Genomic DNA, 72089 nt, shown 5'->3' with positions numbered 1-72089 from the left:
TTTATGGACCATTCTACCCCTTGATAGGGTAGAATGACCCATTTGACCTCACTTAAGCATATAACCTTTAGAGCAAGGCAAAAGAGGGAATCGAGCTTTAGCTCTGCAACTCAACCCTGCAACTCATCTTCCTCTCTTACACAATTACGCTTCATCTTCATAGCCAATGAGGATACTGATCTCCTCTCGCTCATGCACTGCATCTTCGTGGCCAGGTGAGGGAACTGTTCTCCTCTTGCTCTTGTGCTTCATCTTCGCGGTTGTTCTTGGAGAAGAAAGCACTGACGATTGAAGCGAAAACCTACAAGTCTTCATCTCATTAGTACAACTTTCACTATCAGAGGACCTCATATACACTGTAAGTGAAAACCCCTAACAAACTAAGGTCTATCTTGTTGTGATTAGTGTGGATACTGAAACGATGTTAAACTAGGCTTTTTTTTTGTGACACTGAATAGTTAAGTTTAATTTTGGTGAAATAGGTTTAAGGTTTATGTTAAATAGGTTTAGGGTTTATGTAATTTGTTATTCTATTGGTTCAAATTATTATGATTTTGGTTTAACTTGGATATTTGGATCATATTTCTTTATGTGATTATTGCTTAATTTGGAGGTTTAGGGATCATATTTGGAGTTTGGGATCATATTCTGTTTCAATTATTTGCTAAGCTTGAATGCAACATCCCTTTAATTTCAATTGTATTTTTTGCTTATCATGTCACCAGGAATGCTAGCCCATTTGATTTCTGTGGTTCTTGTGCGCACCTGGCTTAGGGTTGGTTATGAATTTGTGTTTTTACTACTGGGTCCTTTCTTTGGTTTTCTTGTGACTGGTGCTGCATTGTTTCCTATTCATTGGTCTCATTATTTTTTTGGCCTTTGCTTGAACCTTGAGGGGGTTCTATAGTGATTTACCACTCCTTGCTTTTTGTGGTTCGAGCAATACATGTTATGCATCTATGGTGCATGCTAAATAAATATGTTACAGAAAAGTTCTCTGAACTTTAAGCACCTGATATGTTCTAAAATATTGTATCTGCATCTATTGCATGACTTGATACCTTGTCAAATTTTGCTATGTTTTATTGAATGAAGCTTCATCAGCACCTAAATGTTTAGGATCTAAACCAATCATGCAGTCCTAGCAAGCCCTGAATTCCTTAACTTAGTTGATTCCATCTGGGATTGACCAAGCTTGGAACTTGCTTGAGCTTATGGTTGGGATATGTTTGACATTGGGAAGGTTTGGCTGGCTTGGTAGGTTGCCCAAACCCAACCCAATGACTTGAATTTGTCTGTTCCAACCCCCACCCTTCATGTCTGGGTTCATGCTTGAAGCCACTAAATTTTTAAACTGTTTGTGTTCAAGCTAGAAGACATTGATTTGTTAAATTGTTAAGTCTATTAAACTGTATGCTTGAATCTAATATTTTGTTAAGCACTTGAGTTTTGTTTATGATTATAGGCATAAATTTGTTGAATGGCTAATATGGTTTGCATGTTGGTTTACCATTATATGAGGGCTGAATCTAAATTGGTAGATGTGGATAGGTTTGGTTATCTTGAGATGATTGAGGATACATACAACTCAGTTTTGAGTCATATACCCAAGGGAATGTCTGTCAACTTTACAGTGAAATATGTAGCATCCATGAAAGATGTAGATGTTCAGAGTGACACTAATATAGTAAAGATGTTTGATGAGTTCAATGAAATGGATGATATACATCTTTATGTTTATAATGTACAAGTGGCCAAGCAAATTGAATACCATCAACGGACACACATTGGGAGTGATTGGTGGTGATACTGTAATAGATCGGCCAGAAATAGAAGCAGAAGTGCTTACTCCTGTTGAGTTGATTAAGAGTCAAAATCAGAGACAAACAAGTTTTAGTAGGCCACCAAAAATTTCTATACGTAAAGGTGGTTCAATTGCAAGATCAACCACACCCACAGTAGGTAGGGGGTACACCCATAGTAAGGAGAGAGGGGCAGTCCACAGTAGGTATGGGGGGTACATCCACATTTGGGAGTATGAGTACACCCATTGTGGGGAATGCTACTGTGAGGACAGATTCTACCCACACTGCTGTTCTTGGAGGAAGACATAAAAGAAGTTTAGTTGGTGTCTCATTTTTCAATCAAAGTAATGCAACATTGAGTGACACTGGTGTAGTACCCCGACCCAAGAATTTTATTTTAATTTTGATTTACTGTCTTACTTTTTATATGATTGGACTGAATGGTAGAGAATCGATTTTCATGTGATATTGTTAATTATGGTAAGATTTCATGTAATTATGATTTTTGCATGTTTTATAATGAATTATAAGCATGAGTATGATTGTTGGTTATGTATAGCCATGTAAGGGTATTTATATAATTTTATAACCCTTGATCTATGTATATAGCCTATGTATTGATTTTATATACTATGATACATTTTTATATACTATGGTTTATAATTGAAAGTGTATGAAAGATATGTTTGGTTCACTATTTGATTCATAGTTTATTATTTGGTTCCTGTTGGTTCTTTGTGAGTTACTTTTTGGTTCCATGAAATAGGAAAACAAGGACATTATAGGAAACCCATTAGAAAGATTCCAAATACTAATTCACTATAGGTTGTGAACAAAAGGAAAAGAAGAGTTTAAGTGAGGGTTTAATAGGAAAGAAGAAGATAATGGAAGGGCATAAGAGAGATTCCAAGTAAGATATAAATTAATGAGGTATCATAATAGGAAAGAAGAAAATAATGGAGGGGCATAAGGGAGATTTCAAGTGAGATAAATCTAAGAAAGAGAGGGAGTCATTTTAAGAAAGAGGGAGAGTTATTCCAAGAAAGAGAGAAGAGAAAGAAAAACAAGAAAAGAGAAGAGAGGGAAGGAAAATCGTGGAAGGGGGGAGTGAGTCCTTTTGGGATTTGAGTGTCCAAATTCCAGGGTTTTGGGAGAAGATTTACAAGGCCAAGTTGAATATTGGAGCTTGGAATATGGTGGAGTGAAGGGCCAAAGCTAGGATCAAGACTTGGTTCTTCAACAAGGTAGGTTTCCCATCCTTGAATTCTGAATTTTGTCTCTTGAGAGAAGATTTCATAGATGGGATGGAAGAATAGGGCTTTGATGCTTGAGAATACATTATGAATTTTATATAGATTAAGGCATATAATATTCATGTTATATTGATGTTTTTCTAAAGTTAAATCATGGTAGTGAAGCATGGAAAATTCGGATACAAGAGGAGATGAGAGAAAAAGTAACTGATTTTTCTTGTTTCTGAAATTTCTGGGTTGGACAGAACAGTAGCCAAAGATTGTTCATGTTATCTACCATAGTTAGGGATTGATTCATGGTATTAAATAATTATTGGGAGTATATATATGTGTTAATATGATCTCCTCAAAATTTCATTAAAAAATAAGTTCATTTGATATGTTTATAAATTTGTGCTCACAGACAGGTCACTATTTGGGTAGTTTTCTGTACCTTAGAATTGAGAGATATATTTGAGGTACTTATTCTTTGAATTTTGATCTAACTTTTGGGCTGAATGAACTTTAATCAATCTTATAAATCCTTAAAAAATATTGAGGACATTTGAATTCGGGAGAATGGATTTATGATTTTTAACAGTTGGTGACCCCAATTCTGTCATAGTCAAAAGGGTGTTTTTGAAATATTTGAAACTCTATGTTAGGAGGGGTTTCAAGATGTATGGTCTCATTATGAAATAAATACATGGATGTTAGCTTTCAGTAGCCACTGACTTTGTTCAATATTACACACATTAAGTATTTATTTTGTATTTTTATATCACTATAGGTAAAACAGTGACATAACAGAAGTTTACAACTGATGATTTCCATTAGAACCTATCTTGGATTGAAGAGATTTTGAGCTTGTTGAGGATCTGAGATAAGAACCCTAAGTTTTGGTGTTTTTATTTGAAGAACAAGGACCCTTGAAAGGCTAACACTAATTGGACGATCGGAACGCAAAAGTGTTGGTAAGGAAGCATTGTTAATCGATGGTTAATATTGTAGAATGAATACATATATGTTTATGCAATGTTTATGGTGATATTTAGTAAAGATTCCTTGAAATGACTATGTTAGGTCTCCATATGCTTGAATGTTGAATGATCTTATGGTTATTAATGGGAATGTAAATTGTACAAGATTCGATGAATGATGACTGAAAATGATTGACAAAGAATGAAAATGAAAAGAAAGTTAAGTGCCGACGGGCACGGCCAACATACGACTCGGTGCTCATGAAGTGCCTATGAAGATGGGTGTTGAGGCCATCACTGAACCCATTCTAGTGGTTTGTAACTGGAGCCATTTCGATGGTACGACTGAACCCATTCTAATGGTTTGTAACTAGAGCTACTTCGGTAGTACGACGGAGATATACTAGATGAAGATCTAAGACTAAAATGAAATGAAAAATGATAAAATGAATGAAATGTTACTGATAGATAAATGATTGAAAGATTTATGGAAATTAACTGATTGAATGATTATTATTCAAATGATAAGAAATTATACCATGCTTATGGATAGAAAAATAAAATTTTAATTGCATGTATATTGTGAGCATGATTGGCAATGTCATTTCTTACTGAGTGATAGCTCATTCCTAGAATGATAATCATTTTACAGATAAGACAGGCATGAATAAGGGCAAGGGCATTGCTATCGTCGAGCAGAATGAAGACTGATGATCTGAGGATCATTTTTTTGAGTCTATTACTTTGAAATAGATAGAACTCTGTTGTCGTAAAGGATATTTATTTTGAAGGAGGATCATGAATCCGGATGACTGTAATTATTTTGAAGTTCTATTCCTCTCCTTGGAGAGTATGGATTGTAGACGTTAGAGCCATCAGTACCATGTTTTAAGTTTTAAATCGTTATCTTCCACTTACTATTATGTCTTTAATTTTATGCACTTTGATTATATTGAATGCTTGACCGAATGTTTTCCTGTGCTGTCCCGACTGGACTCTGGTGTCATGGGCCCCACCTGGTCCTTGGATCGGGGTCATTACAGTCTTGGTATCAGAGCAATAGGTTTAGATAGATTCTATAGACTAGTGGTCTGATGGCATAGGAATGCTAACTGAACAGAACTGAATTGAATGAGAACTAGATGGAATTGATTGTCAATGTAAATGAACTTTATAGAATGATGGATGATATTGAATGGATAGTCCTTTTATGGATGAGGAATTGATTGAATCAATGTTTTTGGTGACCTGGTAATGGCACCCAAGAGAAGAAGAGGTAGAGGCCAGACTGAAGTGCCCTAAGAGAGCCCTGCAACACCAATGAATGAAGGGAAAACTTAGATGGAACAAGTACTAGATGCTATTGGCAACCTTATGGGGGCATTACAGACCCAAACTAATCGGGTAGAGGTGACTGCTCAAGCTACACCAACTGTTGGTAGTGGCGGCAGAAGGGAAGTGACTGAGACTGAGGATAAGCATGTCCTTAAGGATTTTAAGAAGCTCCATTCGGTAGCTTCCAAGGGAACAAATGTTGATCCAGCTATTTCCACAGAGTGGATTAGTGACTTAGAGAAGGTTTATGAAGTGATCAGGTGCACTGATGCACAGAAGGTTATGTGTGCCACCTTTATGCTTCAAGGAGAAGCGGATCAGTTGTGAAAAATGACTAAGCCCATATTAGAAGCAGGTGATAGGAAAATCACCTGGGATGGATTCAAGGCGGCTTTTGATGATAAGTATTTCCCACTTTGTGTAAAGCAAAAGAAGATCTTTGAGTTCATGCATTTAACTCAAGGAAGCCAAACAGTGATGATGTATGAGTGGAAGTTTGAGGAACTATCTAGGTACACACCACATATGGTGAGTACGGAGGAGATGAAGGCTTGATAGCTCGAGCAAGGTTTAAGGGTGAAGATCTAGAAGAGTATCTCTCCCATGCAACTAAAGACATATGCTGAAGTAGTCCACAAATCTCAAATTTATGAGGCTGTGGAGAAGAATGCAACAAAGGATGAAGAAGTTGAACCAAAGAAAAAGTTCAAGAAGAGTTTTGCTACCCCTACACCAAACAAGGACAATTGGAAGAAATTCCACAAGAAAAAGCCCCAAGGAAATGTTGACTGCAAGAAGTATGGTAAGAACCACAAGGGTGATTGTTTGGTAGGAACATTCACTTGCTTCACGTGTAAGGAACCTGGACATCTTGCAAGGAATTGTCCAACTCTGAAGGAGCAGCCAAAGCAAAACCCCCAAGGAGGGTAAGCCAATCAAAATACCCAGAACAAAAAGGACACTCAAGGAAATCAGAAGCCAAGAGCCTCTGGTAGGGTTTTCACAATGACTAAGAAGGATGCAGAGGCGTCTCCCTCTGTTGTGGCAGGTATGCTAAAAATCTCTGGAATACCTACTTATGTCCCATTTGATTCGGGATCCACTCATAGTTTTGTATTGAGTACCTTTGCTACTAAATTGAATGTTGTGCCTAAAGTTTTGAATTACCGGTTGTGTGTGTTTACACCTTTTAGAGGAATGATAGAGACAGAATTAATTTGTGAAGCATGTGATGTAGATATTATGGATAGAAAACTGACTGCAGACTTAATTCTGTTAGAAATGAAGGATTTTAATGTTATACTTGGAATGGATTGGCTAACAGCATATCATGCTAGTGTTCATTGTTTTGTAAAGAGAGTGGTCGTAAGACCTGTGAATGAACCAAAGTTTGAATTTTTTGGGATGATGATAGGAACTCTACCATCGGTGATAATTTCGGTGATGCAAGCCCAGAAGTTGCTGAGGCAAGGATGCCAAGGGTTTTAAGCTTCAGTTGTTGACACTGAAGTAAAGGGATCATTTTTAACTAATGTACCTATTGTGAGGGATTTTTCGAACGTGTTTTTGGAGGATTTGGTAAAATTGCCACCCGAAAGAGATATGGAATTTGCTATTGAGTTGGTTCTTGGTACGACGCCAATATCCAAAGCATCGCACCGGATGGCTCCAGTAGAACTAAAAGAATTGAAGAATCAATTGGAAGAGTTGTTAGACAAGGGTTTCATACGGCCTAGTGTTTCGCCATGGGGAGCTCCAATCCTATTTGTCAAGAAGAAGGATGGTACCATGAGGATGTGCATAGATTATAGGGAATAAAGAATGCCCTCAGCCGGCAGAAAAGCTATGCAGATGTGAGAAGGAGGTCTTTAGAATTTGAGGAAGGGGATAAGGTGTTTCTGAAAGTTGCACTAATGAAGGGAGTTATGAGGTTCGGCAAGAAAGGAAAGTTGAGTCCGGGGTATGTAGGATCCTTTGAGATTCTTGAAAGAGTTGGACCAGTGGCTTACAAGTTTGCCTTACCACCGGAATTGTCCAATGTCCACAATGTTTTCCATGTGTCAATGCTAAAGAGGTACGTTGGTGATTCATCTCATGTTTAGGATTACCAACCGTTACAATTGAAGGAAGATCTATCATACGTGGAAGAACCTATGAAGATTCTAGATCGGAAGGATAAAATTTTACGAGATGAGTATCCCTAGTTATTTGGTTATCAAGGTATGTCAATTTCGAGGACAAAATTTTTATAAGGAGGGGAGGATGTAATACCCTGACCCAAGAATTTTATTTTAATTTTGATTTACTGTCTTATTTTTTATATAACTGGACTGGATGGTAGAAAATCGATTTTCATGTGATATTGTTAATTATGGTAAGATTTCATGTAATTATGATTTTTGCTTGTTTTATAATGAATTATAAGCATGAGTATGATTATTGGTCATGTATAGCCATGTAAGGGTATTTATATAATTTTATAACCCTTGATCTATGTATATAGCCTATGTATTGATTTTGTACACTATGGTAAATTTTTATATACTATGGTTTATAATTTAAAGTGTATAAAAGATATGTTTGGTTCACTATTTGATTTATAGTTTACTATTTGGTTCATGTTGGTTCTTTGTGATTTACTTTTTGGTTCAGTGAAATAGGAAAACAATGATATTATAGGAAACTCACTAGAAAGATTTCAAATACTAATTCACTATAGGTTGTGAACAAAAGGAAAAGAAGAGTTTAAGTGAGGGTTTAATAGGAAAGAAGAAGATAATGGAAGGGCATAAGAGAGATTCCAAGTAAGATATAAATTAATGAGGGGATATAATAGGAAAGAAGAAGATAATGGAGAGGCAAAAGGGAGATTTCAAGTGAGATAAATCTAAGAAAGAGAAGGAGTCATTTTAAGAAAGAGGGAGAGTTATTCTAAGAAAGAGAGAAGAGAAAGAAAAACAAGAAAAGAAAAGAGAGGGAAGGAAAATCATGGAAGGGGGGAGTGAGTCCTTTTGGGATTTAAGTGTCCAAATTCCCGAGTTTTGTGAGAAGATTTCCAAGGTGAAGTTGAATATTGGAGCTTAGAATATGGTGGAGTGAAGGGCCAAAGCTAGGATCAAGACTTGGTTCTTCAACAAGGTAGGTTTCCCATCCTTGAATTTTGAATTTTGTCTTGAGAGAAGATTTCATAAATGGGATGGAAGAATAGGGTTTTGATGCTTGAGGATACATTATGAATTTTATATGGATTAAAGCATACATTATTCATGTTATATTGATGTTTTTCTAAATTTAAATCATGGTATTAAAGCATGGAAAATTCGGATACAAGAGGTGATGAGAGAACAAGTAACTGATTTTTCTTGTTTCTGAAATTTCTGGGTTGGACAGAACAGTAGCCCAAGATTGTTCATGTTATCTACCATAGTTAGGGATCGATTTATGATCTTAAATAATTATTGGGAGTATATATATATGTTAATATGATCTCCTGAAAATTTCATTAAGAAATAAATTCATTTGATATGTTTATAAATTCGTTCTCACAGACAGGTCACTATTAGGGTAGTTTTCTGTACCCGAGATTGAGAGATATATTTGAGGTACTTATACCCTGAATTTTAATCTAATTTTTGGACTGAATGAACTTTAATCAGTATTATAAATCCTCCAGAAATATTGAGGACATTTGAATTCTGGATAATAGATTTATAATTTTTACAAGTTGGTGACCCCAATTATGTAATAGTCAAAAGGGTGTTTTTGAAATATTTGAAACTTTATGTTAGGAGGGGTTTCAAGATGTATGGTCTTATTATGAAATAAATACATGGATGTTAGCTTTCATTAGCCACTGACCTTGTTCAATATTAAGCACTTGAAGTGTTTATTTTGTATTTTTATATCACTATAGGTAAAATAGTGACATAATAGAAGTTTACAATTGATGATTTCCATTAGAACCTATCTTGGATTGAATGGATTTTGAGCTTGTTGAGGATCTGAGATACGAACCCTAAGTTTTAGTGTTTTTATTTGAAGAACAAGGACCCTCAAAAGGCCGACACTAATTGGACGATCAGAACGCAAAAGTGTTGGGAAGGAAGCATTGTTAATTGATGGTTAATATTGTAGAATGAACACATATATGTTTATGCAATGTTTATGGTGATATTTAGTAAAGATTCCTTGATATGACTATGTTAGGTCTCCATATGCTTGAATGTTGAATGATCTTATGGTTATTACTGGGAATGTAAATTGTACAAGATTCTATGAATGATGACTGAAAATGATTAACAAAGAATGAAAATGAAAAGAAAGTTAAGTTCCGACGGGCACGGCCAACATACTAGCCGGTGCTCATGAAGTGCCTATGAAGTTGGGTGTTGAGGCCATCACTGAACCCATTCCAGTGGTTTGTAACTAGAGCCATTTCGATGGTACGACTGAACCCATTCTAGTGGTTTATAACTAGAGCTACTTCAGTAGTACGACGAAGATATACTGGATGAAGATCTAAGAGTGAAATGAAATAAAAAATGATAAAATGAATGAAATGTTACCGGTAGATAAATGATTGAAAGATTTATGGAAATTAACTGATTGAATGATTATTATTTAAATGATAAGAAATGATACCATGCTTATGGATAGAAAAATGAAATTTTAATTGCATGTATATTGTAAGCATGATTGGCAATGTCATTTCTTACTGGGCGATAGCTCATTCCTAGAATGATAATCTTTTTACAGATAAGACAGGTATGAATAAGGGCAAGGGCATTGCTATCGTCGAGTAAGATGAAGACTGATGATCTAAGGATCATTTTTTTGAGTCTATTACTTTGAAATAGATAGAACTCTGTTGTCGTAAAGGATATTTATTTTGAAGGAGGATCTTGAATCCGGATGACTGTAATTATTTTGAAGTTCTGTTCCTCTCCTTGGAGAGTATGGATTGTAGACGTTAGAGCCATCAGTACCATGTTTTAAGTTTTAAATCGTTATCTTCCGCTTACTATTATGTCTCTAATTTTAGGCACTTTGATTATATTGAATGCTTAACCGAATGTTTTCCTGTGCGATCCTGACTGGACTCTGGTGTCATGGGCCCCACCTGGTCCTTGGATCGGGGTCATTACAATTGGTATGGCTTTTGAAGAGGTTGGTATATCAAGTAGATGTGTAGGCAGAGGTGGTGTCTTTATTAGGACTTCTAGCACACCTTCTACTACCATTGAGCAAGATGTTCCTACACCAAGTAATGTACATGACAGTGAAAAAGGAGGAGATGAAGTGGAAGATACTGACACATTGGATGATGATTACTTGGCAGGAGAATCAGATGAAATGTCTGATAGTACAAGTGAAGATGATTTAGGATTTGAAGAAGAAGGAAATAAGGACATAAGAGTGCAGAAAAGTAATGAAACAACAAGTACAGAATGTGAGTCTAAAAAGGGAAAGGAAATGTTTGACGTAGATGGTGTTGTAGACCAACACATTGTACTGAGTGTTGGTGAAGAGTTTATAAATGTTAATAAGTTTAGAGAGGTGTTGATGGACTATGAAATTCAATAAGGAATTTAGGTTTTGAAGAAGAAAAATGAAAAGAACAGAGTCACTAGAATTTGCAGTGGGAGAGGTTGTCCGTGGAGGATTCATGCTTCACCTAACAGTGATGGGATTACCTTTATAATCAAGACACTTAATCCCAATCACACATGTCAAAGGTTTAGTATTAAAAAGGAGGGTATAAATGCAGCATGGATAGTAAAGAAATTGACTTCCAATGTTAGGGCAGATCCACATATGAACATCAATGTAATGGAAGACTATTTAACAAAAAAGTATGGTGTGAAAGCTAACAAGACTAAATTGTATAGGGCTAAATGTATTGTCAATGAAGAAACCGATGGCAGTCATACAAGGGCATACAAGAAATTAGAAAATTATGGGCTTTTGGTTAAGGAAAAAAAAACCCTGGGACAGAATTTGTGATTCAATACCAAAATACGAATAGATATGGACAAGAGCAGCATGGAGTGATAATAATAAATCCACAATTCAAGCGACTGTTTATATGGTTTGATGCATGTAAGCAAGGCTTCTTGAAGGGATGTAGGCCATTCATTGGCCTTGATGGCAGTCATCTAAAGGGAGTATATGGTGGAGTATTGGTTTCAGAAATTACAATTGATGGGAACAATGAAATGTTTCCCCTTGCATATGGTGTGGTTGAAACAGAGTGTAAAGATAGTAGGTTATTCTTTCTTCATCACTTACTTAGATGCATTGGGATAGTCACACCTACTGGGGAACCATATACATTCATGACAGACAAACAAAAAGTAAGTTGTCAGTTTAGTTATTATCTATATAATAATAGGGGAAAAGTTTTCATACACGGTTGTGTAAACCATGTATGTGAGAGGGTGGGAGTTTCAAAGCATTAATTAATGGGTGGAGATTTATGACTTTTCCAACTCTTTGTGAGAAACTCTCTCACATACACGGCTTACACAGCCGAGTATGAAAACTTTCCCCTAATAATAGTTTGTAATCTATTGTATTTTGAGTTTCATTTTTATTCAAAAAATTAGTTTATAATTTGTTGTTTTTTATTTTGATTTGTAGGGTCTGATTGAAGCAATTGGAATCAAGTTCCCAGTAGCACATCATAGACACTGTAGCAAACATCTATATAATAATTTCAAGGAATAGTTTGGAGGTGGGCTTGCATTGAGGGGATATTTCTGGAGAGCAAGTAAATCATATAATGCTATGGATTTTCAAAGGGCTATGAATGCCCCGAGAGAGGAGAAGCTAGAAGCATATGAGTAGTTGATGAAGACTCCTATCTATATGTGGGTAAGACATGCTTTTGATCACAGAGCTAAGAGTGATCACATTACCAATAATATGACAGAATCATTCAATCAGTGGGTTGGACCCTTCAGAATCAAGTCAATACTTATCTTAGTTAATCAAATTAGATTAAAATTGATAGGTAGGTTTCAGAAAAGATATGCAAATGATTGCAGCTATGAAGATGTGTTAACTCCCATAATGAAAAAGAAGCTTGATGTGTTGCAGAAAGATGTCACGTGTTGTCATCTAGGTATGCTGGAGCAAAAGAATTTGAGGTGCAAGATGGTCTGAATAGTAATGTGGTTAACCTAAGAAACAAGAGCTGTGAATGCAGAGTCTGGATAGCAACTGGATTGCCATGTAAGCATGTTGGCTCTACTAGTAATTGGACCAGGGTAGGAGTGTTGGATTATTGTGATTCATATCTAACTACAGAGAGGTATCTCATGGCTAATGGTGAGAAGATTCATCCACTATCTATGTGAAGAATTTAGCTGACACTGCCTTGCTTCCTCCTGTTTTGAAGAGGTTAATTGGTAGACCTAATAAAAATAGAAAGAGAGAAGCTAATGAGCCACCTAAAGAAAATAACAAGATGAAGTCTTCTGATATCAGGTGTGACAAATGCAAAGAATATGGTCACAATAGGAGGACATGCAAAGGAGGTCCAATTAAGGGTAAAGGAAAATGGTCATCCTCTTCTCAAAGAAGTGGTGTCAAGGTACTTATTTAAAACCTCAAATGTTTGATTTTCATTATATTGTGTAAGTACTAGATTAGGTTTTGTTTATTTTCTAGTCTCTTATCTCTTGGTGATGCAATTTTTAGAGGAAGAGCATGAATGAAGAGCCAACTCTCTCTCAGAGGGTAACAAGGTCTTCTCAAAATTCAACTACAACATCTAATGTAGCTGAACAAGATAAGGCTTGGGCAGAAAGGTCAAGGAGGGCTGTTGTTTGAGTTTAAAATAATATCGCAAGCGTACGGGTCAATCGTAGCTATGGGTCGAACACGAGGTGGTCAACCTTGAATAAATTTTCACTTTTAATTAACGCGAAGTGTAGAACTTACCAAATATGGAAACAACCTATATATGGAAACTACCAATTATGAAAACTAGCAAATATAGAAGCAGCTAAATTACCAAAGATAACAAATTAAAAATAGAAACTAGGGCAACCGCTAAGGGAATGGATGAATTAAAAGCAAGAAAGTCACTTGGGAATGGGTTCCATCATGAGAATTAGGGCAGATCAATGACTAGCATATTAGGGCAAAGCATGCATACAGCCTAGGTCTATAAGATATGCAGCACGGCTCATATACGGCTAACATATCCTATGAAAATAGTGCTCATAAAACATACAACGTAAACAAAAAAATACATTAACATAATGGTGTCACAATGGATACGGCTAACGAACATGTATATAGTTCCCCTTGGAATGACATACAAGCTGTGGACGGTCATCCATTGTAAGTCCAATATTGATCATGTTCATTAATCACATAAATAATGCTAGCAATCAATTCTTCCTTCTCTCATGTTTTCACCCACTTCCAAGAGGAGAGGTTTAGCTAGCCATGAAAGCAATGAAGAGGGAAGGAAGGATTGATGGAGAAAAAGACATAGAAATTACAAAAACTAAAATTTATAAGAAGAAAAACTTTGCTGATTCAAATAACTCTAATGAAGATGATTCAGTCACTTGAATTCCATCACTTGAAGCTGCATCCAATATTGAAGAACAAATTACCAAAGTGTATAATGAAAATTATACACCTGATCAAAGGGATGGGGAAACAAAAATTATCTTAACAATGATTCTAAAAATTACATGTGATAACCTAATTACATAAGATCTAAAAACTGAAAAATAAAAAGAAGAGGATGAGAGATCGGGTATAAGAAAGAGGAACAACACTGCTGCTGCTATTTTCAATCTAAAATAGGAAATTAAAACAGAAAAGAAAACGAAGGACTGAAGGGTGAGAGAGAGGCTAGAGTGCGGTCATGATGGATGTTATATATGGGGGAGAGAGAGAGCTCGTAAAAAAAAGATGGGAAGGAGATAGGAGAAAGAGAATTATAGAAGAAGTGGGAGAGAGAAGAGATAAAATCTGAGAGAATTTAGGAGAGAGGTTGGAGAGAAAAGAGATTCTTCTTTTTTTTTTTATTATATTTTTTTTATCCTAAATTCTAACTTTACTAAGAATCGTTCTTGGGCTATATCTTTTTATCCTGGGTCCATATGGAACTAACCCGAGAATTAAAGTTGCATCATTTTAAATTTCAGACGATATGAGCCCAATATTCGATATCTTCTGAAAGATTTTTGATTCTCCAAAATTATCGTTATGCCCCTATGCTTGATTTTTCTCTCTTCTTCTTCTTCTAAACTCGAATCGACTCTAATCAAGTGACTTTCGGCATTGCGCATTGGAAAGCTAACCCGGCTGAATTCTTCAACCTTGTAACCTGGCGTTTTGGCGGTCCAATTAGACATGTATTCTCCACTTTGACCAAATGTCCCTAAACCTGAAAAATGACAAAAAGTACGTATGTAGCACTATTCAATGTGGTAAAATGAATGCTTTATACCCTAAGATTTCACACATAAATGTGCTCATCAGATTCCCCCACACTTGAACTTTGCTTGTCCTCAAGTAAACAAAACAAAAACTATCCTAAATACAAAAATCCTAACTCACTTTCGTAGGAATCACGATTGCACTTAGCACGTGCAACAAGCCTTTAAACTCCTAAGTTACCCCTAATGGACGAGTTGTGTCTCGTGAGTGTTTGCAGGGAATATACACACAAAATTCAATTTATAAATCCATACTATGGCCAAGATAAAGAATGCAGCCCCAAGATAATTTACTTTGAGATTTTCTAGATATTCCCCCACACTTGAACTTTATTATCCCACTCTGAGTTGGAAAATTGTCATACATCTAACTTAGGAAGGTTTGGGGTAAGGTGAGTCACACTGTTTTTCCTTGAGATTAGATCAAGTAGGTCATCTAGGCTATAAAAGATTTCAGCTCGGAACCTTGGTAGAACCTTTAAACACATGCACAATTTCAATTTCACTTTGATTTTACTTGCCATATTTTTTCAAGTATTGAACTCAAATGTCCCTCCACTATAATTGGCTTGAATGACATGCAGGGCTTGCACCAGACACCCAAGTTACTAAGTAGTGTTGGAATAGATTCTCAGTGCATATATCATTTGATTGCCACATTGTGGCTTTAGACATTGATGCAGTATGAGTTCAAACTTCTTTTTTTTTTTTTTTTTCAGCACACATTACTCCAATCCGTACAATGTCTTGACTTCTTAAGCTTTCTAGGTGGCTTTTGTAGCAAGCTTTAGGCCAATTACTCTCAAACCAGACGGCTTTAAGGAATTAGGTGTAAAACACTCCTCGGGCTTACTTACTCAAACCAAATAGACTACAAGCCAAGACTGGATCAAAGAGCAAATAATTTTTTTTTCTTGGCAATCAACTATATCATGCTAGTGTATTATGGTTCAATCTTAGCACCTAATCAAAACTCGTGCAAACAGGATGACTAACAAAATCGGCTCTCTCAGTAGATAGTGTACTTTCAAAGAATTTAAAATCTCTTTGATCGGTATATTCCAATTTCCTCCTCAGTGTGGAATTTTTTATTACTTCAAAGTATAGGGTATTTTGGATGCTCTCAAAGTCTTTTAAAAAAGTAAACTAAAGAGGCTACATACTCGCTCTCGAACCGCAGTACAGACTACAAATGGATAAAATCCCCCCATACTTAAATGATGCAGTGTCCTCAATGCATGAGAAAAAAAATAAAAACAAGGACAAAGAAGAGGGGGAGTACCAGATATGATCATGGTGGCTCAAAATAAGGAGGTGCATGGAAATCCATGACCTCGGAAGAATGTGGTGAAGAAAGTGGCATGAGAGAGGAATTAAGAGATGTGCTAGAGATTGTAGAGTTTGTACCCTTACCTGAATCAAATATTATAATGCCCCCATTGTATTGTTGGGACAGCACCTCTTGTTCCTTTTCAGTCGGTTCCACTGGTGGTGACTTAGGAAGAGAAGTAGACAGATTACCATCTGGCTCAACAGGTGGTGGCTTGGTCCATAATTTAGAAGGCTCTCCCCCATACTTGGATTGAGGCAAGTCCTCTAGACATTGATTGATACCTGTGTTAAGAGTAGTTGCAACCAAATCAGGTGGTTCAAAAATTAGATGCACGTCTTCATCTAAGTATGGTTGCTTTTCTAATCTAAAGACATTAAAATCACGATATGCATTCCCAAAAGACAGCCTCATCAGACCATTTCTACAATTGATCAGAGCATTGCTAGTAGCTAAGAAAGATCGACCAAGGATAATTGGGATTTGGCCTTTGATATTGGTCATAGGTTGGGTATCTAGGACTATGAAATCCACAAAAAAAAGAAATTCTCCAACCTTTAATAACACATCCTCAATTACTCCCTTGGGGGTCTTGACTGATCTATCTACCAATTGTAATGTGATAGATGTTGGCTTAAGGTCTCCTAACCCTAATTGTTGGTACACTGAATATGACAATAAATTGACACTAGCTCCTAGATCAAGAAGGGCATGGTCAATTCTAGTGTTACCAATCATACATGAGATAGTTGGGCAACCAGGGTCCTTATACTTAGCCACTATCTGTTGCGACAGAACTAATCTCACATTGGCAGTCAGGAAGGCTTTCGTACATTGATTTTCCTTTTCTGAGTACACAAGTCCTTGAGGACTTTTGCATAGGTAGGTACCTGAGAAATAGCATCTAAAAGAGGGATGTTAACTTGCACATTTTTTAAGACATTTAAAACTTTTTCAGTTATTGCATCCTTCTTGTTGCTTTTAAGACTATCGGGAAATGGAGCCTTAGGGACATAAGTCTTCTTAGGTGGCTCTTCATGTTTCGCTTCATTAACCACTATAGGTTCATCAGACGAACCTTGGACAGGAGGCTGGTCATTCACAACTATGGGAGGGTTATGTGGGGCACTTACAATGGGTGGTGGATAGGGAACATTCACAACATCAATCGGAGGTTTAGAAGTTAAAGGAGTTAGTTGAATTGGAACCTCTTGTTAGTACTCAAGTCCACTCCTTAGAGCATATATGGCATTACATTGACTAGAGGGTTCTGAGTGGTGTGGACTCTGATGGATAGAGTTCAGCTGAGTATGAGGTGGATGGGGCATAGAGGTCCTAGGGTTCAGATTTGGTTGACTCGACATCTTATCCTTTTCCCCTTCATGGAGAGTATTGGCCAGTTGAGAGATTTGCCACTCCATGTTATGTTGGCTAATCATGAATGTGCTCATGAGAGGCTCCATACTCTTCTGAAGGAAATTTATCCTGGTAGACTCATCACTATTTTTCAAAAATTCAGGTGGTTGCTGATTCATCATTGGGGTTGGTAGTGTGGGTCGGAGATTATTGGGAGGGGAGACAAATCTAGGGTTAGTCTGCTGGGGAGCGAACTAACCTTGGATTGGAGGTTGGAATGTAGATGAACCAACTTGATTGGGATCTTGGTTCCATGAGAAGTTAGGGTGATTTCTCCACCCAGGATTATAGGTTCCACTATAAGGATTGTTCATTACATGCACACTCTCATAGCTTCCATGCCCACTAGACCTATTAGGGCTCTCATCCATCACATGTGATGAGGATTGGTATCCACTACACAAAGGGGTGGTCTGACAAACCTGATTTATCGGGGAAGGTCCCTTGGTCACTATGGCTTCCAGTCTTCTAATGAGACTATCCATCTGAGCCTCTTTGGCTATAGTTTCCTCTACCAAAAATCCCTTACCAGAGTTTTCATTTTCTTAAGTGGATTCCCACTCTCTGGTCTTGTCCGCTAAGTCAACAAAAAACTCCCAAGCTTGATTTTCATCGGTGAATGATATGAATCCAGTTGGGCACATGGATTCCACCAACTGCTTGGTTTGATAATCTATACTCTCATAAATGATTTGGCACAGATGCCAAGTATCTAGGCCATGGTGAGGACACTCTTGAAGAAGGTTGTTGAATCTCTCCATGAATTTGGAGAAGGATTCGTTTGGTCTGTGTCTGAACTGCAGAATGTCATTCCTAATCCTATTGGTCTTATGCAAGGGAAAGAACTTCTTTAGAAAGACAACTGTAAATTGATCCCATGAAGTTATTGAGTCTTTAGGCAAACCATAGAGCCACTTTTTAGCTTGATCCTTAAGTGCAAAGGGGATGAATCTCAACTTAACCGCATCATCAGTCAATTATTGCATCTTAATGAGCACACATACCTACTCAAACTCCCTAAGAAATAGATATGCATCTTCATTAGCTACCCCATGAAAGTGGGGCAATATACTAATAAAATTAGATTTAAGCTCATAATTGTTTCCTTGGGCGGCGGGTAAGCGAATGCATGAGGGTTGTGTAGCTCATACGGGATAAAAGCGGTCCCTAAGGGTCATAGGTTGCCTCTCTCCTTCCTCAACCATGGTTGGAATCTTAACTCGTTCTATCCGGTTCTTTGAATTCCTCACCCAAACAAGCATACAAAAGCCACAATCCAAAATTAGGGCACCCCTCAAAGCTCTTTTGTTTTTTTTTTTTTTTTAATATTTTTTATTAAACCAGCATATTATGGCAAAGCATGCATACAGCCTAGGTCTATAAGATATGCAGCACGGCTCATATACGGCTAACATATCCTATGAAAATAGTGCTCATAAAACATACAACGTAAACAAAAAAATACATTAACATAATGGTGTCACAATAGATACGGCTAACGAACATGTATATAGTTCCCCTTGGAATGACATACAAGCTGTGGACGGTCATCCATTGTAAGTCCAATATTGATCATGTTCATTAATCACATAAATAATGCTAGTCATCAATTCTTCCTTCTCTCATGTTTTCACCCACTCCCAAGAGGAGAGGTTTAGCTAGCCATGAAAGCAATGAAGAGGGAAGAAAAGATTGATGGAGAAAATGACATAGAAATTACTAAAACTAAAATTTATAAGAAGAAAAACTTAGCTGATTCGAATAATTCCAATGAAGATGATTCCATCACTTGAATTCCATCACTTGAAGCCGTATCCAATATTGAAGAACAAATTACCAAAGTGTATAATGAAAATTATACATATGATCAAAGGGATGGAGAAACAAAAATTATTTAACAATGATTCTAAAAATTACATTTGATAACCTAATTACATAAGATCTAAAAACTAAAAAATAAAAAGAAGAGGATGAGAGATCGGGTATATGAAAGAAGAACGACACTGTTGCTGCTATTTTCAATCTAAAATAGGAAATTAAAACAGAAAAGAAAACGAAGGACTGAAGGGTGAGAGAGAGGCTGGAGTGCAGTCAAGATGAATGTTATATATGGGGGAGAGAGAGAGCTCGTAAAAAAATAGATGGGAAGGAGATAGGAGAAAGAGAATTTTAGAAGAAGTGGGAGAGAGAAGAGATACAATCCGAGAGATTTTAGGAGAGAGATTGGAGAGCAAAGAGATTCTTCTTTTTTTTTATTATATTTTTTTCATCCTAAATTCTAACTTTACTAAGAATCTTTCTTGGGCTATATCTTTTTATCCTGGGTCCATATGGAACTAACCCGAGAATTAAAGTTGCATTATTTTAAATTCCAGACGATATGAGCCCAATATCCGATATCTTCTAAAAGATTCTTGATTCTTCAAAATTACCGTTATGCCCCTATGCTTGATTTTTCTCTCTTCTTCTTCTTCTAAACTCGAATCGGCTCTAATCAAGTGACTTTCGACATTGCGCATTAGAAAGCTAACCTGGCTGAATTCTTCAACCTTGTAGCCTGGTGTTTGGTGGTCCAATTAGACATGTATTCTCCACTTTGACCAAAATGTCCCTAAACCTGAAAAATGACAAAAAGTACCTGAGTAGCACTGTTCAATGTGGTAAAATGAATGCTTTATACCCTAAGATTTCACACATAAATGTGCTCATCAGCTGCCAAAGAAAAGGCAAGGAGAGCTAAGGCAGCATCCCAATAGCAAGGTCCAAGTTGATTTGGTATGTATTAGTTTGCTTAATATGCTACTCATTAGATGCATTGGTCAAAGTTGATGTATAAGCAAGGACTTATGTGTTTGATTTGATGTGATTAATCCACGTCAAGGGTAAGAGTTGCTGCCAAAGGCTATTGGTTGCTGTCAAGGATGGAGAAGCTGTCAAGGAGGGTGTAGCTGTCAAGGATGGAGAAGCTACCAAGGATGAAGTTGTTGTAATATGAGTGGTTTTATGTGCTTAGGATGTTGTGTATGGTTTTTAAAAACAATGAATTACTGCAAGAACAATGAGTTGTTATGTATGGTATTCGAAAACACTAAGATTGTGATTGATATTCATGAAAAGAACAATGAGTTGTTGTGTATGTTGTTTGAAGTAACATTATAAGTCATATTACTTATTCTCCTTCATTTCTTCATCATTTTTGCCTCCATTATCCATTTAAATGGTTAATTTGCAACTTTGGTCTTTGCGGTGTAATTTGCAACCCTATTTTCAATGACCCTGCTACATTGGTTTTTGTGGTGTAAATTTCTCTGGCAGCTTAGTAATATACACTTTTTGTTCATGAGTTATTTGCAGTCTTATTTTCAATGACCCATTTAATTGCTTAGCTAGCTGATCAATGATAAGGATTTGGATTTAAGGCATAAACCATTTTGGAGATGGGATTTGCTTTATTGGGCCAGAAAAGGATTTGTTCTTTTCTTGAAGATGGTTAGATAGCTGATGTTTAGGAGGACTAAATGGAACTTCAGTTCTATTCATTCATTCAAACCCCAAAGTTTTCAATGACATACTAGGATCTACAAATTACATCTTCAGAATAATAACAACAAGGTTCACTAGAAATAACCCTAACATAAATCCACACATTAATTTCATTGTCTCATTTGACTTTACTAGAGCCTTCACTCTGTAATTCAGACTGTAGAGCTCTTCCCTACTCTGTGGCAACATCCTCTGTTGCTCTTCTGTAATGTTTTCACCCATAATGTTGGACCCCATAATGTTTGATACATCATTGGTGAGAGCAACTTGACTTGGTTCACCCATTTGACCTAGATCACACTATTGAAAGAAGTTGCAACCACCCCTGAATTTGTCATCACAACTGTAGTAGGGTCTGTTTGGATTCTGTTTGCAAGAAATAATAACCGCAAATATACGGATCAATCGTAGCTACGGGTCGAACTCAGAGAAATGTACGCCACTCTATTTTACTCACTTTAAAGCAATGCAAAGTGAATCAAATTAATTAAAGGGTAGAATTAAACTAATGATAATTAAATTAAAGTAGATTAACACATCCTAACTCACAAGCATCTAGTGAATTGAATTGGCATCCTAACACACAAGTATCTAACCTATCAATACTAACGCAGATTCGAAGAAATAAATTACAGCCACACATCACAACCGCATAAAAAAAAAAACAAAAGAAGATATTAGAGAGGGAGAATGAGACCAAGAGATTAGAGATGTAAAACCCGAAGGGGCTTGAACCGAATTGAAATTGCTTGCTTCTCACACTTGAAATGGTGCTACCGAATCTGAAATTAAAATAAAAATAATTAAATTAAAATCCTAACATAATGCATGATAATATTAGTGAATAAAAATAAAATCCTAAAAGCATGATTGAATTAGGGAGGTAGAGAATGAGAATGAAAATAAAAATAATGGAGAATGAAAATTCCTAATAGAATGGAAAGATTAATGGAGATGAGAATACTAATAAAATAAAACTAATAGAAGAAGAAAGAGGTAGAGAATAAGAATAAGAAATTAGAAACTAGAAGAATTAAGAGGTTGAGAAGAAGAACATAAAAATAAAAATAAGAAATTGATACTCCTTTCTACCAAAGTTGAAAGTGCAAGAACTAATTAGGTTTTGTATGAATATAGTTGAAAGTGCAAGAATTAATTAGGTTTTGTATGAATATAGTTGAAAAAGCTTGAACACTTGAATAATCCTACCATGGCTTCCTCTTCCAAGTCTTCTAAATCTTCTTACTAGAATTTAGAAGCCTACACTAGAAAGTTTGAAACTAAACTAGAATTATTACAACCATATTGAAGACATAAAATTAAAGCATGAATCAAAAGCATTACAACCATGGAATTGAAATCATAAAATCAAACTAGAACTTAGAAAGCCAAAAACTAGCAGAAGAAAAGAAAAAATTTCACTAATTAATTGAACTAGTTTACAAGAGAGAACCATGGAGTATTTATAGGGAAGGAGAGGAGCAGGGAGAAGAGGTAGGAGAAATATTGCCTTCTCCTTCCTTTACATAGCTTGATCCCCAAGAAAAAAGAGAAAAATAGAAAAAGGAAGAGAAAAATTTTAGCTAAATAAACCTTCTATTTTTCAAAAAGTGACTTTCTAATTCTATTCTTGTGCTTCTTTTTCTTTATAGGTGTCTTCTCCAAACAATGAGATCAAGGCATCTTTGACTTTTCAACCTTCTATGGATGAGAGAATATTTTCAAAAGAAATCTATCCATAGTACAATTCCAAAGGTGCCCTTAAAAAGTTGGAGGAGAGAGTGAATAAGGGTGATGACTAGGATTCCCTTCAAGAACTAATTAAATCCCCATTCTGTCCTTCAAAAAACGTGGAGCATGGGATACTTATATATGCCTCACTGTTGCATTCCTTATGAAAAATCACCCAAAATAGATCCAAATTTCGTCCAATTTGGAGTTCGTGAGCCCAAGATATCTCAAGTTGAAGTTGGACTGCTCCAGAGCCTTCCAAATGGAATCTTTCGACTAACAGAAAAGATAACTTTTGATAATTTCACTAAAGCCCCTCAAATCTGAACTTCCACTTTACTTTATCCCTAGCCGATTTTTGATAATTACAAACAAACCCTTGCATGCCATTTTCGCACGTCATTACAGAAACGGCCGTAACTTCTTCATTTCAACTCAGAATCAAGTGCCATTTGAACCATTGCGAAGCTAACTCGATGGGCTACGTGCATCCATGCTATTAACACCTCAAAATTATGCTAAAGGGCCTACTGTAATCATGTTCAAATTTGATTAATTGGCATGATTCTTTCAGTGCTCAATCCAAACTTGATTTTCTCGACTCCTAGGCACTTCCGTCTACTGCCAAACACTACTAAATAGCTTAAAAATGGCTCCTTAGTATCATTTGCTTCATTTTTAAAAGAATTCACCTAAAACATGAAAACACAAACAAAAACCTCGAGTAGCTCCGTTCCAAGTATAAAAATGCATGCTCTATGGCCCTAAGATTTCACACATAAATGTGCTCATCAGATTCCCCCACACTTGAACATTACTTGTCCTCAAATAAACAAAAACAAAAAACTAATCTAGAATGCAGAATCCTAACTCACTTTCGTAGGAATCACGATTGCACTTAGCATATGCAACAAGCCTTTGAACCCCTAGGTTACCCCTAGTGGACGAGTTGTATCTCGTGGGTGTTTGCAATGAATATACACCCAAAATTCAATAAGAAAGAATTCTGCAAGTTTCAATCATGGCATAAGTAGGAAAGTGCACAAAATCCCAAAAAGTGCTCAATTAAAGATCAAGGAGCCAAAGGTCCCCCCACACTTGAATTTTATCACCCCACATCAATTCAAGCAATAAGCATGCATCAAGATTAAGGGATCTCCTCTTATCTTCTGAACACTACTCACCTTTAGGTAAACCACTCATAGCATCGATGGAACCAAAGACTTAGGCTTTGAACATTTTTTACCATTCTTTCTTTCCAGGCATTAAGGCAATAGCTTCTCTTTCACAACAATAAACTCTATTTCTACTCCATTACTGTTCCCTGAATGACATGGTGGAGCATACACCAGACACCCAAATACTTGGTAGCTTCGCTTTTGCATATATCAAAAAAGACATTGATGCAAGAGTTTTTTTTTTTTTTTTTTGAGCTTCCTTCCAAGGAGTTTCGAACAAGTCACCCTGCTTCCTGAGGCAACAGTGCCCTGTCTAGTCCCAAGGAATTCTACTTTCCTTTCTATTTCTGTTTTTTTTTTCATTCACTTTCATGCCTTGCCTTGCCACAAACAAATTGGTCTCAACTACTAGCCAAAAGATCAAAGGGTCCATAAAACATATAGAGGAATCTAGCCATCAAACGAAATAATACTCATATTTTCCAACTCAATCCCTCTCACCGGATACATACCAATTACCGCCCTTGAAAAGGGATTTCTTTATTATTTCGCATGCTAGGGCACCTAATTCCCTCTTTCTCTCGCTTTGCAAACAAAGAAACATATGCACAAAATCAAAACTACAATCATAATCAAAATTCACTAAATAAGCTCATACCCTGCCCACTTAATTCATGTAGTGTCCTCAATGCATGCAGAAAAGAAAGAATAAGGACGAGGAGATGAGGGGCCTTACCAGATATAATCACAAAGAGGATCATGTAGAGTCATGAACTCTACAAAAAGTGCTAGGGGTAGCAACAGAAATCTCAATCCATGGCCGGTAAATGTAGAAAGAGCTTCAGAACTAGAAAACACTCAACTTTGAATTTTAGTAAAGCGAGAAATAATATGGAAGATAAGCACAAGTGAGAAATACCTAACAAGAAAATCTGTCCACATGGGACAGAGAAAAATTAAAGCATTAAAACTCAGGCCATGAATCCTTCCATTCTCTCCCATGGTCAATACAGAATGCATGTCATTATCGTAAAAACCAACCAGGAATGGATCACAGTAAGCATCAAAGGGATCATGAATATTAGTAACCTCATTAAAATAATCGTAAAAAATAGGAGGTTTACTCAAATCAATCCTAGCAATAAAACTATCCGCCCTTTGCATAACTTGGTTTGCCAAATAAGGATCATGATAATATGCTTGAATAGCATCATGACTAACATTGTCCTCCTCAATAAAATCATCAAACCTAGGAGGTTTGGACCAATCAACATACGGGATAAAACAATCCTCAGAATGACAATTATCTGGGTTTAGGAATTGATCAATATTGGAGGGTTTAGGAATGGAGGTGGATAGGGGTCCAAGGGGCTCCAATTGTGGTTGGATGTTCCAGACCTCAGATAAGGTGATATCATCAACATCTTCCAATTCCTTTGTACAGTCCTGAAATCCTGAATCAAAATCAATCTCAAAGAAAGTCTCAACCTCATCGGGGAATCCCTTAAGTACATGTACCTCTTCATCCATACCAGATTGCCTGCCCAACCTAAACACATTGAAGTCCATAGAGGTATTGCCAAAAGATAATTTCATGAGACCATTCTTGCAATTGATTAAAGCATTACTGGTAGCAAGAAATAGTCTGCCCAAGATAATTGGAATTTGGTCCTTAAAGTTGGCAGTAGGTTGGGTATCTAACATAATAAAATCCACAGGAAAGATGAATTTTCCAACCTTTAGTAGGACATCCTCAACCATCCCCTTAGAAACTTTAATTGACCTATCTGCAAGCTGAAGGGTAATTCTGGTGGGTTTCAGCTCTCTCAATTCCAACTGTTGGTAGACATGAAAACATAACAGGTTCACACTTGCACCAAGGTCCAATAAGGCATGATCAATAGTGGTGTTACCTACAGTGCAAGAGATGGTGGGGCTACCTGGGTCCTTATGCTTGGCTGCTATTGGCTGTGCAATGAGAGAACTAATATTAGTAGCCAAGAATGCTTTTTTGGGCACATTGGTGGTCCGCTTTTGGGTGCATAAGTCTTTGAGGACTTTAGCATTAGCGGGGACCTAGGCTATAGCATCCAATAAAGGAATATTCACCTAAACCTGTTTAAGAACATCAAGTGTTTTCTCCACAGAAGGAGACTTCTTGCTAACCAACCTATGTGGGAAAGGGGCAGGTGGGGTATAAACTTTTTCAGGGGTGGTCTCTTTCACTTTCTCAACAGAATCATCTTTGGTTTACTCAACCAAATCATCTGGAATTACTTCAGATTCATCAGACGAACCAAGAACAGTAGGCACTTCAATGGCCTCATCAGAAGGGGGAGAATCAACAGGAGTATAAGATGGTAGAGATTGAGGTGTACTAACCTATTGATACTCACGGCCACTCCACAAAGCATATATTGTATTTACCTGGTTGGAGGGCCCTTGATGCTGTTGGCCTTGTACAACATTGAGTGGAGGGGCTTGGGTACCTTACTGAATACGAACCTGATGCCTAGGATTTGACTCAGGTTGGCTAGGTAACTTTCCTATTTCCCTCTCATGCAGGATTGTGACAAGCTGGGTGAGTTGCTTCTCCATATTATTTTGACCTATCATGAGAAGGGCTATCTTGTTATCCATCTCACTCATTCTTGTTGTCTCTCCTGTATTGATAAACCCTGGGGGTGGCTGATAAGGAGCAAGGAGAGGTAGCCTAGCAGAATTAATCGAAGGTCCTAGATGAGGATGAGGGGGAAGGGGTGAGGAGACATACCTTGGCTTTGTGGTGCATAGTTGGGCCTTTGGAGACCAAGCTGGCCTTGGTTGTGAAAGTTGGATGGGCCTGCTTGGTTTCCTTGATTCCTGGAGAAATTTGGGTGATTTCTCCATCATGTGTTGTAAGTGTTGCTATATGGATTATTTTGGTAGAGGGCACTTACATTCTCAGTGTTGGAATTACCCATAAAGGTGTTGGGGCATTTCTCTAAAAGATGTCCAGGGTTGTGACACCAACTGCATATTGACACATGGCTGACCTGGTTAACTAGCATAGGCTCTTTAGGCATTAGGGACTCCAACCTTTTGATGAGGCTGTCAAGTTTGGCCTCTTTGGCTGGAACACCCTCTATGAGATACCCCTTAGTGGTCCTTTCAGCCTCTTGGGAAGATTTCCACTCCTTAGTCTTTTCAGCCAAGTTGGTCAAGAATATCTAGGCCTTATTCTCATCAGAAAAAAAGGTAAAGCCTGCAGGACACATAGATTCTAAAAACTGCTTGGTCTGAAAGTCTATACCCTCATAAATAATTTGGCAAAGCTACCATAAATTAATACCATGGTGAGGGCATTCTAAAAGGAGGTCCTTGAATCTCTCCATGAACTTAGAGAATGATTCATGTGGTTTCTGACTGAACTGGAGGATGTCACTCTTAAGCTTATTGGTCTTGTGAAGAGGAAAGAATTTTCTCAAGAAGATAATGGTGAACTCATCCCATGTATTAATGGAATTTGTTAGCAATCCATAGAGCCATTTCTTGGCCTGGCCCTTCAGGGCAAAATTTATAAACCTTAGCCTCACTGCATCATCAGTTAAATTTTGAACCTTAATTAGAACACAGACCTCCTCAATCTCCCTCTTGCATCTTTATTGGTCATCCCATGGAAGTGGGGTAGCATGCTAATGAAGTGGGCCTTGAATTCATAGTTGTTCCCTATAGCAACAGGCAGATTGATGCAAGAGGGTTGTGTAGCTCTAGCAGGTAAAACCTTTCTTTAAGGGTCTTGGGTTGTTGGTCTCCCATGGTCAAAGGTGGGGTCAAAGGTGGTGGAGGAGATGGTATTCTAATAAGATGGTTACTTGAATCATGAGTCCATACCGTAGCCACCTAAACAGATATGAGATCTCCTTTAGAAAAATAAAAGAATAAAAAAAATTCCAAAAATAGGAGGGAGTCCTAGGTAGATAGTGCATCTATCCCTCAAGAATCGAAATAGTGGTTCCAAAGCTATAAGGTTGCAATATAGGTTAACAGCAAGGGAACCCGTATAGTCTTCACGAGCCACCTACGGGCAACTCCAATTGGATTATGAGGTAGAGTGGAGGACTACTATACGTTTCTGTTTTCAAGAGCACTCACTATATCGCTTTCCTGTTATCAAAGTTGGTCACCTCCAAAGATAAGTCATATGTCATTCCACCCAACTAAGTCAAGATGTAGCGTCATAGGTAACTTAATCCTATGAGGGACACCAAAAGAGGTAGGGTTTGGGCATCTGAAGGACTTTAGATTGGGTGCACAATCTTTGAAACAGAAGAAAAACAAGATGAGGTTTTCAAAAATTTGTTTACTTTTTTTTTTTTTTTTTTGCAAAAGAAGAAGAGAAGGAAAAGAAACTAAAGCACTTCGAATTACTTAGAAATCAGAAAAATAAAGTGGACAATAATCTCCCCGGCAACGGCGCCAAAAACTTGTTTGCAAGAAATAATAACCGCAAGCGTACGGATCAATCGTAGCTACGGGTCAAACTCAGGGAGATGTATGCCACTCTATTTTACTCACTTAAAAGCAATGCAAAGTGAACCAAATTAATTAAAGGATAGAATTAAATTAATGATAATTAAATTAAAGCAGATTAACGCATCCTAACTCACAAGCATCTAGCGAATTGAATTGGTGTCCTAACACACAAGCATCTAACCTATCAATACTAACGCAGATTCGAAGAAATAAATTGCAGCCACACATCACAACTACATAAAAAAAAACAAAGGAAGAGATTAGAGAGGGAGAATGAGACCAAGAGATTAGAGATGTAAAATCCGAAGGGGCTTGAACCGGATTGAAATTACTTGTTTCTCACACTTGAAATGGTGCTACCGTATCTAAAATAAAAATAAAAATAATTAAATTAAAATCCTAACATAATGCATGATAATAGTAGTGAATAAAATAAAATTCTAAAAGCATGATTGAATTAGGGAGGTAGAGAATGAGAATGAAAATTGCTAATAGAATTAAAAGATTAATGGAGATGAGAATACTAATAAAATAAAACTAATAGAAGAAAAAAGAGATAGAGAATAAGAATAAGAAATTAGAAACTAGAAGAATTAAGAGGTTGAGAAGAAGAACATAAAAATAAAAATAAGAAATTGATACTCCTTTCTACCAAAGTTGAAAGTGCAAGAACTAATTAGGCTTTGTATGAATGTAGTTGAAAAAGTTTGAACACTTGAATAATCCTACCACGGCTTCCTCTTCCAAGTCTTCTAAATCTTCTCACTAGAATTTAGAAGCCTACACTAGAAAGCTTGAAACTAAACTAGAATTATTACAACCATATTGAAGACATAAAATTAAAGAATGAATCAAAAGCATTACAACCATGAAATTGAAATCATAAAATCAAACTAGAACTTAGAAAGCCAAAAACTAGTAGAAGAAAAGAAGAAATTTCACTAATTAATTGAACTAGTTTACAAGAGAGAACCATGGAGTATTTATAGGGAAGGAGAGGAGAAGGGAGAAGAGGAAGGAGAAATATTCCCTTCTCCTTCCTTTACATAAGCTTGATCCCCAAGAAAAATGAGAAAAATAGAAAGAGGAAGAGATAAAAATCTTAGCTAAATAAACCTTCTATTTTTCAAAAAGTGACTTTCTAATTCTATTCTTGTGCTTCCTTTTCTTTGTAGGTGTCTTCTCCAAGTAATGAGATCAAGGCATCTTTGACTTTTCAACCTTCCATGGATGAGAGAATATTTTTCAAAAGAATCTATCCATAGTACAATTCCAAATGTGCCCTTGGAAAGTTGGAGGAGAGAGTGAATAAGGGTGATGACTAGGATTCCCTTCAAGAACTAATTAAATCTCCATTCTGTCCTTCAAAAAACGTGGAGCATGGGATATTTATATAGGCCTCACTATTGCATTCCTTACAAAAAATCACCCAAAATAGACCCAAATTTCGTCCAATTTGGAGTTCGTGAGCCCAAGATATCTCAAGTTGAAGTTGGACTGCTCCAGAGCCTTCCAAATGGAATCTTTCGACTAACAGAAAAGATAACTTTTGATAATTTCACTAAAACCCCTCAAATCTGAACTTTTGCTTTACTTTATCCCTGACCGATTTTTGATAATTACAAACAAACCCTTGTATGCCATTTTCGGGCGTCATTACAGAAACGACCGTAACTTCATTTCAACTCAGAATCAAGTGCCGTTTGAACCATTACGAAGCTGACTCAATGGGCTATGCGCATCCATACTATTAACACCTCAAAATTATGCTAAAAGGGCCCACTGTAATCATGTTCAAATTTGACTAATTGACGTGATTCTTTCAGTGCTCAATCCAAACTTGATTTTCGCGACTCCTGGGCGCTTCCGGCTATTGCCAAACACTATTAAACAACTTAAAAATGGCTCCTTAGTATCATTTGTTTCATTTTCAAATGAATTCACCTAAAACATAAAAACACAAACAAAAACCTCGAGTAGCTCCGTTCCAAGTATAAAAATGCATTCTCTATGGCCTTAAGATTTCACACAGAAATGTGCTCATCAGGTTCGCTACTGAGTTCGAGACCCTCACAATAGCTCTTTTGCTACAATGACATTTCTTGAAGGGTAACTTCAAGTACCTTGATCTGCTTTCATTCACACTAATAGCAGACAGATTCCCTGCAAAATTAGCAACTACAATCATTTACCATTCAATCTTAACATTTTCTAGGGTAGTTAGATAGGACATTAGGGGGAAGGGAAGAAGCCTATGTGGACATTTGAAGAATGACAAACCTTAGGATATTCGGAAAGGTAAGGGATGGGATGAATTATAGAGTAAAGGCTTTGAACCATTACCTTTTTTGGTCTCAACAGCAGTAGAAGGAAGTCAGCAGCAGCAATAGAAGGTCTCACCAACAGCAGCCCCACACCACCACCAGCAGCCGTACAGCACCAGCTTGTCCTCTCAAGTAGTAGGTCCCAGTAGCAATGTGCACTCAGTCTCAGCTCCACTCAGTCGTAGCGGCAAGCATAGTGGTCACGGCAAGCATTGTGGTCGCCAATCGCCAAGAGAGAAGATAGTTAGGGTTTGGGGGTTAAATGAGTTGCAGGGTTGAGTTGCAGACCTAAAGCTCGATTCCCTCTTTTGCCTTGCTCTAAAGGTCATATGCTTAAGTGAGGTCAAATGGGTCATTCTACCCTATCAAGGGACAGAATGGTCTACATTCTCAATTTGGATCTACAAATGTAAAGAAAACGATTTTCTATCCAATTCTTCTTATTACCATTCTCAAGTCAGATGTTTGGTAGAAACAGATTTTTGGTCACCTTCTTTATAAGAACAAGAAACCTTTGATGAACATGCATGATGGAGTTTGAAAGGAGAAAGAACTTCAAAGATGAAAAAGTTCTTATCATACACTTACGAAGAAGAACAACCATTTTACATTGTTGGTAACTGCTACATTAACCATAGCTCACAAGAATTGCCATCTCCTATTATCTCAATGCAGCAGCGAGTTTCTTCTGGATGACCTCAACTCCAAGACGAGGAGATAATCTTGGAAGTGTCTCCAGAAATTTTGATGCTTTTGCTGTCAGGTTTTGCTCAAAATAATGGCCTAAAAATTAGAGCATACATACCTTAACTGCTACCCTTAGTTGATTGATATCTAGTTACATACCTATCCATTCAAAGTCAGCTCATGCTGGTATAAGAGGCCATCCAAGCAAACAACATCATCATTTTAAACAACCTAGCTATATTGGGAACTTGATCAGAAAAATGGCCCTTAAACTGGAAACCGATAATAGGAATACCTCGTAAACTAGAAACCTATTAGGTCAATGGGGAAAAATGGAACCTAATAAATCTTAGATCAAAATATTTTTGCTTATGGGTATTCCATTTTCTAAATCAATATCAAACTCCTATTCATACAATTTTAGTGAAGACAACTGCTGCTAGTGCAGTTGGTTCGTAAACTTGGGAGTATAAGTGTGGTGTCGTAGGAAGTCAAAAGTTCTGTTGTTTGGCTGACTTTCAAGTTTCCTAGTCATACAAGAAACTGTCCATATAAGCAAATCCAACCCTTGGATCTGGCTGAAAGTTTCAGCAACTATTATAGGCATATAGAGGACCACGACCAAGAAGATCTGCTGGTCTTACTTTCTGATTTGACTTTTTTCAATTTCTCTTGATTCTGGAATTTTATACTCTGTATTCGATCCAGTTCTATTGGTACTGGTTTCATACATCAGAACCACATTAAGAGGTCTCTTCAGAGATGTATGGGGAAGGATTCCACACAATGACATGAATACGTGCACAGCTCAAACACTCTTGTGACACTTGCACATCTCATTTTTTTAAGATATAAAGTAATTTTACTTTTCAAAAAGAAGATCGGGGAGGCTAAACTTGATAATCTGGATGAATCCATTATTGATATGGAATAAAAAGCAACAAAAGAATAATTTCAACAAGACTTTTAGAGCTTTATTGATACATCTAGTCTTGAATTTTTGGAGCTTATTGCGAATCATCTTTATGTTCTTAACTTAATATTCTACCTTCTAGAGGTTGTTTTACTTTGTGCTTTCATCTGTATGTCTTTCCTTATAGAAGCTTTGTAACTTGAGTGAAAAGCTTGAATTACTGTAGATTTTTTTGGTTTGTGCACTTAGGTTCTTAATTATCCTAAAGCCTGAATTACCGTAATAAGACTAAGGGTTACGAATTAATTACGTTATTAGATGAAGTAATAATGCATTAGGCGATTATTCAGTTATTAAGGGTCAGACGAAGTGTGGGCTTCAAGGACCAAACTGGTTTAAAACAACTTGATCTATCTTTCAGTGGACTTGTCGGTCTAATTCCTGATGGGTTCTTCTCCAAATACCAGAATCTGGTTTATGTGAATCTAGCCCACAACATTCTAACAGGTTTTATACCAACAATCTCTTACTGAATTCTGATAATTTGCAGGGTCTTGATATTTCTTTTAATAATCTAACTGGATCCATTTCTGGTCTAAATCTTGAGAATTCCTGTGATAGCTTGTTTCATCTTGATCTCTCTGGCAACCAAATTACTGATGTTATTCCTTTATCCCTTTCAAGCTGCATAAATCTTAAGACCTTAAATTTCTCATTCAATCAGTGTACTGGTTGGATGTAATCAACATTGGGTGGGCTTACTAGTTTGCAGAGGTTGGATTTCTCTCATAATCATCTCATGGGCTCCAAACCATCGGAGTTGGGAGATCCTTGTGGCTCACTTATTCAACTTAAGCTTTCCAACAACAACTTCTCAGGTTCAATTCCAACTTCCTTCCCCTCCTGTACTTGGCTACAAGTGCTTGACTTGTCCAATAACAATCTATCAGGTCCCTTTCCTGATTCTTTCCTCCAAAACCTTGTTGTTGCGTGTGGAAACCTCCGGTGCCCAGTTCGCCCACGGATGAGCCTGCAAAAATCGAGTGAGCGCAAGAGAGCCGGTGTGGCTCCGGCCTAGGAATCTCCAACGCTTAAGTCAGGTCTCCAATGCGACCGCATAATAGCTAGTAAAAAGTGAGATGAGCGTTTGAGCTCCATACATGAGTATTTATAGAGGGAGATGAGGCGGTTGGAGGATTCCTAGTATAGTAGGAGTTCTTCTCTTAGAAGGCTCTCTCGCGTAGAGCGGAGTGGAGAGTCATTTTTGGAGTCGGACTCTTATTAAGGTAAGAGTCCTAATGGGAGTGTGATCCGATATCGCGCTGAGATCGTGGCTCGAACCTGATCCCGTGATTCTCGAGTGGTGCTGACGTGGCTCTGTGATTCCCTGTGAGTCGTTACGATGGCCTTTTGTGGAGGGTTCGGCCTCGGTGGTCTGCCTCTGTGGTCGGCCCCGCTGGAAGCCGTGGCCTCAATGCTCGGCCCCAACCTCGGCCTATGGGTGTGAGGTCAGCCCTGAGGGTGGCGCTCCGTGGCACGGGTGCTCGGTACACGGAAGTCCGAATATCCGACTTGTCAGGGGTCAGATCGGCTCGACCCCGCACGGGTCGGTTTGGTCGACGAACTATCCTCGGTTCGGCCATGTGTCAGCTTCTGATTGGTGGGGTGATTTATGCCTTATCACAGGCCCTCCACTCACCAAGGGTTGGCACGGCACTGATGAGTGAAGTATCTCGGTCTGCTCGGCTGTCCCTCATTGCGGCCGAGCCGATCTTGCTTCATCGGTGATTGGACGTTGTACGGTCTGACAATTGGGGTGTCAGTGCCACGTCAGTCAAAGTCATTATGGCAGGCTCGGGAATTCGAATAATCTTTTGATCTAGGCCATTAGATCTTGTTGAGTTCTTCTCAGCCATTGGATCTTCTCTGCTCAGAGGCTATAAGTAGGTGACTCTTCCTCATTCATTCTTCACTATTTCAAGTTTTTGACTGCTCGGCTAGCTCAGACTCTTCAGCTCATCCAGTGCTCGACGCTCTCAGCTTTCCAGTTCGTTCTCAGCTCGTCTCCGAAGTTTCTTCGACCGGTAAGTCTCCTCTGCCCATTATGTTAGTTGGTAGTAGTCACGTGGGCGAGGTGTTCGCTGGGGCGGCTGAGGGTGCGAGTCTGAGCCGAGAGCTCCTTGCTCGCTCCCCCACAATAGATCTGTTGGGCTCAACCTCAGACGAGCCCGCCGTAGCAGAGCCACATTAGGCCAACGTCATCGAGCTACCCCTGCCCATGGAGTCCGGTCTTGAGGCCCAGCCAATCCCTGAAGACCGAGCCGACGGCTCGGGTTTAGCTTCGATAGATGACGAGGAGTCGGGTGAGGAGAGTTCTTCCCGAGGTGAGGTAGGCTCGGTCAGCTCGTCTGCTGACGTTCCTGAGCTTGAAGAGGGGAGTATCGGCACCGTTCAGAGCACAGTCACTAATGCCGACCTCTAACATCTCAGGGCGACTTACGCCATCTCCGAGGACGTCAAGCTCCGAGCTCCTAACCCTGGGGAGATGTATTGCTTCATCCGGCCTGGCGAGGTGGCCTTGTACGAGATGCCCTTTAGGTATGCCCTTAGGCTTCCTGTGCTCAACCTGGTGGATCAAATCTTGGACCATTTCCACCTATCTCCAGGTCAGCTGGTGCCGAACTCATGGCTGTCCTTGTATGGCTTCCACGCCCTTCTTTGAGAGATGGGCCGAGCTACGAGCGTGGCTCTTTTTTCTTGGCTCTATTTCCTGAAGAAGTCGCCAGAGAAGGGGTGGTACTATTTCACCCGCCGCACTGGGAAAAATGCGGTGTAGACGCTGAATTTTGGCACCTTCGAAGTGTGACTCGGCGATGATGATTAAAGCTCGACTGGCTTGCGTGGTGACCAAATGGTAGAAAATTACCAATTTACCCTTACCCCATTTTTTGTAACCAAACTGTCCCAAGTAGAACCCAAATCTCTAGGATAGCCTTGTTTAACCATTTTAAGCCCACATGTGAAATTTCACTCCAATCTGACGCCTTTTTGTCAAAATGACTGTCTTACCCCTGGCTTGGTTCTCGGTATCTGGATTGCCCGATTTGGCCCAAAACACTTTGGATGACCTTATTTGGTCATATTAAGCTTTCACAAAAAGTTTCGGCCAAATCGGATAACTTTTATGAAAATGACCATTTTACCCCTGGCATGGTTCTTGGTACCCAAGCCACCCGATGTGACCTGAAACCATTTGGATAACTTTATTTGGTCATATCGTGCCTACACATAAAATTTCATGTAATTCCGGTATCATTTGGACCTTGATCAGTGTGAAACACCATTTACGTGCTTTCTTCAATATCCATGCCATTTTTAGGCAAAATCTGACCATATCTGCCACACGGATGGAAAGTACATGTTGAGACCTTCTCGGCGATATGTGGCGCATCAAAATTGGCCATTCGGATCAAAAGATATTGATGTTTGAATGTGGACCTTTAAAATGGAATCTCTAAAAGGAATATATAAAAAAATAAAAAAAATAAAAAGTGGAACAAACTGAGTTGACCCGAATCGGGTCAACCCAGTCTGACCCGGCCTAGCTAGACTGTTGGCAGGGGACAAACCCCCACCATTTAGGCTGAGCCACACATGGCTTGATGGCCTCATGCCCACTTGCCTGAGCCACGATAAGGCTGCACAGGCCCAGGCTGCCAGCAGGCCTAGGCACACGCAAGCCCAGCCAGCCTATCACTCGCCTTATCCCGGCCATTAAGGCCCCAGGGGTCTTTGAGACCTTTCCTCGAACAGTTTTTCCCCTATAAATAACAGGCCATTTGGAGGGTTTAGGGACCGAAAAAATTATCATTGTGAAGTTCGTTCTCCCCTCTGTCCATCCATTCCAGAGACATCTCCATATCATGCTTCCATAGACATATAAAATTCCTCAAATACCCCTTGTTCACCACTCTTGCCATTCGGGGCAAACACACTTGGAGTGACTTTCGGTGCCTTCCGACGATAATTCCGGCCATGCAAGGATATGTAGACTGAGCCCAGACACTTCCACGCTTCAAGGGTAGGTTTTATATATCTTTATTTAGTTTTTATGTATTTCTTTTGATTTTCTTTAGTTAAAAGAGGTTGTTTTCAGTTAAAAAATCTTCAAAAATAACACAAGAGTGGTAAATTTCTGAAAATTTTAGGGAAGATGTTCCCCACTGTGCTTGATGTCCATTAATTTTCTCAAGCTCCAAATCATGGTTTTTGTGATATTTTTGCCCCTGTGAAGGATTTCGGATTTTGTAAAATCTGAACCTGTGGGTGGGGATTTGGACAAAATCATTATAACCATGTTAAATATCATGTTTTGATTAGTGGGTGTGGGCTCTGGTTTGATCCAATTTGGATCTGTGATGGGGATTTTGTATTTTTCTTTGTTTTTCCTTCTTTTTAGCATTTCAGAAAATATTAAAAATAGTATAAATGTATAAAAATCCACAAAAAAATTATGGGATACATATTTCATCAGGATTGATTTTATGGGCTCATTAATCACTGACATGAATATTTGATCATTTTCATAGGTGTTCCTTACCATGTTAGGGATGTAGATGTCATTTTCTATTTGTTGTGAAAATCCAAGAAAATCAGAAAAAATACATTTCTAAGCATTAAATTCTGTTTTAAGTTATTTTAGAATGTTTTCATATGCATACATGCCCACCATGAATCATAACCATGCATAAAAAGTCACTTCTGCCCTCAGGGGTATTTTGGCCATTTTGCGACCAAATCATATTTAGGGCCCTGGAAAGGTTTCTATCACTTTATTTGTATGTTTTAACTTTCATAAGCATGTTTTAAGTATAAGTTTGCATTTTCATGCATATTTGTATTTTTGCCTTAATAGGGGCATTTTGGTAATTTTACCACTTTGTAGCATTTTATATATTTTAATGATTCACATGCATGTCATTAATCATGTTTTAATCATTTCAGCATTTAAATGTGATTTCTTGCCTTTGTACATATTTTGGTCCTCTAGGGGCATTTTCATAATTTTGGCCATTTTGGCTCTACATAATCACCTAACTTAGGGGTAGTAATTACGATTAAAATTTTAATTTTAATTAGCCTAATTAGGTCCATAAATTTCAACAAAGATAATCAAAACACAAAAAATAAAATAGTTTAATTAGGTGCATAATACGCATAACACAACAGTATACAATAGAGTTTGGTCTAGGAAGACCGGCCTTCGGCCGGGCGGTTGCTGAGTGCCTAACACCTTCCCAGCTCGTAACTTGACACCTACCCAGAGATCTGGAGCAGACCATCCATTGAGTCATTGGAGTTAATTAGCGCCCTTCTCTGAAGAACGGGCACCATTTGTGGGTCCTAGACCCTGATCTAGGTGACGACTCCCTACACCATCAACAACAATCCCCGCACCGCTCCCACACTCGGGTGCACCACGCCAGAAAGAGGTCGCGGATCGATCTTCATCCGCTGCGCCTACAGTGGCGACTCCACTGGGGATCGTCAAACTTCTGATTGACCATACTCTTTGTTGTATACTTGTTATGTTATACATATTTGTCTGTATATATCATAATTGTATTGATTACATCATGCATCATGTTCGGAGTGAAATCAAACGACGAGGGTACTCCCTGTTGTGTCTCTAACCCCAGGGAGTTGAGACACATCATACTAAGTACTCTGAGATCGGATGATACCCGCTTCCTACATAAGAGTGTTCGAAGTGAAATTAGGCAACGACGATGTTCCTTACGGATATTCTGAGTTCAACTGATGGCCACTTTCTGCACTACACACATGCACACACTCACCGCATGGAATCACTTTAACCACGTGGTTTAGTCATTGGAACCCATGTGTAGTCATGGCTAATCCACGGCTAAGTCACACCCCTTGATACTGTACTTTACGAGTTTAGAATCATCGGCGAGGGTGGTCACTAGTGTGCTGTGGGATACATTCGATACTCAAAAAAGGCACTAGTTTGATCATTCTGAGATCGACTGATCTACTCCCCTGGTATATCAAAGGAACCACGTACCCATGACTCGCTTATACGAGCGATAGGTATATCGGATCTATCAAGGGTGACCTGTTCTGTCCTATCAGCCTACCCTTTGCATGCATCATGTAGTGGATATGGATCTGAATCATTAGGAATGCCACAAATGTAAAATTGTTTAAGACTTGGATTAGAACTCCCCATTAACTAGTTCTACCCATTTCAGTCTTCGTCCACCAACGGATAAACATGGTTCATCTTTAACGTTAAGATTTGAGTGTTGGTAACTGCATCAGCGTTGACTTATGTATCCACACCACGTGGTCAGCACCGTAGGGTGATGCCTACACAATCGATCCGGTGTGATGTACATTTCAACCTAGTAAAGGTACCACGTCTCTGTCTCGATGTTAGGGACAGACCAAGTTCATCCATTACATGGTTCTTGATCATTGTTTCAATGTAGAATTGGAAATAGGGTTTGTTCTTACCTAAGCCACCCTTGTATGGTTCGGTCATTTTGTTTTGCGCATGATTCTTGCCTTGTGTTCTATCAAAGGAGTGATTCCATCCTTTAACATCCCTTATAATCTATCATTGAGTCATCTCACCTCAAGTCAAACTTGATCAAGGTGTGTTTCTCAGTTTTAAGGCACCATTTCCCGACAACAGAATCAATCTCTGTGGGCCCGGAGGGATGGCCGTCTTGTCAGAATATCATTACCACCAGTTAGTCAAAGTATTTCATTCACCATGAGCTCAATCGGAAATCCCCCTGTCAGAGAAGAGTCTTTGTAGGAGCAGATGAACAAATTGCAAGAGGCAGTGGCCAATTTGTCAGCAATGTTTCAGTCACAGTTTCAGGCTAGTAGACAACTAGAGTATGAGCAGAGTGTTCCTCATACCCCATGGAGCATCCGACACATGATGTTGGATGAAGAGGAAGATGTGGTGTTCAAGCAACACCAAAATCCTGAAGAACCCCCTGAGACAGAGAGGGAGAAGCTTATGCGTGAGAAGTTGGAGAAGCTCGAGTTAGCTTTCAAGAATGTAAAGGGCATCGAGGATCAAATTATTGATGCGGAAGGAATATGTTTCTTTCCTGAAGCGAGGCTTCCTTTGAATTTCAAATACAAGGGTGAGAAATTCACTGGAAAAGGAGATCCTAGAGCCCATCTCAGAGCATATATTGGGCAGATGAGGATAGACAAGCTTACCCCTGAACAGATGGGATAGGCCTTCCAGCTGAGTCTCGAGGATGCAGCTCTCCAATGGCTCATGAACCTTGACCAGTCTCAGACTCGTACCTGGAATGACATGATCAAAGCGTTCAACCACCAGTACTCTTATAACACTGATGTTGAGCTGACTCGTCGGGATCTCGAGACAACAAAGCAAGAGCCCAATGAGACCTTCACAGCTTACTTGATAAGGTTCCGCGATGAAGCATCACTGATGGCAAATCGCCCCACTGAGCGAGAACAAGTGGCAATGGTCGTCAGAGGATCACAACCCCACCTCAAGAAGTATCTGTTTCCACAGCCGTTGACTTCATTCAACTCATTGATAATTGTTGGGCAACAAATTGAGGATGAATTATCCCATGGGTCACTTCCAAAGATGGATCGTTATGCCCCTAGTTCAAGTGGGGGCAAGAAGAACTTCCCAAAGAGGGCCCCCGAGGTGAACCTTGTGCTTCCTACTCCAGTCATGTCTCTATCATCAGCTCCACCTCCCACCACTTATGCACAGAGGGCGGCTCCACCAAAGAAACCACCGAGAGAATTCACAGATCTTGGAATGCCATTAAGTCACGTCTTCACCAAACTACTCAATGCAGGTCTGATTGCGGCAGTAGAGCCTCGATTTGTCCTGCAGCCTCCACCACGTTGGTATAAACCTAAAAAGTATTGTGTGTACCACACACAACATGGGCACTCTACTGATGATTGTTTGATCCTTCAGCACAAGATACAAGACCTTTTGGAAGCTGGAACATTTGAATTTCATCCCAAACAGCAGCAGCCTAATGTGATGACCAATCCCCTCCTGACACATCCAAAGTGAGGGAAGCAGAATCGCCCAAAGGCGTTAAACTACGATCATTTAATTGATGAGAATAGTCTTGCTGGCTGACTTAAAATGATTCCAGGCTCCCAGCCCCTGCTAGAAGGGCACCTTTTGGTTACTGCACATTTCGAGATGGCAAATGGCACTATGACACTACTGCACGGAGACGGAGAATGCACACTGAAGATGTTACCCGGTCCGGATATATGTCCCTTAGGTCTTTAGATTCTCCTTTTGTCGAGTCTCCTTCTGTAAATGCCTCTTGATGTGCTTATTCCATCAGTTATCAATAAATTATCTCTTTTCTACATAAACAATCTTCTCTACTCTTTGCTTTCCCTCAATGTTGAAGATGATTTTCATAATGATAAAAATGAAAAGAAAAAAATGGTGTCAAAGTCTTAACAATAAAAGTTCTTGAGCTTTCCAAACATCTGATCCCCTTCAAATGAGCACGGAGCTTAGAAGGAGATTTCACTTCATTGAATCTGTTAAAGGAGGCCATCCTTGACCGCTACCTATGCCAAATAAATCCTAAAACATTGGAATCCACTAGTTACCACTTTGGGCCTCAGCCTGCTCATTTGGAACCTATTTTAGCTTACCCTCTAACCCATCACCAAAGTACTCTTAATATACTTAGTCCTAACCGCTCCCAGGGTCTAATTGGAAATATTTTCATATCAAAGTTTGACGTTGTCGGGAGCAATAAAGGGAAAAGGAGAGTCCCCGAGATTTAGATTGAGAAAAGAAAAAGCTTATTCCAGAGAAGATTCAAGAACCCAAGCTAGTGACAAAGAAAAAAATGAGTTAAAGAAAAAAAAACTGTGATGACAATCCAAAAAAAAGGGGAACAAAAAAAATTCAAAAAAATCAAAAAGTCAAGGGAATGTATTAGTCTGAGCAAGGTTGAGAAAAATCTTACGAGTAACTGGGGGCAAAATTGTCATATTTCTCGATCTAACTTTTGAGGAACAAAATTGTAAAACCTCTTAGTCAAACCTTTGAGAGGAGAAATTGCCAAACCTTTGAGGGTGGAATTGCCAAGCTTTCAATTAACCTTTTGAGGCAAAAATTACTGAATTTTGGTTGGATCCTGGGGGCATATTTGAGCATTTGCCATCTCTTAGAACCTATGTCCTAAACCCCCTTATAACCTAATAAGTCCTCCTAGGCTAAACGCGGTGAGATCTTCGTCGATGGCTCTTAGCTCACCCAACTATGATGGAACTTAATTATCAAGGCTTTGACACCACAAAAGCACGAACTACGTTTGACCTGATTCCTGATTTGGGATACGTAGGCAGCTTTCTAGCTCGGTCACACCACCCATCACATCTTTCCATCAAACTTCATTTTCTTACCATCATCAAGATAGAACTACGGTTCGACCTGATTCCTCAAAGGGAGGATATGTAGGCGGCCTAAAAAAAAAAAATAACAAAATAAGAAAAAATCATAAAAAAAAGAGTCATCACTCATATCATCTCTATCATTCTGCTTTCTTCCATTCCCAAAGTTTGAATCTCTTCTGATCTTAATCTGTCAGATTTCCAAACCCTTTTCTCACCTTAATGTTCATCCACTGTGCACTTCCTGATCTCACTAATAAAGTCATCATTCTCCAATCATTCTTCATGAAATCTGCCAACCTGGCCATCAACTTCATCATCACCTCTGGCTAAGATAAGTCTTTTATCTCAATTGGAACATCCCACCTTGTAATCTTCAATTGTTATCTGGATCCAGTGGCATGATTACACTATTGAAGACTCCGTCAGTTATTTCTAATCTGACATGATACACTACAGAGTCCATGTAAAACAAAAAAAAAAAGGAAGAAGAGAAAAAAAAAAGAGATTCTCTGTCTCTCTTGGATTAAAAGGTAGTCCACTGATACAAATTCAACCGGCAAGCTATCATTAGATGATTCTATAATAGCTGAGTCAGAGGTCAAGCCAAGTCTAGGGACAAGAGAAGATTTGACTTCAAGAGTCACAAGCATAGACACAAAGTAACATGCATCAATGAACATGTCATGTCAACACAGAAGACCAGGGGGCATCAAGAAAGGGTGGTCTATGATTTGGGAAGGTGTTCATGCAGATGATGAAACACATCTATCAATCCATTAGAAAAAAAAAAAAAAAACATCAATCTCAGCCATCCGAAGATCACTACCAACTCACTATACAATCAAACCATCCAAAAACCATTGCCACAATCCATCATCACTATCACCACTATCTTCATCTGAACTTGGACTCTCTCCTTTGCGTTAGGATTGTGCGCATGAATAAATATTACGAATTATATGCTTTTATTTTGCAGGGAATAAATCACCAAAGTTCGTAAGCTCCTTCAATTAATAGCATTGAGACCATACAAGTCAAACTCATAAATTCGAATTTGCCGATAGAGTGCATCTTCATCCAGCATCGAATTTGCCGGTAGAGTGCATTTTCACCCGACATTTGAATTTGCCAATAAAGTGCATTTTCACCCGACATCGAATTTGCCGATAGAGTGCATCTTCCTTCAACATTGAATTTGCCGATAGAGTGCATTTTCATCCGACATCGAATTTGCCGATAGAGTGCATTTTCATTCAACATCGAATTTGCCGATAGAGTGCATTTTCACCCAACATCGAATTTGCCTATTGAGTGCATTTTCACCCAACATTCGAATTTGTCGACTAGTGCATTTTCATCCAACATCGAATTTGCCGATAGAGTGCATTTTCACCCAACATCAAATTTGCCGATAGTGTGCAGTTTCACCCAACATTCGAATTTGTCAATTGAGTGCATTTTCATTCAACATCGAATTTGCCGATAGAGTGCATTTTCACCCGACATCAAATTTGTCGATCGAGTGTATTTTCACCCAACATCGAATTTACCGATAGAGTGCATTTTCATTCAACATCGAATTTGCCAATTGAGTGCATTTTCAACCTTCGTGTTGTCTTCTAGTCTAATCTGCCAAGGAGTGCCGATACTAGCTACACACATTTTTCCCAAATAAGTGTATTTCTCCCCCTAGTGAGTCACTATTTTGTATTACTATTGGAAACCATCAAACCAACATCCGCTGTCATTGCTGTTTGTCATAGTGCTATTAGTCTATTGCATCCATGTATCTCTTGCAGGTGTACCGTCTTATTTATGTCGTCTGTCAGCCGATGGAGAGCCCCGTCAGACTATATTAGTCACAATGCACTGTAAGCTTTACCTGTTTCCGTTGTAGCTAATCGTATAATAAATTACTTTGATTTCATTGAATTTCATTGTACACCGTACTTCATCGATGGTTTCAAATTCCCACATTCATGAGCAAGATGTGGGAAGCTTTCGTTTTTGCTCTCCTTGTGCCAAAATTTGAGTCATTACTTTGACTTTTGTACACTGCGTGCCCTCAGTCAAAGGGGGGCATTCTGTAGACGCTGGATTTTGGCACCTTGGAAGTGTGACTCGGCGATGATGATTAAAGCTCGACTGGCTTGCGTGGTGACCAAATGGTAGAAAATTACCAATTTACCCTTACCCCACTTTTTGTAACCAAACTGTCCCAAGTAGAGCCCAAATCTCTAGGATAGCCTTGTTTAACCATTTTAAGCCCGCATGTGAAATTTCACTCCAATCTGACGCCTTTTTGTCAAAATGACTATCTTACCCCTAGCCTGGTTCTCGGTATCTGGACTGCCCGATTTGGCCCAAAATACTTTGGATGACCTTATTTGGTCATATTAAGCTTTCACGAAAAGTTTTGGCCAAATCGGATAACTTTTATAAAAATGACCATTTTGCCCCTGGCATGGTTCTTGGTACCCAAGCCACCCGATGTGACCTGAAACCATTTGGATAACTTTATTTGGTCATATTGTGCTTACACATAAAATTTCATGTAATTCCGGTATCATTTGGACCTTGATCAATGTGAAACACCATTTACGTGCTTTCCTCGATATCCATGCCATTTTTAGGCAAAATCTGACCATATCTGCCACACGGATGGAAAGTACATGTTGAGACCTTCGTGGCGATATGTGGCGCATCAAAATCGGCCATTCGGATCAAAAGATATTGATGTTTGAATGTGGACCTTTAAAATGGAATCTCTAAAAGGAATATATTAAAAAAAAAAAAAAATAAGTGGGACAAACTGAGTTGACCCGAACCGGGTCAACCCAGTCTGACCCGGCCCAGCTGGACTGTCGGCAGGGGACAAACCCCCACCATTTAGGCTGAGCCACACATGGCTTGATGGCCTCATGCCCAATTGTCTAAGCCAAGATAAGGCTGCACAGGCCCAGGCTGCCCAGCAGGCCTAGGCACACGCAAGCCCAGCCAGCCCATCACTCGCCTTATCCCAGCCATTAAGGCCCCAGGGGTCTTTGAGACCTTTCCTCGAACAGTTTTTCCCCTATAAATAACAGGCCATTTGGAGGGTTTAGGGACCCAAAAAATTCATGAAAAAATTATCATTGTGAAGTTCGTTCTCCCCTCTATCCATCCATTCCAGAGACATCTCCATATCATGCTTCCATAGACATATAAAATTCCTCAAATACCCCTTGTTCACCACTCTTGCCATTCGGGGCAAACACACTTGGAGTGGCTTTTGGTGCCTTTTGGCGATAATTCAAGCCATCCAAGGATATGTAGACTGAGCCCAGACACTTCCACGCTTCAAGGGTAGGTTTTATATATCTTTATTTAGTTTTTATGTATTTCTTTTGATTTTCTTTAGTTAAAAGAGGCTGTTTTCAGTTAAAAAATCTTCAAAAATAACACAAGAGTGGTAAATTTCTGAAAATTTTAGGGAAGATGTTCCCCATTGTGTTTGATGTCCCTTAATTTTCTCAAGCTCCAAATCATGGTTTTTGTGACATTTTTGCCCCTGTGAAGGATTTCATATTATGTAAAATCTGAACCTGTGGGTGGAGATTTGGACAAAATCATTATGACCATGTTAAATATCATGTTTTGATTAGTAGGTGTGGGCTCTGGTTTGATCTAATTCGGATCTGTGATGGGGATTTTGTATTTTTCTTTGTTTTCCCTTCTTTTTAGCATTTCAAAAAATATTATAAATAGTATAAATGTATAAAAATTCACAAAAAAATTATGGGACACATATTTCATCAAGATTGATTTTATGGGCTCATTAATCGCTGACATGAAAGTTTGATCATTTTCATAGGTGTTCCTTACCATGTTAGGGATGTAGATGTCATTTTTCTATTTGTTGTGAAAATCCAAGAAAATCAGAAAAAATACATTTCTAAGCATTAAATTCTGTTTTAAGTTATTTTAGAATGTTTTCATATGCATACATGCCCACCATGAATCATAACCATGCATAAAAAGTCACTTCTACCCTCAGGGGTATTTTGGCCATTTTGTGACCAAATCATATTTAGGGCCCTGGAAAGGTTTCTATCACTTTATTTGTATGTTTTAACTTTCATAAGCATGTTTTAAGTATAAGTTTGCATTTTCATGCATATTTGTATTTTTGCCTTAATAGGGGCATTTTGGTAATTTTACCACTTTGTAGCATTGTATATATTTTAATGATTCACATGCATGCCATTAATCATGTTTTAATCATTTCAGCATTTAAATGTGATTTCTTACCTTTGTACATATTTTGGTCCTCTAGGGGCATTTTCATAATTTTGGCCATTTTGGCTCTACATAATCACCTAACTTAGGGGTAGTAATTAGGATTAAAACATTAATTTTAATTAGCCTAATTAGGTTCATAAATTTCAACAAAGATAATCAAAACACAAAAAATAAAATAGTTTAATTAGGAGCATAATACGCATAACACAACAGTATACAGTAGAGTTTGGTCTAGGAAGAGCGGCCGTCGGTCGGGCGGTTGCTGGGTGCCTAACACCTTCCCAGCCCGTAACTTGACACCTACCCAGAGATCTGGAGCAGACCATCCATTGAGTCATTGGAGTTAATTAGCGCCCTTCTCTGAAGAATGGGCACCATTTGTGGGTCCTAGACCCTGATCTAGGTGGCGACTCCCTACACCATCAACAACAATCCCCGCACCGCTCCCACACTCAGGTGCACCACTCCAGAAAGAGGTCGCGGATCGATCTTCATCCGTTGCGCCTACACGCGGCCCTAAGTGGCCACAAGTTTCTGGTCGAGGCGCCGACCTCAAATAAGCACTGGAATCCTCGGTTCTTCTTTGCTTCCATCCCGAACTGCCCCTTCCGGGCTGAGTGGAAGGAGATCCACTTGCATTACGTCAACAGGGCCTTGCCCCTGACCGAGATCGAGCTTACCTCGCTTGACCTGATCCGCCAGCATCCGCCCTTTGATGTTCTTCAGCTCCAAGACGAGGGGTTCCTTCAAAGGTGGCATATGACCCTGGTAGGAGTCCGAGCTGTGCCTCTTTCCGTCCATTAGGGTCGGCTAGGGTATCCGAGCTGACCCGTTTACTTGGTCTTTTTCCTTTTTGCATGTTTCTAATGTGCTGTCTTTCTTGTAGTGGTCGGCCACATTCCTCCTATGGACACGGCTCGGCTCAGGGCCGAGACCATTGCGGAGAGGAGGAAGAAAAACGCCGAGAAGAAGTCCCGAGGCAAGACTTCCAAGACTTTGGAGGGCAAGGCTGTGCTGCCGAGCCCAACTGACACGGTGGTCGGCCTCGAGGCCGAGAAGAACAGAGCTCCGCTGAGCCCCTCCCGACGAGGGAAGGGTCAGAAGGACGAGTTGAGCTCGCCAAAGGACATCAAATGCCAAAAGATCTCGATCAATCTGATGGGTAGTGGTCCTCCGCCAGTGGTCTCGTCGATCGATATCTCCTGGTACGTTCTGGGGAGGGCCTCGGCCAATAATGTCCCACTGAGGCCGAACTAGCACCTCTTCCCAGGGGACTCGGCCCTGACGTCGGCCGCGCATGCAAAGGAATGGCTCAACGCAAGTTGGCTCCCTAAGGACAAGGAAATGCTCGAGAAGTTGTCCGATCCCGAGCTCCTCTCTTCCCTATTCCAGGACTTTAATATAGTAAGTTTCCTGCTCAGCACCTACTAGGGGTTTGACCTGTTATGCTTGGCTTCGCTAATGCTCGGATGTCTTTTGTAGGGGTTTTCCAAGGCCGTGGAGACCCTCCTCTGATTCGAACAGCTTCTGATCGCGAACTCCTCTTCCGAGGCTCAGGCCGAGAAAGCCAATGGGGAAGCGTTTAAGGCCGTCCAGGCACGTTGGGAGACCGCCGTAAAGCTCGACAAAGCTGAGGCCAAGGTTAAGAGCTTGGAGGAGGCTGCGACGAAGTAGGGGAAAGAGGTCAAGGCCTTGAAGGCTCTGCTCGACCAAGCCAAGAAGAAGGCCAAGGATGACCTAGCACAGGCTTGAGCCGAGGCGGTTACCGACTACCTCATGTCGGAGGAATATGCCTAGGTGTGCCATGAGATAAGGAAGCCATCGTACGGCGAGGGCTACGATACGGGCTGGGCCGACCTCCTGTAGGAGATAAAGGCCACCTACCCCTCCCTCAATCTTTCTCAATTCGACGACGATGCGACCACCGTGGTCGAGGAATTGGGCGACGATGTTGGGGTGGAGGTTGATAAGGCCGGCTTGACCGAGACCACTCCGCAGGATGAGGTTAACCCGTTAGCCCAGGATGCCGCCAAGGACGTCTCTGATAAGGAGGTTGCCGTCGAGGACCCCCTCAATACTGCTGAGCTATAGGCCCCCCTTTTTCCTCTTTTGATGTACATACCCCCCTGTTCGGGGTTTTGATCAACCTTCTTTTCCTTTTTTTTTTTTTTTGTAACTGGCCGAGCTGCCCATTTTTGTAACCGTGCCGTGCCGTCGGCCTTTAATGAATGAAATGTTTTTTCCTCCAAATTTGTCTGAGTGTTTGAGCTTGGCAATCGTTGGCCTTTCTTTCATTGCATGCGTTGTTCCGTTCGTCTTTATTGCTGCCTCCAGCTGTCAGCTCGGCTCGGTTACCACATGCGTGGCCATGCGGTCGAACTGACTCCATGGCCGAGCACAATGCCTTGGCAAAATTTGCTTAGTTTTTGTTTTGTTCAGCTCGGTCATGGTGAGAGTTTGTGCTTGTGGGCCCGTCGGCCTATGAGGGTCGGTCTTCTTACTTAGTAGCCGACCTATAAGGGTCGGTCTTGTGACGTGGCTACCGACCTATGAGTGTCGGTCATTGACGTCGGCCAGGTCTATGAGGATCGATCTTATGACTTGGTTGCCGACCTATGAGGGTCGGTCTTTTACGTCAGCCAGGTCTATGAGGACCGGTCTTATGACTTGGTTGCCGACCTATGCGGGTCGGTCTTTGACGTCGGCCAGGTCTATGAAGACTGATCTTATGACTTGGTTGTCGACCTATGAGGGTCGGTCTTTGACGTCAGCCAGGTCTATGAGGACCGGTCTTATGACTTGGTTGTCGACCTATGAGGGTCGGTCTTTGACGTCAGCCAGGTTTATGAGGACTGGTCTTACGACTCGACATGCTTGGAGTTTGAAAGTACATTAAGTAGTGGAGAAAGACTTTATTTTATTGAATCATGAACGTCGAGGCCGAAGCCCAGTACAAATATGCTAGCCATAAACCGTGCCGAGCAGAATACTTGAAGGAATTATTGAAAAAATTTCTTCAAATTTTTTGAGTTCCAAGGCCTCGGTATCTTCTTGCCCTTCGGAGGCTGCAACCGATACATTCCTGGGCAAATTTGCTCTGGCGACTATGTACGGTCCCTCCCAATTTGGTGCTAACTTTCCTTGCTGTTTTAGTTGGGACACGCTGAGCTTTCTGAGGACGAGGTCTCCTTGGTGAAAATGTCGCTCCTTCACCCTCGAGTCATGGTACTTTACCGTCTTCTGTTTGTAAGCTGTGTTCCATAGCAAGGCGTTCTCTCGGACTTCGTCGAGAAAGTCGAGGTTGGCTCTAAGCCCATCCTCGTAGGTCTTCTCATCAAAGTTGAGCACTTGGTATGATGATGCTTTGACCTCAACGGGAGTGAGGGCTTTGGTTCCATATGCTAGCCGAAAAGGACTCTCCCCGATCGGTGTTCTCATGGTTGTTTGATATGCCCATAGGACGTTTGGTAGCTCTTCCACCCATCTTCTTTTGATCCCCACAAGTAGTGTTCGGTTCGACACCTCCACTTGCCCATTGGCTTGTGGATGAGCTACCAAGATCGGGCGAAAATCGATGTAGAAGTGCTTGCAGAACTCTCGGAAGCTCAGATTATTGAACTGCGCACCGTTGTTAGTGATGAGCATTTTGGGTAGTCCGAACCGATAGATCACCTTGTCTCAGAAGAATTTCTCCATGCTCTTCTCGGTGATGGTGGCCAGGGGCTCGGCCTCAGCCCACTTAGTAAAGTAGCCAATGCCAACGACCACGTATTTTTGATTTTTAGAAGCCGGGGTGAAGTCTCCAAGTATATCCATCCCCCACATAGCGAAAGGAATTGGACTCAGCATAGAGGTCAGCTTTGTTGCAGGCCGGCTAGGCACTGGTGCGAAGAGCTGACACTTCTCGCACGTCTTCACATACTTCATGGCCTCTTCTTGCATTCTCAGCCAGTAGAACCCTTGTCGAAGTATCTTATATGCTAGAGCTCGGCCGCCCATGTGGCTCCCGCATATTCCTTCGTGCACCTCGGCCAAGGCGTACTATGCTCCCTTCGGTCCGAGGCATTGAGATGGCTTTCTTATAGAGTACTCCGTCGATCATGGTGTACTTGGCAGCTCAGATTTTGACTTTTCTTGCTTCTTCTCGATTCTCCGGGAGCTGGTCATTCTCCAAGTAATTTACAATGGGGTCCATCCAGGTCGGCCTGTCCTCCTCAATGTGTTTGATGCTTTATTCTTGTAAGGATGGCTTCTCCAGAATCTCAATGTACACTGATCGGCTCAGATTTGGGAGGTCGGCCTCGGCCAACCAAGATAGGGCATCGGCCACGACATTCTCTTTCCTCGGTACTCAGGTCATCTCAAAGTGCTCGAGCTCGGAAATCAACTCCCATGCTTGGCTCAAGTAGGCTATTATTCTTTCATCTTTCACCTTATAGTCTCCGTTGACCTGGTTGAGCACAAGTTGCGAGTCTCCTCGTACTCTCAATTGCTTGATGCCTATGGCTTTGCTGACTCGGAGTCCAGTCAGGAGGGAACTTGAGCCTTAGGGCATATTGGACGCGAAACCCTTCGGGGCTCACCAGGATCAGCCAAGCCCGCTTCCTCCAGGGTTGCTAGAGCCATCAACGTTCATGGTCTAGGTCAGGTCAGCCTTAGCTTCTGCATTGGCTTCTTTCGCTGTCTTCTCTTCCTCGACCTCAAGGTCAGGCATTGTGCACTTAGCTACGAAGTCGGTAAGGTCTTGCCCTTTTATTGCGGTCCTCGGGCGATAGCTTATATTGTACTCACTCAGCTTGACTGCCCAGGTGATCAGCCGACCTGACACGTCGGGCTTGTGCAATATCTTCTTGAGAGGCTGGTTGGTCAGCAGCGCGATCGGATGAGCTTGAAAGTATGGCCTTAGCTTTCTCGCGGCCGTGATAAGAACGAATACTACCTTCTCGAACCTGGAGTATCTCGTCTCGACGTGGACAAGAACATGGCTAATGTAGTATATGGGTTTCTGAGCTCAGCTTTCTTCTCTAACCAACATCGCGCTGACCGCCACCAGGGTAGCGGCTAAGTTAACTTGAAGCTCTTCTTTTGGCTCTGGTCGGCTGAGAAGAGGTGGGTTCTCCAAGTATATATTTAGCTCTTCAAAAGCTTGTTGACATTTGTCCGACCAAATGAAGTCCTTTGGGTTCCAGATGTTCTTGAGGGCCTTGAAGAATGGCAGGCACTTGTCGCCCGACCTTAACATAAATTGTGCCAATGCCGCTACTCGCCCGTTTAGCCTTTGTACTTCTTGGATCATCCGTGGAGGGCTCATCTCTTGGATGGCCTTGATTTTTTTCTGATTGGCTTTGATGCCTCTGACGGAGACCATGAAGCCGAGGAACTTTCCCGAGGTCACGCCGAGTGCATACTTGGCGGGGTTTAGTTTCATTTGATTCTTCCTTAGCACGCCGAAGGCTTCTTCCACGTCGGCCAAGTGGTGCTCAACCTTCAAGCTCTTCACTAACATGTTGTCCATGTAGACTTCTATGTTTCTTTCGATCTGCTCGCGGAATATATGTTGCTCGGGCGTTCTTCAACCCGAATGGCATGACCTTGTAACAAAAATTTTCTTGGTTAGTCCGGAATGCTGTGTATGACTCATCCTCCTCATGCATCATGATTTGGTTGTAGCCGGAGTATGCATCCATGAAGCTCAACATTTCGTGCCCTGCCGTGGCGTCAATCAAGAGATCAATCTGAGGTAGCGGGTACTCGTCCTTTGGGCAAGCCTTGTTAAGGTCGGTGTAGTCGACGCACTTCCTCCATTTCCCATTCGGCATGGGAACCATAACGACGTTTGCCAACCAAGTCGAGAATTTTTCTTCTCAGATGAACTTTGATCGGCGAAGCTTCTCCACCTCCTCTTTGATTGCGGCTTACCGATCAAGGGTGTAGTTCCTTCTCTTCTGTTGGATCGGCTTGCACCTCGGATCCACGTGGAGTCGTTGCTCGGCTATGTACCTTGGTATGCCTGACATGTCGGCAGCCGACCAGGCGAAGACATCGACATTCGCCCGTAAGAATTTTCCCAGCCGACTCCTTTGTTCTTCACTCAATAATGACCCAAGTTGTACCGTCTTCGTCGGATCTTCATCGCTGAGGGAGAACGGGATGAAGTCTTCCACAGGTCTTTTGCACCTTTCTGTGAGCTCATCCCGCTGGTCTTCAGGGAGGTGTTCGACGCACATCGCCATTCCTCGGACGTTGCCTTTATTTTTCTTGACGAATGTGGCGTAACATTCCCAAGCTTTCTTTTGATCACCTCGGATTTCTCCAACGCCATTCTCTGTAGGGAACTTCATCTTCAAGTGTGTCGATAAGATGATGGCTTGAAGAGCTGTCAATGATGGGCGGCCGAGTATGGGGTTGAAAGCCACCACCGATCGCACTACCATGAATTTGACTTGGATTGTCGCTTGACATGGAGCTTGTCCGAACGTAACCAGTAGGTCGATTGAGCCTTTGATGGTGGCGACGACTCCCGATAACCTATGAAGTGAGGTGCCCTCCGGCTTGAGCGCTTCGTCGCTGAAGCCAAATTGTCGGTACGCGTCTAGCGACATAAGGTCCATGGATGCGCCCGTGTCGACCAATACGCGATGAATGGGTCTCTTTGTAATTTCCACCTGCACTACCAAAGCATCATCGTGAGGTAAACTTATACCTTCTAGGTCGGCCTCAGTGAAGCAGATCGTCACCTCAGACTTCGGCCTTTTGCCTGGCATCTCGGCGACCCCGATGAACTGCGCATTTACTTTGGCCTTCCGAGTGAACTCTTGTCTGGGCCCTCCAAGGATAGTGTTTATGGGAGCTCCCTTGTCACTGCTCAGCCCGGATCCTTCATCTTTCTTCTCAGCTCGGGCTTTATCTTCGTCACGCTCGGCCCGCCTATTTTTGGGCCTCGGCTCAGCTCTCCTTTGATTGCGATCCTTAGGTCGCCGACCCCCACGTTCTTCTCGGCCTCCTTTGACATATTGCTTTAGGTGCCCTGCTTTTATCAGCTCTTCAATTTCTCTTTTTAGCTGATAATAATCCTCGGTGTCGTGACCGGTGTCCTTGTGGAATTGACAATACTTGTTGGGATTTCGAGATGACCCGGCTTGCATCGGCCGGGGTCGACGGATATACCTGCCATCCTGTATTTGCATCAAAATCTCCTTTCACGAGGTATTCAATGGGGTGTAATCGGGGCTCCGCGCTCGGTCCGATCTCTCGGCTCAGCGATCAGTCCTGGGCTGGTTTTTCTCCTTGCGGTCATCGATCATCAACCTTTTCTTCTTGGCTCGGCCTTCATTCCCCTTCCGGGCTTGAAGCACCTCCGCCATATTTACAAACTCATTGCACCTCTCCAAGAGCTCGGCCAGGTTTTTAGTCGGCTTCTAGGGCAAGTCCTTGATGAGGTCCATGTCGGCGAGCCCGTTGCTCATCGCAGTATGGGCCGTGGCCTCGTCCAAATCCTTGATGTCTAAGGATGCTTTGTTGAAACGTGAGACGAACGCTCAGATCGACTCATCAGACCGTTGCTTCACACTGAGGAGGTTGACCATCGTCTTCTTGTGTTTCATGCTACTCTGAAAGCGCGTGACGAAGGCTCGACAGAGCTAGGCAAAGCCTGTTATGGAGTTTGGTGGCAACCAGGAGAACCATTTGGTCGCTGCACCCTTGAGAGATGCGGGGAAAGCCCGACAAGAGATAATCTCGGCTCCCCCTTATATGGTCATCATCGCATTGAAGTAGTTGATATGATCTGTTGAGTCGGTCGTCCCGTCATACCGGTCAAAAGGAGGTGGCTTAAACCCAGCCGGTAATGGCGCAGTCATGATCTCGTGAGGATAAGGGTGTCGTCCGACCAGGGAATAGGCATCCGGGGTCACCTATTTCTTCAATCCCTCCACCTGCTCGGCCAAGTCTCATAGCCGCTTTTCCAACTCCATTTCAGGTGCTCGGCTGTCCCATTGTGGTCGGCCGTTCTGGTCGGCTCGGTTAGCACCATCCCTCCTTATTCTTCTTTCCAACTGGAAATTGGACCCACGGGGGCTCCTCTGTTGCTCTTCTCGGGGAGGCGGGCTTCGACGTCGGGGGCTATGGCGAGATCCTTCTCCTTACCTCGCAACACGTCTCCCTTTTGGCTCGTTCCCTTGTTCTTGGTTTCCCCTCGGCTGCTTGTCTTCTCCGAACCAACCAAAAAATACCGACCTTCTCGCTATCGATGCCGCTGGTTCAATTTCTCGTCCTACCCCCGGGCTCCGGTGATGCTCTTGCTCATCCCGTCGAGTGCCCCTTCTGGGGCATGGAGGAGGAGTCTTCTGATGAGATGAGTGTGATGACTTGGCCTGGCTCGGCTCGGAGCCCCTCCAGCTAGGCCCAACTGTGCCCCTACTGCTCGGCCCGACGCTGGCCACCATTCTGCTGCAAGTTTCCCTCTACGCGCATTGGGGCTGGAGGGGGCGCGACCAGTGGTTGACCCATCAGCCCACCCCGGGCCATCTGCATCTCGTTGGTGTGGAGCATCTACAGCTACAAGTTCATAACTTATCGGTTATTTTTCGGGGCTTCGGGATCCAAATTCTCGGGTAAGGGTGGCGGCGGTGGTAGGCTCAGCCCGTTCAAGTTTGGCTCGACCTGTGTCCTGTCAGCCGCTGCTGTGTCCAACATACTTCCACCATTCCCACCCTCCGACAGGGGAATTGGATTGGCCGCACTGCCCGTACTGGGCTGCGCACCCCCTGCCCGAGGGGGTCTTTCGATCGCTCCCTGCCGCAATGCTTCAGGGGGTGATGATTGCCTCGCTTGCGCAACAGGCTGTAGCTCGTCTCCAAGGGAAGTCGAGCCATGCTGCCTTGATCTCGTATGCACCATTGTTCCTGCTCTTGAAGTTGGTAGAAAAGACGATGGCTTGCTGACGTCGCTCCCACAGACAGTGGCAAATCTGTTGCATGTGGAAACCTCCGGTGCCCTGTTCGCCCTCGGATGAGCCTGCAAAAATCGAGTGAGCACAAGAGAGCCGGTGTGGCTCTGACCTAGGAATCTCCGACGCTCAAGTCAGGTCTCCAATGCGGCAGTGTAACAGCTAGTAAAAAGTGAGATGAGCGTTTGAGCTCCATACTTGAGTATTTATAAAGGGAGATGAGGCGGTTGGAGGATTCCTAGTATGGTAGGAGTTCTTCTCTTGGAAGGCTCTCTCCTGTAGAGCGGAGTGGAGAGTCATTTTTGGAGTCGGACTCTTATTAGGGTAAGAGTCCTAATGGGAGTATGATCCGATATCGCGCTGAGATCGTGGCTCGATCCTTATCTCGTGATTCTCGGGTGGTACTGACGTAGCTCCGCAATTCCCGATGAGCCATTAGGATGGCCTTTTGTGGAGGGTTCGGCCTCGGTGATCAGCCTCTGTGGTCGGCCCCCGTGGTCGGCCCTTGTGGTCGGCCTAGGTGGTCGACCCCCGTGGTCGGCCCCTGTGGTCGGCCTAGGTGGTTGGCCCTGCTGGAAGCCGTGGCCTCAATGCTCGGCCCCAACCTCGGCCTACGGGTGTGAGGTCAGCCCTGAGGGCGGCGCTCCGTGGCGAGGGTGCTCGGTACACGAAAGTCCGAATATCCGACTTATCAGGGATCGGATTGGCTCGACCCCGCACGGGTTGGTTTGGTCGGCGAACTATCCTCGGCTCGGCCATGTGTCTGCTTCTGATTGGTGGGGTGATTTATGCCTTATCACATGTCTCAATACAGAGCTTGTAGTTGAGCAATAACTTCATATCTGGGAACTTTCCCTCTTCAGCTCCAACAAGCTTTCTGGTATCATCCCACCAGATTTATGTCCAGGTTCTGCTTGACTTGAAGAGCTGAGACTCCCTTATGTCCAGGTTCTACACACACATACCCACACTAAACCCTCACACCCGGATCAAAACTCTCTCCTTCCCCTTGCTGCCCTCTCCCCTTTCTCTTTCACTGTAATCATTGAAAGAAATTCACAAGCATTCTACTCCTCTAATCATGTGCAGTTTTAGTGTAATAAGCAAAACATACTTATTTTCCTTCTGGACACTATCTAAGAGGGGAGAAAGAAGCTCCATGGATATAGCTTAACTTTCCTTTAACACAAGGGTCATAATTGTCTCCATTGCAGAGAAGACACTTCCTGGATGATCATCCCTTATGGCTTTCAAGAAATGTTGGAACATCTCAAGAATCAGAGCATCACTTTCGAGGTCTAGCATTACAACACATAATCGAACCTTTGACATGGTTTCAAGTATGGGACTGGAATTCAGGGCCTTACATAGACATTCAACCCTCCAAAGCCACTAGCAGCTCTGTGCATTAGAGTGGATGGGAAATAAGTGTAGATTCCAATTTGATACTTAGTTTGGAACTTGTATGTGTAGTTTGAGTTTGTTGGGATAGGGCAGTTGGTCCCAAGCACTCCATCTTGCCAGGAGTTCTTCCTCTGCTTATTACCATTCCTATTCATCCAAATCCATGCTCTATTAGTTCTAGGTCATATTTCAGATCAACCAAAATCTAATCAGTTCATGAATGTAAAAGAAACATTAACAAAAGCCCTCTTTGGCAGAGTAGCATTTGAATTTCTCTAAGGATAAGCAATAAACAGATTGGTGGGTGGGTATCACATAATTGATGATGCAAGTCTGAGACTTCAAGATGTGAAACCAAAATAGAAAGATCAGTGAGTGAAACTCACCATGTCAATAAGAAAGGCTGGTCCAGCTTATTAATGAGGTTGAGGATTATGTTATTGTTGGTCATAAAATCAAGTCTAGGACCAGGAAATTGGCCATTGATGAGAATACTTTCGTCAAAAGTAAACAATTAATCTTAGATCGGAATGGTATTTCTGCCTAAATGGATAACAAGAAGTGTCCTAATATATTGATAAACCTACCTGTTCAGGGACACCAAGAGGATAAAGAGCTCCATAAGTTACAGTCCATGTATAGTATCTATAAGGGTCCTCTGCTTTCACTAGTGAAAGGCTAAAGCAAGCTAGAACTCCACAAATCAAATACAGCAAGAATGCTTGCCTCATTTTGTCACCAAAAATCTCTCCAATCTTCAAACTTCTGCAGAAATAGCTCTGAATAAGACATCCATGGCATGAAAAGAAACTACCTAACAGATTTAAACTTTCAAGAAAATAATAACTTGCGGCAGAATGTAGCCTAGTTGAAACAAGACATCCATGGAAAATGGAGATTCGGGAACAACGTAAAGCGATACATTTTATCAAATACATCGAACCCAAGTGGAACTTGTACAACAGGTGACAGTTCCAAACTCTCCCCAGATTCTACCGGACTGGCCATTTTCTTGAGGAATGAAACCATAAAAAACAGATCGAAGAAGGAAAGTGAAAACCCCAATCCTTGAAATCTCCAAGAACACAAAAATCCGGATTCGAGAGTTTTTTTGGGGTAGGAGAAGTTGTCGATTATCCAGTTAAATGGGGACTAAGTGAATGGAGTGTGTGTGTTTAGATTCATATTTGGGCATGGGTTAAGGGTGAGGGAATAGTGAAACCTGAACCAAACATAGGTGTTGATGAGCATATTTTATGTGTGAATATATCCCTTTATTTTCATCATTTAATTCCTAGAATAGTTCTATTCAAGGTATTTTTCTATGTTTTCAGGTTTTAGGATAATTTTAGTAGAAGTGGAGTAATAAAGCTAAAAGAGCCAAAAAGCAGAAGATTCAATGAAGATAGGAGCTGAAGATCAGAGCGAGTCAATCCGAGTTAAGAGAAGAAGAAGGAGAGGAAAGAGAAAAAAAATCAAGCATAGGGGCATAAGGGTAATTTTGGAAAATTAAGAATCTTTCAGAAAATATTGGATATTGGGCTCTTATTGTCTGGAATTTAAAATAGTGCAACTTTAATTCTCGGGTCAGTTCCATCTGGACCCAGGATAAAAAGTTATAGCCCAAAAACAATTCCTAGTGAAGTTAGAATTTAGGATAAAAAATTTAATAATGAAAAGAGAAAAATCTCTTTTCTCTCCAATCTCTCTCTCCTAAACCTAAACCCTCTCGAGTTCTATCTCTTCTCTCTCCCACTTTCTCTCAAATTCTCTCATCTCCCCTATCTCCTTCCCATCTTCCTTTCACGAGCTCTCTCTCCCCCCATATAAAATCCCATCTCTTACCGCACTCATCACGTCCTTTTTTGGATTCCTTAGTTTTTTCTCTTTTAGTTTTATTTTTCTATTACAGTAGTGGCAGTGTTCTTCCTTTTTAAATACAGCATTAGTAGAATTTCTTTCCCAGTTTCGTTTAGTTCCCTTCTAAATTTTAGTTTTCCTTTTTAGTTGACAGCTACCCTCTTCCTTATACCTGATTTCTCATCCCCTTCTTTTTAGTTTTTGGTTTTAGATCTTATGTAATTAGGTTATCGTATGTAATTTTAATTTTTAGAATCATTGTTAGGATAATTTTTATTTCCCTATCCCTTCGATCATATGTGTAATTTTCATTATACACTTTAATAATTTATTCTTCAATATTGGATGCGGCTTCAAGTGACGGAATCATCTTCATTGGAGTTATTCGAATCAGCTAAGTTCTTTTTCTTAAAAATTTTAGTTTTAGTAATTTCTCTGTCTTTTTCTCCATCAATCCTTTCTTCCTTCTTCATTGCTTGCATGGCTAGCTAAACCTCTCCTCTTGGGAGTAGGTGAAAACATGAGAGAAGGAAAAATTGATGGCTAGCATTGTTTATTTGATTAATGGACATGATCAATATTGGACTTACAATGGATGATCGGCCACAACTTGTATGTCATTCCAAGGGGAACTATATACATGTTCGTTAGCCATATCCATTGTGACACCATTATGTTCATGTATTTTTTTATATTGTATGTTGTATGAGCACTATTTTCATAGGATATGTTAGCCGTATATGAGCCGTGCTGCATATCATATAGACCTAGGCCGTATGCATGCTTTGCCCTAATATGCTAGTCATTGATCTGCCCTAATTCTCAATTCCCAAGTGACTTTCTTACTTTTAATTCATCAATTCCCTTAGCGGTTGCCCTAGTTTCTATTTTTAATTTGTTATCTTTGGTAATTTAGTTGCTTATATATTTGCTAGTTTTCATAATTGGTAGTTTCTATATATAGGTTGTTTTCATATTTGGTAAGTTGTACACTTCGCCTTAATTAAAAGTAAAAATTTATTCAAGGTTGACCTCCTTGTGTTCGACCCGTAGCTACGATTGACCCGTACGCTTGCGGTATTATTTCTTGCAAATAAGTGTCACACCCCTATCCCCAGATTAGGGTATAGTGACAGGAATACCCCCATATTCCACACAAAACTACAGGATTGACACTTTGCTATGTCATGTTCACCACCCGGTTTCTCATTCAAAGAATAAGAAAGGAATCAGAGTTACAGTAGAAGTAAGTAAAGATAATAAATTCAAGTAATTAGAAACTGTAAATGATATCATATTTATATAAGTGGCATTATACTCCAATCAGTCAAGTGCCAATATATATCAAATACTAAATATCGAGTATAAGAAAAGATAAAAACAATCTCGAAAGTTATTAAGTACATTCATCCACAAAATTCCTCAATAAAAAGTAAAGTAATGTTCCAATAACTGAGGCCTCAAGCCCGAACTATTGTGCATTATAAGTACACTCATCGCAAACATAGTCGGGATCTTGCTCCTTCTCTGGCTGGGCACCCCAGGCCTCATATCCATTACCATAATGATACGCTGGATCAACCTCAGCTGGGTCCACTGCTCCTGCATCCAAATCTAAAAACAAAGATTCCCGAGAGATGAACTTTCATAAGCCTAGCAAGTGAACCAAACCACATACAGCCATACATCAATAGATACAATAACAATGCATGCTAAAGGTATGCTCATCATATATGATACATGAATGCATTCATTTATTTTTCCCCTAACATCGAGATTCTAAGTTGGGTCAAGTACTACAATAATACATATAGCATCGTCGACAACAATGCCATAAATCGGATGGCATTCCGACCATATCAAACCCATGCTACGATGGAAGCCTGCGAGATCGGACCCCTCACCGGGTTATCCGTAAACCCCTAATACAAACCCCATCCTAGTGTCCAGCCCGATACACAGTCGGTGTCTGAACTTTGCATTGGGCTACCCCGAAATACGATCGGGACCCATGGCTTTACCCGACACCTAAACCCCTGTTGGTAAGGGTCGTAGTACTGGGTGAGTTACATCCTAACCAGCAAACAACTATTGAAATGTATATACATAAATATATATTGGTGCGCAGATGTAGCCTAGAGGTCGAGTACATAGTGCCATTCTCGGTGGCCTGGTAATCCTCTCGCCCCTCTAGCTTACATCCACACGAATGTAACAATACGGCGGGTGTGATACCGATATACCGATCAGCCGGTCACCACCCAAATCCAATTCACCAATTTCACAATTCATAGATTCCATATTTACACAACTCACACCATACACATGGCAATTCCAAGCCCAGCACCAATTTTTGGTACTTGGAATACATTGCATGTTCATAACAATCCATATTCCATTTCCATACATAGCATCATACAATCACGATTTTATCTCATCATTCTTCACATCAGTCCATAATTATAGGATATATAAAGTAATCACCACATGCATAGTATTCATACACATCCATATGCTTAACTTAATTGATGCCTAATGGGAAACACGCCATAAAATAATTCAAGTGTTCAATCCACTCACAAAAGTTAAGGCGTAGGTGATCTTAGCTCCTGTGCAATGCACGCTTCTTCTGTACATGTACATTAGCCTAACATGTCAATATACAGGTGTACAATAAGTAAAAGACTATCTGGTTAAAGTCCAGGAGTTGAACTTCCAAAATAGTAGTAGATTGCACTAGGCGGACGATGCTCTGTAGCCAGGCGGATCATGCATCGTCTACCTAGGCTAGAAATGCAACAATTAGCCTAGGCTCGAGCCTTCCTTTAGCTAATAGCCAAGTGGCCTTCAAGGTCCATGTGGGGAGTGTCAATGGCTTCCAGTAAAGCTACCAAACCAATGGGTTTGATCCAATTAGGATCCAAAGGGTAAGGATTTGATTCCTCACATCAAATTCCCCAAAAAGAGAATGACTACAAGGGGGGTGTTGCTTGTGAAAACCTCTATCGCCCGGTTCGCCCATGGATGTGCCTGTAAAAATTGAGTAGGCGCAAGAGAGCCAGTGTGGCTCCGGCCAAGGATTCTCCGATGCTCAAGTCAGGTCTCCAGTGCAAAAGCGTAACAGCTTAGTGAAAAGTGAGGTGAGCATTTGAGCTCCATACCTGGGTATTTATAGGATGAGATCAGGCGGTTGGAGGAGTCTTTGCATGGTAAGAGTCCTCGATTAGTAGGGCACTTCCCCGCGGAGCAGAGTGGAGAGTTATTTTAGGAGTCGGACTCTTAATAAGGTAAGAGTCCTTATGGGAGTGTGATTTGATTCCATCGTGGGATTGCGGCCTGATTCGTATCCCATGATCGTCGGGACACGCTGATGTGGCTCCGTGATCCCTGGTAAACCATTTTTGTTGCTTCTAGAGAGGGTTCGGCCTCGAATAGCCGTGCGCTTGGTGCTCGGCTCTATGCTTGGCCCAGGTGGCGAGCATTGCTGAGCCCTGGTGCCAGGTTTGGCTGAGCCATCCTCAGACTACGTAGACGCTCGGCTCGACGATCGTCCTCAGGGAAGTTTGGCAGCTTACCCGATCTAGACGAACACGGCTCAGTGCTCGATAGCCTTAGTTGTCGGCCACAATGCTTGGCCATATGGAGAATTATGGAGATGGTGACCTACCAGTTGGGGTTTGGCATGGCTTCCTATGGCTTGGCTCGGTCCTCGGGTTCGGCCTCAGTACCTCCACGTGGCACTTCCTTATTGGATGGGAGTTCTACGACTCATCACAAGCCCCCCACTCATCAAGGCTCAGCTCATCCTTGATGAGTACAGTCTTTTGGTGTGTAGATTATTCCATCCCAAGACCGAGTCCAAGCTCAATATCTGTGATGATTTGATCTTGTACGGCTTGTGGCAGTTGGGTGTCAGTGCCACGTCACCTACTACAATAATGGCTTGGGAATTCGAACCATTGTAGGATCTGAACAGTCAAATCTCCTTCTTTGAACTCTCCTCAGCCATTGAATCTGGGCCACTCAGTGGCTATAAATAGGCGAAGGCTCTTCTCTTATTTCCCACTGTTTCAAATCTTTGGAGCGCTCATCTAGCTCAGAGTCTTCAGCTCTTTAGGTGCTCGGCATCCTCAAGCCTTTTAGCTCATCTCGTGTTCAGCTCTTCTTCAAGCTTCGTCAACCAGTAAGTCCTCTCTCCTTGTCATGTCAGTTGGTAGTGGTCACGAGGGTGAAGTGCTCGCCAGGGTGGGTGAAATTATGAGTTCGAGCCGAGAGCTCTCCACCCACTCACCCTTCATAGACTTCTGGGCTCGACCTAGGATGAGCCCGCCGTGGTGGAGCCCTGCCAGGCCAATGCTGCTGAAGTCCCCCTGCCCCAGGAGTTTGGCCATGAGGCTCAGCCTATTGCCAAAGACCGAGCTGAGAGCTCAGGATCGTCCTCAACAGACAATGAAGAGTCAGACGAAGAGAAATCTTCCGAAGATGGGGTCGGCTCGGGTGACTCTACCACCGACATCCCTGAGCCAGAGGAGGGGAGCATTGGCACAGTTGAAAGCACGGTCACTGAGGCTGACCCCCAACGCCTGAGGGACACTTATGCCATCCCCGAGGACATCAAGCTCGGAGCCCCCAACCCTAGGGAGGTGGCTTGCTTCATTCGGCCCGGCAAGGTGGCCTTGTATGAGATCGCATTTAAATATGCCTTTAGGGTCCCAGTGCTCAGGCTGGTGGACCAAATTTTGGACTGCTTCCACCTATCCCTGGGTCAGCTGACGCCGAACACGTGGTTGCTAATGTATGGCTTCCACGTCTTCTTCTGCCAGATGGATCGAGCCGCGAGTGTGAACCTCTTCTCTCGGCTCTGGTACCTGAAGAAATCCACCGAGAAGGGGTGGTATTATTTCACTTGCCGAGCACAAAAGGGTTTGGCGTTGAACACCTACAAGTACTTCGACCGAGTGCCGACCTCTAACAAGCACTGGAAGTCTCGGTTCTTTTTTGCGTCCATCCCAAACTGTCCCTTCCGAACTGAGTGGAAGGAGATAAAGTTGAGTTATGACAACAGGGTGCTGCCCCTCAACGAGTATGAGCAGACCTCATATGACCTGATTTGTCAGTACCTGCCATTCGATGTCCTGTAACTCCAGGAAGAGGAGTTCCTATGGGCGTGGAACCTGACCCCGGGTATGTAATCCAAGCCGAGCTCATTACTTATGATTTTTTTCATTATTTTCTGACTCTCCTTTTCCATTCCTACAGTGGTCGGCCACGGCCCCCCGATGGATTCGACTTGGCTGAAGGCCAAGCTTGCTAAAGAGAGGAGGAGGAAGGTTACCAATAAGGGCAAGTTAAAGGCCGGGACTTCCAAGATTGTAAAGGGCAAGGCAGTCCTATAGCGCTCTAAGGAGGTAGTGGTCCGCCTCGAGGCCGAGAAGAATAAGGGTGACCTTAGCCCTACAAAAAAGGACAAGTCCAAGAGGGACTAGGGCGAGCGGAGCCCCCCGAGGGAGATCAAGCGGTAAAAACTCTCCTTCACCACCTCGGGCGGCAATCCTCTTGGGGTTGCCCTGGGCGTGGACATCGCTCGACTGGCTTTGGGGAGGGCCTCGGCTAGCAACGTCCTGATCCGACCTTTCGGGCCTTTTCCCCGGAGACTCGGCTCCACCCTCGGCCGCCCACACCAAGGAGTGGCTTGATGCGGGTCGGCTCCCTAAAGACAAGGCCATATTAGAGGAGCTGTCTGATCCCGAGCTCCTCTCCACACTTTTTTAAGATTTTGCAATGGTGAGCCTCTAGTCTTTTCTTACCGAGTAGTTTTTCTTATTTTAGGCTCAACCTTACCCAAGCTTGGCCTATTTTCTCAGGGTTTTGCCAAGGCTGTCGAGGCCACTCTTCGGCTCGAGCAGACCCTCAATGAGAATGCCTCTCTCGAAGCTCAGTCCAAGCAAGCCAAGAAGGAGGCCAGCAGAGCCATCCAGGCATGCCGAGAGGTCTAGGTGAAGCTTAAGAAGGCCGAGGCCAACCTCCAGGCTGCTCAAGATGAGGCGGGTTCTCTTTGGTCTCAGCACGAGAAGGAGATACGGGCCTTGAAGGGCGAGTTAGAGGAGGCGAAGAGGAAAGCCGAGGCCAACCTGGTGCATACTCGGATCGAGGCGGTGGACGAGTACTCCTGTCGGAGGAGTTTACTGAGGTGTGTCATGGCCTGAGGAAACCTTCACACGTAGAGGGTTACGATGAAGGCCGAGCCGACCTCCTAGCTGAGTTCAAGGCTGCCTTCCCCAACCTCAACATGTCCCAGTTCGATGAGGACATGGCCACCGTGGTCGAAGAGTTAGGAGAAGAGGATGGGGTGGAGGTAGTGTAGTCTGTCTCGATTGGGATTACCCCGTCGACTGAGCCATCCTCCATCACCGAGGTCCTAAAGGACTCCCTTGCTAAACACACTACTGAGGACGTCGTCAGGGATCTTGCCGAGGACGCTGCCAAGGATCCCGTACTTTGAAGTTTTTTTCCTTTTTTGCTGCTGATGTATATGTCCCCATGCTCGGGGTTTAAATACTCTCTTTTTCTCTTTCTCTTTTTTTTTTTTTTTTTTTTTAATATACCGCCCCGAAAGGCTTTTTTGTACCGTGCCGAGCTTTTGGCCATCTTTTTTATTTCCAAATTATACAAGTGTTTGTGCTTGGTAGTTCTCTTTTTGTTATTCTATTAACGCAACTCCTATATCCGAGCATCGGCGCCGAGCATTCGGTCTGAGGGCTCAGCCAAGCCTCATGCCTTAGCCATTTTTGTTTCGTTTAGTGCTTGGGAACATCTTAAGATGCTGGGCCGAGGCCGAGCTCTCCCCCGGGCTTATTGCCTTAGCAAGCTTTCTAGCATTAGTTACTAGCTCGGCTCGGTCGGCGTTAGGGGTTATTGCTCCAAGCCATCCACTCCGACGAGCTCAATGCTTTGGGCAATTTTTTGCTGTACCCTGGTAGTTCCATGCTCGGCCGTCATGCTCTACGTTGATGGCTAACTCATGAATAGCCTCGCGAGTCAGCCAGCCTATGAGGGCTGGTCTTATGACTTTGTTGCCGACCTATGAGGGTCGGTCTTTGTCGTCGGCCAATCTATGAGGATTGGTCTTATGACCTTGTTGCCGACCTATGAGGGTCGGTCTTTATCGTCGGCCAATCTATGAGGATTGGTCTTATGACCTTGTTCCCGACCTTTGAGGATCGGTCTTCAGCATCGCCCAATCTATGAGGATTGCTCTTACGACCTATGTGCCGACCTATGAGGGTCGATCTATGCCGTCAGCCAGTCTATGAGGACTGGTCTTATGCCGTGGTATGTTTTAGACTCAAAACAAACTAGAAAATGAAGAGGAACACGTCAGCCAGTCTATGAGGACTGGTCTTATGACTCGGTATGTTTTAGACTCGAAACAAACTCGAGAATGAAGAGGAACCTCACTTTATTGAATTTTAAAACTTCAAGCAAACATCCGAGTAGAACTGAATGTAAATCGGGCTGAGCCGAATAGAACACTTTATCATTTTATTGAAAAATTTTCTTCAAATTCTCCGAGTTCCATGGCCTCGGTACCTTCTTTCCCCCGTAAGTCTGCAAGCGATACGTTCCTAGGCAGATTTGCTTGGAGACTATATACAGCCCTTCCCAGTTGGGCGCTAATTTGCCTTGCTACCGTGGCATTGACGCGCTCACGTTTCTTGAGGACGAGATCCCCTTGGCGAAAGTGCCGCTCCTTCACCTTGGAGTCATAATATTTTGCCATTCTTTGTTGCTAAGCCGTATTGTGAAGTAATGCATTCTCTCTTATTTCATCGAGGAAGTCAAGATTTGCCCTGAGTCCATCTTCATAGGTCTTCTCGTTAAAGTTGAGCACTCGTTAGGACGAGGCCTTGACCTCCACGGGGGTGAGGGCTTCAGTTTCGTATGCTAGCCGAAACAGGCTTTCTCCCATGGGTGTTCTCACTATCGTTCGATAGGCCAAAAGGACGCTCGAGAGCTCATCCACCCACCTTCCTTTGGCCTCATCTAATCTTCTCTTGATCCCCGCTAGCAGTATTCGGTTCAACACCTCTACTTGCCCATTAGCTTATGGATGTACTACTGCCACCAAATGAAAATCTATGTAAAAGTGCTTGCAGAACTCTCGAAAGCTCGGATTGTTGAATTGTGTCCCATTATCTGTGGTAAGCACTTTGGGTAGCCCAAATCGATAGATGACTTTATCTCAGAAGAACTTCTCCATGTTCTTCTCGGTGATGGTGGCCAAGGGCTCGGCCTCGATCCACTTGGTAAAGTAGTCGATAGCAACCACCAAATACTTCCGATTTCTGGACGCTGGGGTAAAATCTCTGAGAATATCCATTCCCCATATAGCGAATTATATTGGGCTCAGCATCGGGGTTAGCTTTGTCGCGGGTCGGCCTGGAACGGGTACGAATAGTTGATATTTCTCGCATGTCTTGACATATTTCATAGCTTCTTCTTGCATTCTCGGCCAGTAGAATCCGTGCCAAAGTATCTTGTATGCCAATGCTCGGCCGCCCATGTGGCTCCCGCATATGCCTTTGTACACTTCCGCCATAGTGTACTCGGAGCCTTTCGGCCTGAGACATTGGAGGAGGGGACCCGAGATAGCTCTCTTGTAAAATATGCCTTCGATCATCGTGTACTTCGTGGCTCGGATCTGGACTTTTCTTGCTTCATTTTGATTCTCTGGGAGTTAATTATTCTCTAGATAATTGACGATCGGGTCCATCCAGGTCGGCCTGTCTTCTTTAATGTGCTTGACACTTTCTTCTTGTAGCGATGGGCTTTTTAAAATTTCAATGTAGACTGATCGGCTCAGATCTGGGAGGTCGGCTTCAGCTAGCCATGAGAGGGAGTCAGCCACAACATTCTCTTATCTTGGTACTCGGACCATCTCAAAGTGCTTGAGCTCGGAGATCAGTGCTCGGGCTTGGCTCAGGTATGCTATCATCCTTTCATCCTTGGCCTCATACTCACCATTGATTTGGTTGACCACAAGTTACTAGTCACTCTGTACTTTCAGTTGGTTGACCCCTATGGCTTTACTGACTTAGAGTCCGACTAGGAGGGCTTCATATTCGGCCTCGTTGTTAGAAGCTGGAAACTTGAATCTTAGGGCGTATTGGATGCGAAACCCCTCGGGGCTAACCAACATCAAGCCCCCTCCACACCCATTGGAATTGCTCAAGCTTCGGTCTCTTCCGTTGATTCAACATCCCGCACCTCGGGGTCAGTTATATTACATTCCGTGATGAAATCTGCCAGAGCTTGTCCCTTTATCACCATCCTCGGGTGGTAGCTTATATCATACTCGCTCAGCTCCACTGCCCACACGATCAACCGACCCGACACATCCGGCTTGTGTAGTATCTTCTTGAGGGATTGATCGGTTAACACCGTGATTGGATGAGCTTGAAAATATGGCCTCAGCTTCCTTGCGGTCATGACAAAGGCAAATGCTACCTTCTCAAACTTGGAGTATCTCATCTCGGCATCGATGAGAACATGGGTAATGTAATATATGAGCTTTTATGCTTGGCCCTCTTCCCTGATTAGTTCCGGGCTGACTGCCACTGGGGTCGCGGTGAGGTAAATTTGGAGCTCTTCCTTAGGCTCGGGTCGGGAGAGGAGAGGCGGATTCTCCAAGTATTTCTTCAAGTCTTCAAAAGCTTATTGGCATTCTTCGGTCCACTTAAAGTCCTTCGGGCTTCGAATGTTCTTCAAGGTTTTGAAGAATGGGAGACACTTGTCCCCCGATCTCGACATGAACAGTGCTAATGCCGCTATTCTTCCGTTCAGCCTTTATACTTCTCGAATCATCTTTGGAGGGCTCATCTCTTGGATGGCCTTGATCTTCACAGGATTGGCCTCGATGCCTCGAATGGAGACCATGAAGTTGAGAAATTTTCCCGAAGTCATGCCAAAGGCACATTTGGCAGGGTTCAGCTTCATTTGATTCTTCCTTAGCATGCCGAAGGCCTCTTGTAGGTCTGTCAAGTGATGCTCGGCCTTCAAACTCTTCACTAACATGTCATCCACGTTGACTTCCATGTTCCTCCTGATTTGTTTGCGGAATATGTGGTTTACCAACCGCTGGTATGTTAGTCCGGCATTCTTCAATCCGAACGGCATAACTTTGTAGCAAAAATTTTCTTTGTCGGTTCGGAAGGCTGTGAAGGACTCGTCCTCCTCGTGCATTAGAATTTGATTGTAGCCGTGGAGTACGCATCCATAAAGCTCAGCATCTCGTGCCCAGCGGTGGCGTCTATCAACTGGTCGATCCGAGGTAGCGGATACTCATCTTTCGGGCATATTTTGTTGAGGTCGGTATAATCAACACACATCCTCCACTTCCCGTTCGACTTGGGAACCGTGACGACATTCACTAGCCACATTGGAAAATTTTCTTTTCGGATGAACCCTGATCGTTGAAGTTTCTCCACTTCCTCCTTGATCATGGCTTGTCGATCGAGGGCGTAGTTCCTTCTCTTTTGTTGAATTAGCTTTTGGCTCGGATCCACATGGAGTCGGTGCTTGGCTATGTGCCTCGGTATACCGAGCATGTCAGCGGCCGACCAGGCAAAAACATCGGCATTTATCTTCAAGAAATTTTCGAGCCGATTCCTTTGTTCTTCGCTTAGCAGTGATCCGAGCTATACCGTCTTCGTTGGATCTTCATCACTAAGGGAGAACGGGATGAGGTCTTCGATGGGCCTTCCACGCCTCTCAGTGAGCTCATCCCTTTGGTCTTCGGGGAGGTGTTCAACGCACATAGCCATTCCTCGGACATTTCCTTTGTTCTACTTGACGAATGTAGCGTAGCACTCTCGGGTCTTTTGGTCGCCTCAGATTTCTCCAATCCCATTCTCCGTGGGGAACTTCATTTTTAAATTCATCAACCAGATGATAGCTTGGAGGGCGATGAGTGATGGTCGGCCAAGTATGGCATTGAAGGCCACTACTGACTGTACCACCATGAATTTGACTTGGATCGTCGCTTGGCATGGAGCTTACCCGAATGTAACCAGTAGGTCTATCGACCCTTTGATCATGGTGGCTATCCCTGAGAATCCATGGAGGGAGGTTCCTTTAGGCTTGAGTGCATCGTCGCCAAAGTCAAATTGTTGATACGCATCGAGCGACATAAGATCCACTGATGCCCCCATGTCGACCAATACCTGGTGCACGGGTCTCTTCGTGATTTCCACATGTACCACCAAAGCATCATCGTGAGGAAAACTTATACCTTCGAGATCGGCTTCGAAGAAGGAGATTGTCGCCTTAGACTTTGGCCTTTTGCTCGGCATTTTCGTGACTCCGACGAACCTAGCATTGGCCTTGGCTTTCTGGGTGAATTCTTACCCTGGTCCTCCAAGGATGGTGTATATGGGCGCTCCCTTGTCATTGCTCAGCCCTGATTCATCATCTTTCTTCTTAGTTCGGGCCTTAAGCTCATCATGCTCGGCCCTTCGGCCCTCTGCCCTTGGCTCGGCCTTTTTTCAGTCGCAGTCCTTTGGTCGTCGACCTCCATGTTCTTCTCGATTGCCTTTGACATACTATTTCAGGTGCCCCGCCTTAATCAGCTCTTCAATTTTTCTCTTCGGCTGATAATAATCTTCGGTTTCGTGACCTGTGTCCTTGTGGAATTGATAATACTTGTTGGGATTCTGGGATGACCCAGCTTGCATCGGTCGCGATCAGTGGATGTATCCGTCATCTTGAATTTGCATCTGAATTTCCTTTCAAGAAGTGTTCAAGGGAGTATAATCGGGACTCCATGGTCGGTCTGATCTTTCGGCTTGATGATTAGTCTTGGTCCGCTTTTCATCTTTTCGATCATCGGTCGTTGACCTTTTCTTCTCAGCTTTTGCTTTGCTCATCTTCTGTGCTTGAAGCACCTCCGCCATGTTCGCAAACTCATTGCACCTTTCCAAGAGCTCGGCCATGTTCTTGGTTGGCTTCCGGGCCAAGTCCTTGATGAGGTCCATGTCGATGAGTCCGTTACTCATTGTCGTATGGGCCGTGGCCTCATCTAAGTCCTTAATATCTAAGGATTCCTTGTTGAAGCGAGAGACAAATGCTCTGATCGACTCGTCAGGCCTTTGCTTCATGCTGAGGAGATTGATCGTCATCTTTTTGTGTTTCATGCTACTCTGGAAATGCGTGACAAAGGCTTGGCAGAGCTGAGCAAAGCTTATGATAGAGTTTGGTGGCAACCAAGAGAACCACAAGGTCACTGTACCCTTGAGAGAAGAAGGGAAAGATCGGCAGGAGACAATCTCGGTCCCCTCGTACATGGTCATCATCATTTTGAAGTAATTAATGTGATCCGTTGGGTCTGTGGTCCCGTCATACCGATCAAAGGGAGGCGGCTTAAACCCGATCAACAATGGCATGGTCATGATCTCGGGAGGATCGGGGTGTCACCCAACCAGCGAGTAGGCTTTCGGGGTCGCCTATTTCTTCAATCCTTCAACCTGCTCAACCAACTCTCGCAGCCTCCTTTCCACTTCGATTTTGGGTGCTCGGGTGTTTGGCTCGTTAGCTTGGTGCAGGTTGTTCTGCTCATCCAACCGAGGTCGGCCATTCTATCCCTCGGCTCGGGATCAACTCGTGCGATCGTCCTGTTGAGGTCGGCCATCGTGTTCGGCTCGGTCAGCCTCACTTCTTCTTGCTCTTCTCTCCCCCTGAAAGTTGGACTCTTGGGGGCTTCTCTATTGTTCTTCTCGGCGAGGTGGGGTTCGACCCCGAGGGCTATGCCGAGATCTTTCTCCTTCTTTGGCCCTTCATCTCCCATTGGGCTCCTCCCATGGTTCTCGGTGCCCTCCTGGCCGTCGATCCTCTCGGAGTCGGCCAGAAAATACTGATCTTCTATCGACCGACGCCGCTGGTCCAATCTCTCCCCCTACCCTCGGGCTCCGACAATGCTCTCCTGCCGAGCACTCCTATGGGCACGTGGGGGAGGAGTTTTCTGGTGGGGTGGATGAGACGATGCCGCTCGGCTCGGCTCAGCTCGACGTCGGTCACTGTTCTGTTGCAGGTTTCCCTCGGCGAGTACCGGTGCCAAAAGGGGCACAGCTAGTGGCTGGCCCAGTAACCCGCCCTAGGCCATCTGTCCCACGAAAGTTTGTAACATCTCGTTGGTGTGCAGTAGTTGTAGCTGAAGGTCCATGACTTGCCGATTGTTGACCTAGGCTTCTGGATCAAAATTTTTTGGTACGGGTGGTGGCGGCGGCAAGTTCAACCCTTTTGGGTTTGGCTCGATTCGGGGCCAACCCTCTGCCGTCATGTCCAGCATACTACCACCATTTCCACCCTCTGGCAGTGGAATCGGGTTGGCAGTGATGCCCGCACTACGCTGAGTTCCTCCCCCTCATGGGGATCTTCCTGCTGCTCCTTACCGTGATGTTTCAGGGGGTGGCGAGTGTCTCGCCTGCCCATCAGGCTGTGGCCCATCTCCGTGGGAGGCAGAGCCGTGTTGTCCTGATCTTATTTACACAACCATTGGCTTCGCTCTTTTGATTGATAGAAACGACGATGACTAGTTGACGTCGTTCCCACAGACGGCGCCAAATCTGTTGTGTGTGAAAACCTCCATCGCCTGGTTCACCCACGGATGAGCCTAC

At 42.1% G+C, this 72089-nt stretch overlaps 1 long non-coding RNA gene and 1 other non-coding gene across 2 annotated transcripts; both read left to right on the top strand.

The window, feature by feature from the left end:
- The first annotated feature begins 27341 nt into the window (after positions 1-27341).
- On the top strand, positions 27342-27448 carry LOC122638482. The gene has a single exon (XR_006329474.1). It is a non-coding gene; the product is annotated as a small nucleolar RNA R71 (small nucleolar RNA).
- Positions 27449-33271: 5823 nt separating this feature from the next.
- On the top strand, positions 33272-56003 carry LOC122672856. Its single transcript, XR_006334493.1, has 4 exons — positions 33272-33435; positions 34909-34914; positions 41262-41267; positions 55970-56003. It is a non-coding gene; the product is annotated as an uncharacterized LOC122672856 (long non-coding RNA).
- The last annotated feature ends 16086 nt before the right edge of the window (positions 56004-72089 follow it).

Source organism: Telopea speciosissima, chromosome 8 (assembly GCF_018873765.1).
Source record: "Telopea speciosissima isolate NSW1024214 ecotype Mountain lineage chromosome 8, Tspe_v1, whole genome shotgun sequence".
NCBI classification, from domain to species: domain Eukaryota; kingdom Viridiplantae; phylum Streptophyta; class Magnoliopsida; order Proteales; family Proteaceae; genus Telopea; species Telopea speciosissima.
This window is presented reverse-complemented; position numbering and strand designations above follow the sequence as displayed.